A 72,089-nucleotide genomic window follows, 5' to 3' on the forward strand; every position below is an offset into this window, starting at 1 on the left:
AAAAGAGTAATTCCCACCATTTGTGCATTCTAAAAGAAATATTTTTATTTATTCCATGTATATATTCACCTATGAATATGCATGGATATCATTGATATTAATTATTGAAATTTATTTCTATGCATAGAAAGATGCATATTAAAAATCTTTTTATTATAAAAGTGTTGTTTTCATTGAATTGAAATTCTATGCATAGAAAGATGCATATTGGAAATATTTTTATTATAAAAGTGTTATTTTCATTGAATTTAATTTATATGCATAGAAAGATGAATAATGAAAAATTTTAGTATAAAAGTATTTTTTTCATTAAAACTGATTTTATGCATAGAAAGATGCATAAAGGATTTATTTTTAAAAGTGTTATTCTCATTAAAATTGATTTTATGCATAGAAAGATGAATAAAAGATTTATTTTTATTTCAAAAGTGTTATTCTCAATAAAATTGATTTTATGCATACAAAGATGCATAAAAGATTCATTTTTATTTCAAAAGTGTTATTCTCATTAAAATTGATTTTATGCCTAGAAAGATGCATAAAAGATTTATTTTGCATTCAAAAGTGTTGTTCTCATTAAAATTGATTTATGCAAAGAAAGATGCATAAAAGATTTATTTTTATTTCAAAAGTGTCATTCTCATTAAAATTGATTTTATGCAGAGAAAGATGCATAAAGGATTTGTTTTTCTTTCAAAAGTGTCATTCTCATTAAAATTGATTTTATGCATATAGAAAGATGCATAAAAGATTTATTTTTTATTTCAAAAGTGTTATACTCATTAAAATTGATTTTATGCATAGAAAGATGCATAAAGGATTTATTTTTCTTCAAAAGTGTTATTTTTCTTAAAATTGAATTTATGCATGAAAGGATTTTTATAAAAGTGTTATTCCCACTGAAGTTGAATTTTTTGCATAAATAGATGCGTAAAGAATCTTTATATCAAAATTAGATTTCTCTTAAATTCTATGTTTAAATTCTATGAATAGATGTAATGTGAATCAGATAGATGTGAATTGATGGATGTGATGTGAATAGAGGTGATGAGATGGGAGGTGAATAGATGTGATGTGAATAGAGGTGATGAGATGGGAGGTGAATAGATGTGAATAGAGGTGATGAGATGTGATGTGAATGGATGGATGGATGTGATGTGAATAGAGGTGATGAGATGGGAGGTGAATAGATGTGATGTGAATCAGATAGATGTGAATGGATGGATGGATGTAATGTGAATAGAGGTGATGAGATGGGAGGTGAATAGATGTGATGAGATGTGATGTGAATCAGATAGATGTGAACGGATGGATGGATGTGATGTGAATAGAGGTGATGAGATGGGACATGAATAGATGTGAATCAGATAGATGTGAATGGATGGATGGATGTGATGTGAATAGAGGTGATGAGATGGGATGTGAATAGAGGTGATGAGATGGGAGGTGAATCAGATAGATGTGAATGGGATAGATGTGAATGGATGGATGGATGTGATGTGAATAGAGGTGAAGAGATGGGAGGTGAATAGATGTGATGAGATGTGATGTGAATCAGATAGATGTGAATGGGATAGATGTGAATGGATGGATGGATGTGATGTGAATAGAGGTGATGAGATGGGAGGTGAATAGATGTGATGAGATGTGCTGTGAATGGGATAGATGTGAATGGGATAGATGTGAATGGATGGATGGATGTGAATGGATGTATGGATGTGATGTGAATAGAGGTGATGAGATGGGAGGTGAATAGATGTGATGAGATGTGATGTGAATGGATGGATGGATTTGATGTGAATAGAGGTGATGAGATGAGAGGTGAATAGATGTGATGAGATGTGATGTGAATCAGATAGATGTGAATGGATGGATAGATGTATTGTGAATAGAGGTGATGAGATGGGAGGTGAATAGATGTGATGTGAATCAGATAGATGTGAATAGTTGGATGGATGTGATGTGAATAGAGGTGATGAGATGGGAGGTGAATAGATGTGATGAGATGTGATGTGAATCAGATAGGTGTGAATGGATGGGTGGCTGTGATGTGAATAGAGGTGATGAGATGTGGGGTGAATAGATGTGTTGAGATGTGGGGTAAATAGATGTGTTGAGATGTGATGTGAATCAAATAGATGTGAATGGATGGATGGATGGATGTGATGTGAATAGAGGTGATGAGATGTGAGGTTAATAGATGTGATGAGATGTGATGTGAATCATGAATGGATGGATGGATGTGATGTGAATAGAAGTGATGAGATATGAGGTGAATAGATGTAACGAGATGTGATGAGAATCAGACAAGTGTGAATGAATGGATGGATGGATGTGATGTGAATAGAGGTGATGAGATGTGAGGTTAATAGATGTGATGAGATGTGATGTGAATCGTGAATGGATGGATGGATGTGATGTGAATAGAAGTGATGAGATATGAGGTGAATAGATGTAACGAGATGTGATGAGAATCAGATAAGTGTGAGTGAATGGATGGGTGGTTGTGATGTGAATAGAGGTGATGAGATGTGATAAGATGTGATGTGAATCATATAGATATGAATGAATGGATGAGATGTGATGTCATGTGAATTAGGATGTAAATGAATGATATGGGATATGAGTGGATGGTATGTGATGAAAATGTATGTAAATGTATAAGTGAGAATGGATGTGAATGTATACGTGAAAGAATTTATGTGAATGAGTATGTGAAAGAATGAATCTTGCTCATCTTCGACTAGTCTTTGAGAGATGCTGATTGGATTGCACTTCACTGAACCTACTTAAATGTTGGATGTGAATCGGGATAGATGTGAATAAATGAGACGTGATGTGAGTGAATGTGATGTGGTTTGAATTGATGAGATGTGAATGAATGTGATGTGATGAGATGTGGATATGGGTATATGCGAGTAGATGAGATCTGATATGGATAAATGAGAAAAGATGAGATGAAATGGAAAATGATGTGATGAGAATGGGAATACATATGAAATAAAAGAGAATTGATATGGAACAATGTGGAAAGACGAGAGTTTGTTATAGAAATTGTATTTATGACCTATTTTTAAATGACTGTTTTATGTCAAGAATGATGGGGAAGAATTTTGACCATCTTGTGAATGAGGTCGTGGAGACTTAATCTGATAAAGTTGCAACAGCTGATGGAGAGGCAATGGAGGATGTCTCGCGTAGCAAGGTCAGCCGAGGTTGACCAGCCTTAGTTCGATTAAAATGGTGAGCTTCTGGTAGTACGGTGGATGAGGGACCAAGGAAGCGGCCTATGAGTAAAGTGCTAGGTCGCCTGCAAAGGATCCGAGAGGGTGCTGATACGGTGCTTGGGCTTTGGGTCGTCGACGATACCTACGCGTGCATCGAGGAAGATATTGGAACAAGGAGTAAGAGTTGTTTTTTGAATTCGGGCATAGATCTAGTTGATTGACCTTGCTGGTCCTCAACGGATGAGTCCATGGCTCTTTTATATGGATCTGTTTTAATCTTGCTGATCTTCAATGGAGATTCCATTTTTATATGTGAATATATTGCCGGTTACTATATGAGCTAGGAACTATTGAAAAGGCCCCCTGTGGACAGGTGGTGAGCATTTTGGTATCAAATGATGCCATAGGTACACTGATGAAGGAATGATTAGAATTAAGGATTCAACCAGAGATTTTGAGGATTATGATCAGTGACTCTATGATTTCATTAAATGATTGTTTTGAAGATAGCTGATTCTGTGAAAAATGCAATTTCATATTGGGTGTGTAAGTGGTGTGACTAATTTTAAGTTTGCATGAATACTTGGCTAGAGGGCATGGGAACTCTTTTCCCTGGTACCTGGGATAAAACCTAACCAAATCCCATCACTACAGTGGTTGGGTGGCTGGCTAACCCATGGGATTGAGGCTGGACTGATGGAGCCCTAAATTGAGACTCAATTCTGTTATGATATGATAGATGAAGTAAATCCTAGACAAAAATTGTTCTATGGAAAAGAATCAACGGTTGTGCCTCTCAATGAGGAAAGAAGCATTGGTCTCTATGATCCAAGTGCAATATTTTCCCTCCCTGATCTGACTATGGGACTTAAGGGTTGGGTCAGATCAGTTTAGTTAGTTAAGGCTTTTGACTACGCTAGAGTAAAAATTTTATCCTAGAGGAATCGCTCGTGCTTTCCGAGCGAGGGAAGTTTTTTCGGGTTTGGAAGGAAGAACCGACGGATTAGTCTCTTGTTTGGACATCCGTGGGCGAGGCCCTAAGTGAGGGACCCTGCCCTGCACAAGAAGTGCTACTTCCACTGCTAACACCCCTGAATTCGTTGCGCGCTGGGGACAGGGATCTCACACCCAACAACAAACATCTTCCCAACCACGTATTTCCATCCTTCCATCTGCTCTAGTATTGTGTCAAACTCTGCTAACAATGATAGATCGTTGATTGGCTACACTTCGATGCTTGAATGGAAGGGACTCTTGACTAGGGAAACCCTTAAAGACAATGAACATTACCATTGACTGGTATGTGCTCTTTTTGATGATTTTAATTTAGCCTTCGATGCTATCCTCATTTGTATGGATTTTCAAGTTTGCAAGGACGTGACAAAGAGGCACTCTAGAAAGGTGGTGAGATGATTATCAACTAAGTAGTTCCTCCACCCGATTTGTGGAGATGTGTCGATCAACCGCTTGGCCGAAACTCTCCTTTAATGGATTGCTCTTCTTTGCAAACCATGGCACTACTACTGGCAACATGATTGTTGGTGGGCATTGCAAGAGCAGGCCTCGCACACCCAATTGCAATCCAGATGTAGTATTGGTTACCTTGCTTGATGTCGTAACTTCTGACATGCCCACTTCTTTTTGTGATACTGTGATCTTGTCTAGATTTTTGATGAAGCCCTTACATTGTAAACGCATTCAAAGAGGCAGTTTATTTAGAGACCTGGAGATTAGAGATGAAAAGAGTGATGATGGTGGAAGCATTTTGATTAATAAAAATAAGGGGCACAAATAACGTGTGAGGAACTTTGTAAGATCCCTGACCCCACTGCGCAATGAATTCTGGGGTGCTAGCAACGGAACTAGCACTTCTTGCACGGGGTAGGGTCCCACACTCGAGGCCTCGCCCACACGGATATCCAGACAAGAGACTAAACCATCGGTTCTTCCAAAACCGAACCCGGAAAAACTTCCCTTGCTCGGAAGGCACGGGCGAATCCACCCGGGTAACTTTTCTTTAACATCGTCAAAAGCCTTAACTAACTGAACTGATCTGACCGAACTCGTAAGTTCCCTAGTCAGATCAAGGGACAGATTGCACTTGGATCATAGAGACCAACACTTTTTTCCTCATCATTGAGAGGCACAGCCGTTGATTCTTTTCCATAGAATAATTTTTATCTGGGATTTACTTCATCTATCGTACTACACAGAAATTGAGTCTCGATTTAGGGATCCATCAGTCCAGCCTAACCCCATCCAGTCCCATGGGTTAGCCAACCGCCCAACCACTGTAGTGATGGGATCCAATTAGGAATTTTGGTTAGGTTTTGCCCCGAGTACCAGGGAAAAGAGTTTCCAGGCCCCCTAGCCGGATATTCATGCAAATTTAACACCAGTCACGCCACTTACACACCCAATATGAAATTGCCTTTTTCACAGATTAAGCCACCTTTAAAACAATCATTTAATGAAACCATAGTATCACTGATCACAATCCTCCAAAATATCCGGTTGAATCTTAATTTCCAATCATTCCTTCATCGGAGTATCTATGGCATCATTGGCAACCAGAACACTCACCACCTGTCCACTCAGGGGTCTTTTAGCTGATAGTACCCGGCAATATAATCACTTATAAAAATCAAGATGGAGTCTCCGTTGAAGATCAGCAAGATCAACCAGCAGATCCATATAAAAGAGCCATGGACTCATCCGTTGAGGACCAGCAAGGTCAATCAACTAGATCCATTCCCAGTTTCAGAAAACAACTCTTACTCCTTGTTCCAATATCTTCCACGACACACATGTGGGTATCTTCGGCAACCCAGAGCCCAAGCACCGTATGGTCAACACCCTCTAGGATTCTTCGCAGGTCACCTAGCGCTTCACTCATAGGCCGCTTCATCCACCGTACCGCCGGAAGCTCACCATTTAAATCGAACCGAGGTTGGTAGACCTCGGCTGACCTTGCTACGCGAGACGTCCTCCATTGACTCTCCGTCACTAGTTGCAACTTTATCAGTTAGGTCTCCACAACCTTAATCACAGGACGGTCAAAATGCTTCCCCAGCATTCTTGACATAAAATCATTTACAAACAGGTCACAAATACAGTTTCTATATCGAACTCGCGTCTTTTCTTATTATCCCTCATCAGTCCACATTACTTATTCCACATTCCATTCATATGTGTACTCATTCTCATCCAATCACATCATTTTCCATCTCATCACCTCAGATTCATTCACATCACATATCATATATTCACATCCCAATTCACATGTCATCACATCTCATCCATTCACTCATATCGACGACACATCATTTCACATACACATTCGCATTCATTATTCTACATACACATCCACATTCGTACATCCACATCATACATCTAATTCCACATCTGCATTCATACATACACATCCATACATCCACATCCACATTCATACATCCATATCCACATCCACATCCATACATCCATTTCCACATCCACATCCACATGCATACATCCATTTCCACATCCACATTCATACATCCACATCCACATTCCATATCTACATCTATACATCCACATCCATACCCACATCCATACATCCACATCCACATTCCATATCTACATCTATACATCCACATCCATACCGACATCCATACATCCACAATCACATTCACATTCACATCCATACATCCATATCCACATTCCACATTCATACATCCACATCCACATTCACATTCATACATCCACATCCACATACATACTTTCATACATCCACATCCATACATCCACATCCACATCCATACATCCACATCTGCATCCACGTTCACATCCATACATCCACATCTACATCCATACATCCATTTTCACATCCACATTCATACATCCATTTTCACATCCTCATTCATACACCCACATCCACATCCATACATCCACATCCACATCCATACATCCACATCTACATCCATACATCCATTTTCACATCCACATCCACATACATCCACATCCGCATCTACATCCATTTTCACATCCACATTCATACATCCATTTTCACATCCTCATTCATACATCCGCATCCACATACATACATCCATACATCCACATCCACATCCATACATCCACATCTACATCCATACATCCATTTTCACATCCACATTCATACATCCACATCCACATACATCCACATCCGCATCTACATCCATACATCCACATCCACATCCACATTCACATCCATACATCCATATCCACATTCTACATTCATACATCCATATCCACATTCACATTCATACATCCACATTCACATCTACATTCATACATCCACATCCACATCCACATCCACATTCACATCCATACATCCATATCCACATTCCACATCTACATCCATACATGCACATCCATACCCACATCCATTTACATCTATCTGTTTACATCCATACCCACATCCATTTACATCTATATGTTTCCTATCACATCTTATCACATCTATTTATAGAATGTAGGAGAATTCTAATTTTTTTTTATATAAAGATTCTTTACGCATGTAATTAGGCATAAAGACAACTTTAGTAGGAATAACACTTTTATAAAAATTCTTTTATGCATCTATTTAGGCATAAGTTCAATTTTAAGGAAAATAACAATTTCGAATTAAAAATAAACCTTTTATGCATTTTACTATGCATAAATTCCATTTTAAAGAGAATAACTCTTTCAAAAAAAAATCTTTTATGCATCTAACTATGCATAAATTTAATTTCAATGAAAATAATACTTCCGAAATAAAAATACATCTGGCCTACTTATGTCCACCACCGCAACACCTCTCCATAGTTCCTCCAACTCATCAATCAACGGTTCGAGATAAACATCCATATGCTTGATTTTATGTTTCCCTGGAATTAGAAGGGATAACATAAGATGTCCCTTCTTGATCGCCATTGATGGTGGAAGGTTGTAATTCATCAACATAACTGGCCACACGCTGTATGCGGTGCTTTTGAAACCAAATGGATTCACTCCATCCATACCTAGGCCAAGTCTCAAGTTTCTGGGCTCTGTTTTAAAGTTGGGCCACTCATCTTCAATATGCTTCCAAGCAGGAGTGTCTGCGGGAATTCTCCACATGCCATCATCCGATCGATGTGAGGAATGCCATGACATGAGCTCTGCTATGGATTTGCACTTGAACATGTGTTTGATGCAAGGAATTATAGGAAAGTGTCGTAAGACTTTACGAGGTACATCAAAACTCTTCACATCTGTTCTATACCTTGCTTCACCACAAGTGGGACAATGTCGAGCCTCCTTATGCGTCCCACGAAAGAGAATGCAATCATTGACGCATGCATGTATGCGATCATAATCCAATCCTCCAAGAGATGTCACATAGCGCCTCGCTATGTCTCTTGAGGTGGGTAGTCTATTTCCCTTTGGAAGCATGTTTGATAATAGCCTGCATCCAATATTATCAATTAGTCCTAAACCCTAAACCCTAAACCACTAATTTGAATTTGCAAGTTAGAATGCTTACTTCAATAATGCGTCAAGACTTGCATTGCTCCATCCATAAACTGTTTGTATATTGAGTAGTTCAACTAAAGCACGTAAAATAGAGAATGTGCACCCTTCAAAAACCGGTGTCGATGAAGCCTTGTAAAGATGCTCTTGTTCCATTTCATTGTCATCCATACCTTTGGGATCATCCCTAAAAAGATACCGCACCATATCATCAAACACTTCCTCTTCCACAACTTCGTGGGTGGTGCAGGGCTATTGTCATCCCTTTCCCTTTCATCTCTGACAATAGATCCCAAAGATCCAGCATCATCTCGTCGATGCTTTGCATGCTCTCGTCGCGCGTAGGACACCATGTTAGGGTGTGGTACTGGATCTTGCTTCAATTAGAGTATATATATTACAACTCCATTAATTTAATTGGGATACCATGAGTCATTTGAATACTATTAATTTACATCTACTCACCTCTAAACCTGTTTGATTCCATTCTCCATACATGGAGATGTGATTCAAGGTAATTCGATGCGCTCGTACAATGCATCCTTAACATCGATTACACATACACTTGATCCTTTGTCCCAACCACACATCGTGATTACGATGACGCATTGTCTCATCCTCACCAGAACTGCTTGAGGAGGTTGATGACATCCTATGTACAGAAGAGTAAACACAAAATCATAATCAGTTTTCAATTACACTATAAAAATTGCATGTATAAACGCGGCTATATCCTTAAAACAGCATGTATCAACGCGGCTACATCCTAAAAAATGCGTGTATCCACGCAGCTATTTCTTGGAAATCGCGTGTATAAATGCGGCTAAATTCTAAAAATCGCGTGTATAAACGCGGCTAAATTCTAAAAATCGCGTGTATAAATGTGGCTATATCGTGTATAAATGCGGTTGATTTATTTTAAACACGAAAATACACGCGTTTTTACACGCGACGACCTGTGCACACCTAAAAATAACCCGCCTTCTCCAAATAAACATTTTCAAACTCAAGATTTTCTCTCCTTTGTCGCCACCTCTTCCAATAGAGCACTAAACCTAAGTGTGAGGAGCAGACAAGGAGCACACACGGGTGAAGGAAACCAGCCAGAAAGAAGACTCACTTTTTCAGAGGTGAGTCAGTTTGTCCTTTGTCCTGTCTCTTTCCTTCCATTTGTTTATGCTATTGTCTCTTTCCTTTATGTGTTTGTCTCCGTCCTTCTCCTTCTCTGGTTGCCATCTGGTGCATCTGGTGAACGGTTGTGACAGGGGGCGACAGTGGGCTTTTTATAAGGACAATTTGTCGGAGGTTAGTCGGTCGCTTTCAAAAAAAAAATTTCACAGGCCGCGTGTAAGAACGCGTGTATGTCTATGTATCCTGTGTCTGCATAGGCGTTCACACGCATATACACGTGTTTTTGGACGGGTGTATATACGCGTTTTTGGACGGGTGTATACACGTGACTGTGTTTCACCCATACTATGGTCTTAGAGCTGATAGGTGGCTTAGATGATGGTATTTGTGTTTGTGCTGATTCACTTGGTACTAATGTGGAGGTGAACTATGGCTTATGTGATGAATACAAGCTAGTATGCTATCACGATGACTTATCTCTCAATGTGAGTCAAGAGACAGCCCATGATGTACATGAGGATGGTGATAGTCATGCATGCAATAATGTGTGTGTAACCTTTGAAGATAACCACACAAGATGGATGTTGTGGTGATAGTGATGTAGTTTTTGAAGAGTTGTAGGAGGATAACTCTATAGTTCTGAGTGTTGTTGAAGATGTGAATTCTCTAGATAGTGATGTCAGTTTGATGGTGAAAAATCATATGTGCTAGCTTGCATTTGTGCTTTGATGCAATCATGTATATACTTTTATTTTTGCAGATTCTTTATGGATATTCCAGGTTCTTCATCCGATCCATTTGCGTACAGCAATTGGCTGATGGAGATGCTAAATCATTTTGGGTGCCATCCTAGTCCAGTTGAGCTTACAGAGTACATGTATGCCCATCCCCCTCCTTCCATGCCTGGTATCTTTACCCCGCCCGCGAGTATCCAGGGCACTCCACTGCCGTCTATGCCTACGAGTCCGACGAGACGGCATGCAGCTTCTTCTCCTCCACGCCCACCGAGGAGACATACCTCGTCCCAGACACACTCACGCACACCCTCCCAAGCATCGTCACGTCAGGGCTCACAGCCACCATCACATCAGGTCTCAGAGCCACCGTCATGTCAGGGCTCACAGCCACCGTCACGTAGACAATCCCCCAGTCGTGACTCCACCCGTAGAGCAGTAGGAAGAGTGGGAGTGGAGGATGCGACGGTGCTTTGGTAGGGGAGGTAGTAGGTCACGCGATGAGAGAGGAGATAGAGGGAGAAGAGTTAGAGGAGACAGTGAGGATGAGGAGGAGATGAGAGAGGTGGAGGGAGTGATCTGCTATGATGTGACCGATAGAGGCGGGATAGTGATGGATGCGAGGGGGAAAGAGGTAATGGAGTACATGCGTGGGGTAGTATCAAACTTGTATAGAAATTGTTTTATTAGATTTAAAGATCAAAATAGCTGATTAGTTGGGGAGGTGATAGAGGCTGTACATAGTCGGTACCCCAATCTCCCACATGCGACATTCTCGGATGTATGGGGAAGGACGCGAATAAGGGAGATCTTAAGTAATAAAAGATCTCACCTTAAGAAACTCGCGTACGACGATGGGCTAAATGTAGCTGCGGGGTGGCTATCCTGCTGAGAAACCTGCCACTGCGCACAAACGCGAGTGGAAGGAGGCAAAGAAACGAGCAGAGGGTGGCGTGAAGAGCACGCAGCATGTGGAGGCACGACGGATCCAGATGGAGACCATTGGATCTTTGCATTTCAGATCTGGCAGCGTCGAGTCATGGGAGGCAGAGTTCGTAAGTATCTTGCCACTTTATTTGATTGTTTACTTAATTCATTGATTCTATGATTGTTTTAATCTTACAAATTGTGTTAATTATGATACAGCGTGACGGGTTACGGGGAGGAAGCCCACAGCCCATGATACTGGGTATGCTCGCCGGCATAGCAGACGTGACACGTGGGCCCTCTTCAAAGCCGAGGGACGTATTACGAACGCGCAGTTTGAGATGGCCATGAGACCATACGGTCGACAGGTACTTGAAAACTCTAAACAAATGATTTTGGTTTATTGAACTACATATATATATACTTATATACCATATATTACTTGAACAGGCACAAGCTGCTGATGATCCACCCGCTGCCACTGCAGAGGGTGGACATGAGCACTACTCATCGGACATTCCGACCGATGTGAGCTCATCTAATCATGGAGGGAGCACCGAGTCATCATCTGGGTCTGCGTAGTACTCAGACTTATAGTATCACATTCCATAATATTGAGGATGTGGTTGTATATATATTTTTGTAACTGAAGCCATGGGCTACTTCGACATATGGACTCCCTTGTATATATGTGTACACATAAAACTTTGATAGTAATATTGAATCGTGAATCGATAGTATTGCATTCATGTCTGTCTTGAATCGTGTATTGACAATGTATGCATTCATGTCGTTCTTGTTTTAAATCTTCCTCGTGGATGGTCCAATGCACCCAAAAAAAATAATCCAGAGAGTGTTATTGGGTGCTGGAATGCTGGAACAGCATTCAGGTACCAAATAGCACTCTCTGGATTTTTTTTTGCTCTCAGTTTGCGTGTATAGATGCGTCAACTCTGTAAATCGTCGCATGTATAAACGCGTCAAATCTGTGAAATACGCGTGTATAGATGCATGTATAGACGTGTCAAATCTATGAAACACGCGTGTATAAGCGCACCTAAAATGACAGAACGTGTGTATACACCCTCGTATCAGCGTGTCTAAATGTTAGTTGACTGACAGAATGCGTGTATACACTCGTGTATCAGCGCGTCTGACGATTCCTGTACACGTGCTTTTAGACGCATGTCTCTGGCCACGATCATACACGTGCTAATACACGAGCCCACTACTTTTTTTCACAAGTCATTTTTTGCGGCTAGGAGCGTGGGTATGAGCCCGATTCCTTATAGTATACTTCACGGAATATCCAACCTGTAAGATTCCTCCCTCTAGCTTTTGAGGAGTAAAGGTATAAGAACCTTTCCTTCTTTTCTTATAATTATTTCACTCTCTGAAATAGAAGAAAAATCTTGTTTTACCCTGGTTTGGCTTAGAGAGAGAAAATGTCTAGAGAGAGATAATCCAAAATTGAGATATCTTTGGAAATAAAAAATTCTCCTAGCATCTAAAATGGATTCCCCTGGAATAGAATTTCAAAATGAACTTTCCAATGTGCATTAGGAATTAATTGAAAATGTGTATAAGGGACCTTAGCCTAAGGGTCTACATTTTCAAAAAAATTTGGATCATGGTCCAATTAAGGTTCCAATGGGCCAAATGGATTAATCCAAGTGTTGGGATGAGATAAATCCAAAAGAATAAAAGAAAATACCCAAAAATGAGTAAATGCTCACATAAGCTGAAGAGTTGATTGAGTATAAGGTTTGTTAGTTAAAAATTATGAGATATTACAAAAAAATGAGATATTTTGAAATAATGATGCATTTTTGACACCTTGGTAAGGAAAGGGAGACTCTTGAGGTAGGCTTCTCTTTCACATGTCTGGAAGGGTTTTTACTTCAAAACAATTGTGATATTTTTATCTCTTCTCTCTCCTGGATCAAACCAAATAAAAAAGGGAGCCAAACTGGTCTAAATCTTGTCCAAGTTGAGTCAAACTGAACATAGAAAATTTTAGAACCTAGTTGGACTTGGTTAGTGGGCTCTCCCACCTATAAATAGACCCTCAGTCATTTGTAATTGGATATGGGAGCTATACCATGCCAGTATTAAATTAAAATAATCATATTTTTTATTATCCCTTAAATTTTCCTCTCTCTTGGGAGCTTGGAGCTCTCTCTCTCTACAACAACTCTTGGAGTTGCTCTTCTCCTCTTGGTGGACCAATTGATTGGTTGGGGGCTTCACTGCAATTAGAGAATCAAGCCAAACTTGGAGCTAAAATAAAATTTTATGGTTTTTTCCAATTTTCTCAATAACTTTCTTCTTTTCAACCCCTCTCAAGCTTGAGAAGCTTTCTAAAGAAGCTTTCTAAATGATTGTTTTATTCAAATCAAGCTTTCCCTTAAAGTCTTAATGTTTAATTAAGAGAAAGTTAATATTTATGCTTATTTGTAATGCTTTCTTTAAGTAAATCTCTCTCTCTAAAAGAATAGCCATCTTTATGGTGGCTAGATCCCTTGAAAAAGATGCTTCTCAATGATAGTCTCTTGTCCGGATATCCGTGGGGCGAGGCCCCGAGTGAGAGGCTCTACCCTGTGTAAGAAGTGCTACTTCCGCTGCTAGCACCCCAATTTTTTTTGCATAGAGGGGGCATGGATCTTTTAGCTGGTATCAGAGCGAATTGGCTAAAGTGGATCAACCGAGAAGCAAGAAATGTTAAAAATTTATGAAGTACTAGTAAAAGATTGTAATTGTGTGATGAAATTCATACAAATTGATATTCTGAATGAAGATTCAAAAATTAGAAATTGGGTCTTCATATGGAAGTACCGCAATTGTATAGAACCCCTGACTTGCTTGAGGCCTAGATAAGATGGTATCTACCTTATAACTCCAAGGACCATGACTACCCGTATATACCCTGTGTTTATTTGCAGCTCTTTACTGACAATATATAGGAGTAAATCTAAGACCTTGAAGTTATAAGAAAAAATGCTATCCAGAGGATGAATTTGAATGCTGGTTGATATAATTTTTGAATTTTGGTTGAGAATTGATGAATTGATTTGGATTCTGATTGAAAGATGATGATTTCTGAATTCTGGTCGAAAGAAGATTAGTTGAACAAAGCCACAATGAGGATGATGATGAATGAGACAAATCCGAGTGATGATGTTAGTAATTGGAACACGATTATGACTTCAGCAAATCACTATGAGATTAGTGGATTGTGCTAACAGATTGCTGCTTGTTTGACCTTTGATCCAGTGGATCTAATTAAGGAATGACAAATTGAGAACTTGCATAATAACTGAAATTTATGTGGGGAATGTTCAGATGGAATTTTTGGTATGATGGACCATTATTGTGTTAGGAATATGAATGAATTATTCTCTAGTATGAGTTCTTTATGTTCTTCCTATAGAAGGGATCTTTATCCAAGGATTTTGTGAGGGTTGACCAGACTATAGGGAACCCCAGAATCAGTTGGATCTTAAGGTGAAAGAGTTTATCCTCCAGCTGCGAGATGAGGACATCTCGTGTTTTTTAAGTGGAGTAGAATGTAAGATTCCTCCCTCCTGATTTTGAGGAGTAAAGGTAAAAGAACCTCCCCTTCTGTTCTTATTTCCCTCTCTGAAATAGAAGAAAGATCTTGCTTTACCCTGTGTTGGCCTAGAGAGAGATAATCCAAAATTGAGATATCTTTCGATATAAAAAACTCTTCTAGTGTCTAAAATGGATTCCCCTGAAACAGAAGTTTAAAATGAACTTTCCAATGTGCATTAGGAATTAATTGAAAATGTGTATAAGGGACCTTAGCCTAAGGGTCTATATTTTCAAAAAAAATTGCATTATGGTCCAATTAAGGTTCCAATGGGCCAAATGGATTAATCTAAGTCTTGGGATGAGATCAATCCAAAAGAATAAAAGAAAATACCAAAAAATGAGTAAATGCTTACATAAGATGAAGAGTTGACTGAGTACAAGGTTTATTAGTTAAAAATATGAGATATTACTGAAAAAATTAGATATTTTGGAATAATGATGCATTTTTGACACCTTGGTAAGGAAAGGGGGACTCCACCTCTTTCACATGTGTGGAAGGGTTTTTTATTCAAAAAACATTGTGATATTTTTATCTTTCCTCTCTCCTGGATCAAACCAAATAAAAAAGGGAGCCAAACTAGTCCAAATCTTGTCCAAATTGAGTCAAACTAAACTTGGAAAATTCTAGAACCCAGTTGGACTTGGTTATTGGCCTCCCTCACCAATAAATAGACCCTCAATCATTTGTAATTGGACATGGGAGCTATACCATGCCATTATTACCTCTTTCACATGTGTGGAAGGGTTTTTTATTCAAAAAAAATTGTGATATTTTTATCTTTCCTCTCTCCTGGATCAAACCAAATAAAAAAGGGAGCCAAACTAGTCCAAATCTTGTCCAAATTGAGTCAAACTAAACTTGGAAAATTCTAGAACCCAGTTGGACTTGGTTATTGGCCTCCCTCACCTATAAATAGACCCTCAATCATTTGTAATTGGACATGGGAGCTATACCGTGCCATTATTATATTAAAATAATCATATTTTCTATTATCCCTTAAATTTTTCTCTCTCTTGGGAGCTTGGAGCTCTCTCTCTCTCTATAACAACTCTTGGCGTTGCTCTTCTCCTCTTGATGGGCCAACTGATTGGTCGAGGGATTCACTGCAATTACAGAATCAAGCGAAACTTGGAGATAAAATCAAATTTTATGGTTTTTTTCAATTTTCTCAATAACTTTCTTCTTCTCAACCCCTCTCAAGCTTGAGAAGCTTTCTAAATGATTGTTTTAATTCAAATCAAGCTTTCCCTTAAAGTCTTAATGTTTAATTAAGAGAAAGTTAATATTTATGCTTACTTGTAATGCTTTCTTTAAGTAAATCTCTCTCTCTAAAAGAATAGCCATCTTTATGGATAAATCCCTTGAAAAGGGATGCTTCTCAATGATAATCTCTTGTCTGGATATCCGTGGGTGAGGCCTCGAGTGAGAGGCTCTACCCAGTGCAAGAAGTGCTACTTCCGTTCCTAGCACCTCAATTTTTGTTGCGCGGACTTTCACATCTTAAGCTCCAAACCTGAACTTTCACGGCTTAAGACTTTCACATCTTAGAACTATCACGTCTTAAGCCCCAAACCTAAACTTTCATGTCTTAAGAACTTTCACGGCTTAAGAATTTCATGTCTTAGAGCTTTCATGTCTTAAGCCCCAAACCTAAACTTTCACTTTTTAAGAACTTTCACGGCTTAAGACTTTCACGTCTTAAGACCCAAACCTAAACTTTCACATCTTAAGAACTTTCATGGCTTAAGACTTTCATGTCTAACTTTCACGTCTTGAGCCCTAAACTTGAACTTTCACGACTTAAGCTGTCACATGTAAATACTACTTCCTAACCAGCCCTCATACATCTGTTATTGCTCACCCCACTAACATACTTCTCATCAAGCAACCCCCTCTCCACACACACACACACAATTTTTAAGAAAAAAGAGAAAAAAGAAAAAGAAAAAGAAAAAGAGAAGAAGGGGAGGACCTTGAGCTCCTACTAGCCATTTTATGAGACTGATGCTCTTTGAATGGTACTGATGGCTTCCTTTGTTACACTAGAGCCTAAAGTCAAAAGAGACTCTGGCCATGACCCAAACCAGTACTAAGGAAGAGAGGACCTCGTGGCACTAAGTTCAGTTATCTAGGCCCATATGCACAAAGTTTCTAGGGTTTTATTATCAACAAGAACATCCAAGCACTACATGGGAAAATCAAGCTCCAGTACCACAGCCCCAAATGTTTACAAATATTGGAAGATACAAAGGTCAAGGATAAGCTGGAGAAAGTAGGGCTTGGCAGAATGGCCAAAATACTCTCCGCACCATCAACACCGATTTATGTGCATAGTACCTCAAGTCATACAACAAAGCCACCAAGCAGGGAACGGTAATAAAGGCAAATGGCAAAACAAAACATGTCCTCCTCTCAGAATACCTAAGCTCTGCAAAACTACCACCACCAAAGTAGATACATATTCACAATATTGAGAAGCTACCCATGGATGATATGCTCAAAAGGGTTTCCTACAATTCCAATGGAGTAGAGTATGACAACATATAGGATAAAGTAACTAAGAAAGCATGCAGAGTAATGTCTATGATGATGTAGGTAAAGCTAGTTGATAGATATAACAAGGTCCCTCTTAATCATGTAGCTAAAGTACATGAAGAAAAAGAGGAGGACTGGGCGTGGTATATCCATCGAGAGATGGAAAACTACCCAAAGTCACACCAATTAAAGGTGAGCAATCCCTACTTACTTACCAAAATTCAGAGTCACACATCTAACCTCCTAATTCTAGAAATCATGTCGAAAGAATAGGTACAACAAGTTGCAGTGCCGTTAGAGCCACCAACAATCACTCCTGAAGAGCTGCACGAAGGACAAGCACTCTTAAAGGAGACAAAGAAGATAATGCAGGAGATGAAGAAGGGGCAGTGCAAAATGAAAGATAGAAAGATGAGGGGCATAATACTAGCAATTGCTGAGGAATCCCAATGCTTGGAAGCAGAATTAGCCAAAGACATAGCATCGTTTCAGCAGGTACTAGAGCAACAAGAGACAAGGGAAATAAGCTTTTGTAATATACCAATAAGCACAGCTGCATAATTTCCTCTTCAAACACCCCCCCAAGCCTAGCACATATGGAATTCAAGAACCTCTCCCCACTCCATGATTCTGTTCTTTCAGATCCACCAACTTCAATGAAGATTGGTGTAGAGAAGGTCCCTAAAGAAGTTGTGCCAGAGAAAGCTGTTATAACAAGAGGGCCTAGATAGCTTGCTGTGCAATTACCATTCCGTGAAACAGAAGGCGTGGCCTCTACATGCGCGTCTTTCTAGGAACAAGAGCAAAGGTTTGGCATTGTTACCTACTTACTACGCACATGCTACATGGCAGAAATGCATCAACATCTAAGAAGGAACCAGTTATTAGTCCAAGAGCAATTAAAGAGGATTGAAGATGCTAATGCATTAGAAGCGTCGGCAAGAAGGACAAAAGAAGCAACTACTATAGAAAGATATGAAGAGTTGGATGGTGCATGAATGATACGTGAAGTTGCAATATCTGATCTTTTGTCTCAACAAAAGACTCAAGGATACAAGAATTGGAGCGCCATCTAGTGATAAAACAAAGAACTGAAAGGACAAAGCCTAAAAATGAATTGAGACTATTCATTGAACGAGCCTTGGGGATATAGGTTCATTGCCGGTAACTCCTTGGGCTCCTCCTCAAACCTTAACATTTTTTTTGTCTACACTAACCCTCTCCCATGGAATTGTAGGAAACCCTTTTGATCATATCGTCCATGGGCAGCTTCTCAATATTGTGAATATGTATCTACATTGGTGGTGGTGGTTGCAGAGCCTCACGTATTAGTTCTTATGAGAGTGGGACCTATTTTGTTGTGCCATCTAACTTTGTTACCATACCCTGCTTGGTGGCTTTTTCCTATGACTTGAGGTACTCCGCACATAAATCCGTGTTGATGGTGTGGGGGAGGCTCTCAACCATTCTGCCTAGTTGTACTTTCTCTAGCTTATCCTTGACCTCTGTATCTTCCAATATTTGTAAACATTTGGAGTTGTGGTACTGGAGCATGGATTTTCCATGTAGTGCTTGGATGTCTTTGTTGATAATAGAACCCTAGAAACTTTGTGCATATGGGCCCATATAACTAAGCTAGGTGCCATGAGGTGCTCTCTTTCTTCATTCCATGGGTGACCGTGTGGTACTGGTTTGGGTCACGGTTGGAATCTCTTCAGCTTCAAGATCTAGGGTAACAGAGGAAGCCATCTGTAACATTGGAAGAGCATCAATCATAATGACTGGTAGGAGCTCATAGTCCTCTCCTTCTTCTCTTTTTCTTTTTCTTTTTTTTCTCTTTTTTTTAAAATAAATGTGTGTGTGTGTGTGTGTGTGTGTGTGTGCTTGATGAGAAGTATGTTAGTGGGGTGAGAAATGATAGATGTATGAGTGCTAGGGTCGAGAAGCAGTGTTACCACGTGAGAGCTTAAGTCGTGAAAGTTCAGGTTTGGGGCTTAAGATGTGAAACTCTTAAGCCGTGAAAGTTCTTAAGATATGAAAGTTCAGGTTTGGGGCTTAAGACATGAAAGTATTAAGTCATGAAAGTTCTTAACACGTGAAAGTCTAGGTTTCAGGCTTAAGACGTGAAAGTCTTAAGCAGTGAAAGTTCTTAACGCCTAGAATTTTAGGTTTAGGGCTTAAGATGTGAAAGTTTGAAGATGTGAAACTCTTTGTGAGATCCCTTTGTCCCCTCCGCGCACCGGACTCTGTGACAACGGAAGCAGCCCTCTCATGCGCGGGGCAGGGTTTCTCACTCGGGGCCTCGCCCTCTAATGTCCGGGCATGAGACTAAGCTGGTGATCATTCCGAAAACCGAAACCGAAAAAATTTCCCATGCCCGAAAAGCGGGGACGATTCCACCTTTTTGAATTTTCTTAACGATTTTTTCTAACGAGATCAATTCTAAACTATCCTTCACCTGAATAAACCAGATAGAAGGAAACTATCACTATTATAATTTGATCATTTGAGTAATTTCAATGCTTTTTTCCTAATCAAGATCAAGCACAGCTGTTGATCCACTCAATTGAGAATTTTATCAGGGAATTAACTATCTACTCGAATCCTAGCGTAATCCTAAGATTTTTCACTTTGATTATTCAAACTCCACTGATTCCAGCCTAACCAAACAGTACCACTCTGAACTCTTTGTTGGGACAACCAACTGGTCAGCAAAAAACGAGATCCAGTAAACAGATTATAATATTCATTTCATCACCATACATATAAATATCTTCCTCGACATATGCATGGGTGTCCTAAGCACCGCGAGCCCATGCATCTCGTGGTCAGAACCCTCCAGGATCCTCCTTAGGTGTCCTAGCACTTCACTCAGGGACCGCTTTATCGGCCCTCGCCCATCGTACCGGCGGAAGCACACCATTTTTCACCATACCTAGGCTGGTCAAGACCTAGGCAGGTTTTTTCCGCGTGAGCTGTCCCTCGAACACTCCCCGCCAGCTCTTGCAACTGAACTTCCCTTAGATAAACATATATGCCAAATGCCCCCTCCAGCATTCTGGCATAAGACAGTCCTTTAAGAAAACAGGGTTTCTATGCAAGTTTTTAGTTTTGACTTTGTTTGAATACCATGAATAAATCTTAAATCCGTATCCCAATACTTCTAGATCTAGGTCTGAATTCCAAACAGAATTCCTCGAATTCTGTTAACTTGACATCAGATCAAAATCAAAAGTCTTAACTTAGTTTCAGATTCGGTGGGTGTTTTGAGTGCATTTTTCCTGAACTGAGCAAGGTTGGGGGAGTGGGAAGCTATAGAGGCCTATTCCCGTGTTCTTTTTTCCACTCCACAGCTTTTTGGTGCCCCCACTGAGGAGAGCTCTGGTATTTTTCTCAGTTTACAAGGGTGTATGCCCTAGGAGTTGAAGGTTTCAGGGAAGGTGTTTTTCTTGTTTTTTTGGGATTTGAGGTGAAGCTTGGGGATTCAAATGATGTCGTATCCAGAGTTTTTTGGTGGTCCTAATGAAGATGTAGCAGATTTTCTTGAATGGATGGAGGTTGCGTGCATAAGCAACCACATCAACGAGCCGGCACAGGTATTGCGGTTGCTGAATATATGTTTAAAGGGAGATGCAAGGGCATGGTTCAGAACTTTTGAAGAGTCGTTAAGGGATGCTGAGCCACACATTCCAATAACTGAGGATGGATTAAAGACTGCACTTTTGAACAAGTTCAAGAAGGTTGAGGATGCAGACAAAGTCTGGCGGCATGAAGTGCAAGGGTTGACATAGGGCGAATTGGAGCCAATTGACGATTATGTGAAGAAATTCTCTTTGCTATAGGATGTTGAAATTTAAGCATTGTGATGAGCTATGGTGGATCAAACACTAGAATCAACATCATTAACGAAGTGATTAGCAAGTAATTAAAATATAATTAGTGGATAATTAGCAAATAGTAAATGTAATTAGTGGATAATTAGCAAATAGATTAATGTAGGCATCGATACTCAAAAATCAGCAAATTCTCATTAGGGCTATGCCTCAATTTATAGAGTTTACATCAAGCATCTAATCCCACTGATTTCTCCATTTTTCACTCCACCTCTTTTCCCTGATTCTCTCCACCTCTTCACTTTTCCCAGAATATCTCCCAAAATATCTCCACACTTCCCAGAATATCTCCACACTTCCTAAATCTTCTCATGCTACCCTTTATTCTCTCCCAGTAGATTCTTCTCACCTTTTCACAGGTTCTTTCACATTTACTCATCCTCTTTTACAGCCTCTAACCAAGGGCTTGTTCCCGCACACACCCTATTCACTTGTATTTTCAACACCTCCCCTCAAGTGAATACTCTCTAGCACACCTAGACCCTATACCAAGTTTCCCTCTTACTTGATAGCCCGTGAACAGTGCCTCAAGTCCCTAAACTCCATAGTCCTTGACACTCTCTCTCTCTATGTGTCCAAGGCTACTATAAGTGCCCCCCGCAACCTTGACTAAAGTGCTCACACATACATCTATCTACCATGTAAGATTCCTCCCCCACCCCCTTTTTGATGTCTAGTATCTTTCCCTGTAATCAATCCCTCTTCAGAAATATAAAGACCTTGTTTCTAACTATTTTAACCTAGAGAGAGAAAATATTCTAGAGAGAGAATATTCAGATTTTGAATATTTTTGGATAGAAAAATATCTCTTATAATTAAGATGAATTCCCCTGAAACAGAAATTCAAAAAGAATTTTCCAATGTGCAATTGGAATTAATTAGAAATGTGTATAAAGGACCTTAGCCTAAGGGTCTAGATTTTCAAAAAATTTTGGATTATGGTCCAATTAAGGTTCCTATGGGCCAATAGCATCAATCCATGTGTAGAGAGGAGATAAATCCAATTTGTCAAAGAAGATACCCAAAAATGAGTAAATGCTCACATAAGATGAAGAGTTGAAAATGTACAAGGTTTATTAGTAAAAAACCATGAGCAATATTAAAAAAATATGAGATATTTTGGGTATCCAAAAATGAGTAAATGCTCACATAAGATGAAGAGTTGAAAATGTACAAGGTTTATTAGTAAAAAACTATGAGTAATATTAAAATGATTCCATTATGACACATATGTAAGGAAGGGGAATTCTTTAAAGGAGGTGCATATTTCACATAAGATGAAGAGTTGAAAATGTACAAGGTTTATTAGTAAAAAACTATGAGCAATATTAAAATGATTCCATTATGACACATATGTAAGGAAGGGGAATTCTTTAAAGGAGGTGCATATTTCACATAAGATGAAGAGTTGAAAATGTACAAGGTTTATTAGTAAAAAACTATGAGCAATATTAAAATGATTCCATTATGACACATATGTAAGGAAGGGGAGTTCTTTAAAGGAGGTGCATATTTCACATGCTTGAATGAGTTTTAAACTCATAAAAATTGAGATATTTCATCTCTCCTCTCTCCTCATTCAAGTCTAGTTCCAAGAAGTTAGCTTAACTGACCTAAAAATGGTCAAATATTGACCAAACTGATTTAGAAAATTCTAGAATCAGTTTGTTTGGTTAAGAGCTCAATTTTTCCTATAAATAGAAGCCTCCCCCTTGTTGAAAAATAGATAGTGTTTATGCATCGTTACTCTACTCCACCTAAGCCAAGAACTGTGAATTCATTTAATAATTCACTAGTTTTTGGAGCTTCCCTCTTTCTTCAATCCCAATTAGTGGCTCCATCAACATACTTAACCAATTGATTGGTTGGGGGCCTCTACCGTGAACAAAGAATCAAGCAATTTGTAAGGTAATTAGTGAATATTGATTTTTTCTATAATTTCTCAATGTTTCTCTCTCCTCAACCCCTCTCAAGCTTGAGAAGCTTAATTGGTATGGTTTTTTAAATGCTATTGAAGTTAATTGGTGAATAGTAGTGAAGAGTTACATAATTTAATAAATGCTATTGAAGTTAATTTTCATTTATGTTTAAATTCTAATGGTTTTTATGTAATTTCTCTCTCTCACTCAAGAAATGGTCATACTCATGACCCATTCTCAATCCAAATTAAGCTTTTCATAAAGCTTTTCCTTAACCCAAGATTAAGCTATGCTTGAGGCCAAATTAATGGCTTTTTTCTATGCTTTTAGTTTATGTATATTGATGATTCAATCCATTATGGATTAATGATCCAACTAAAGATCATTTTAATTATTTCCTTAATGATAAGCTTTATCCCTTAGAAAAATTGAGATTTATCAGTCATAGCAGCGGAGCTATGGCAAAATTTTTATAAAAATTATGCATAAAATAATTTCATTCAAAGCATAAAAAGAGGACTTCCTACCATATTCTAGGAATTATCATCCTAGATTAATTGAAAGATATTCATTGTAATCATAGAGAAATTGATTTTTATATTATGCATTATTGATTTTCATGCATAGAGCTATGCATAAAAGACTATTATTTTAACATAAAAGTGTTACTTTTATCAAATTTTAATTTTCATGCATAGAAGTATGCATAAAGGATAATTATATTTTTATATTAAAAGTGTTACTTTTATCATTTTTAATTAGAAGTATGCATAAAGAAAAAAAAATTTATATCAAAAGTGTTACTTTTATCATTTTTAATTTTCATGCATAGAAGTATGCATAAAGAAAATTTTTTTATATCAAAAGTGTTATTTTTATCATATTGGATTTCATGCATAGAGGTATGCATAAAAGTTGATTATTTTATTATAAAAGTGTGACTTTTATCATAATTGAATTTCATGCATAGAGGTATGCATAAAAGTTGATTATTTTATTGTAAGAGTGTTACTCTTATCATATTAGATTTCATGCATATAGGTATGCATAAAAGATATTCTTTTTATACTAAAAGTGTGATTTTTCATCATAAATGGATTTTATGCATAACTTAGATGCATAAGAGAAATTTTTTATTCTAAAAGTGTAATTCCTACCAAATTGAATTTATGCATAAGAAGATGCATAAAAGATTGATTTTTTAATTCAAAAGTGTCATTCTCATCTAAATTGAATTTATGCATAGAAAAATGCATAAAAGATTGAAATTTAATTCAAAAGTATCATTTTCATTTAAAAGAATTTATGCATAGGAAGATGCATAAAAGATTGATTTTTACTTCGAAAGTATTAATCTCCTTAAATAGAATTTATGCATAAATAAATGTGTAAAGAAATCTTATATCAAATGTAAGAACTCTCTTGTATTCTATAAATAGATAAGAGATGTGATAGGATGTGATAAGAGGTGTGATAAGAGGTGTGATAAGAGGTGATAAGATGCTAGTGAAATAAGTTAGGAGGTGATAAGATGAATTAAGATGTGTATGGGGGAATGAGGTAAGAAGTGTATGTGATAAGATAAGATGTATATGGGTTGTGATAGGGCGAGAATGGATGTGATGTAAAAGATTAGATGTGAAGGTATATGGGGTTATATAAATGGGAATGTGGAAATGGATGTATGTATGTGGATGTGTGGATGTGGAGATGGGAGTGTGGATGTATGAACGTGAAAATGGATATATACATGAAGATGTATATGCATAGATGTGAATGTGGATGTAGATGTGGATGTATAGATGTGAATGTGGATATGCATAGATGTGAATGTGGATGTAGATGCATAGATGTGAATGTGGATGTAGATGTGGATGTATAGATGTGAATGGATGTGGATGTATAGATGTGAATGGATGTGGATGAAGATGTATATGCATAGATGTGAATGTGGATGTAGATGTGGATGTATAGATGTGAATGGATGTGGATGTATAGATGTGAATGGGAATGTGGATGTGGATGTATGTGAATGTGGATGTAGATGTGGATGTATAGATGTGAATGTGGAATGTGGATGTGGATGTATGTATGTATGTGGATGTAGATGTGGATGTATAGATGTGAATGGGAATGGGGATGTGGATGTATGTGAATGTGAATGTAGATGTGGAAGTATGTGAATGTGAATGTAGATGTGGATGTATAGATGTGAATGTGGAATGTGGATGTATAGATGTGGATGTATGGGAATGTGGATGTGGATGTATGTGAATGTGAATGTAGATGTGGATGTATAGATGTGAATGTGGAATGTGGATGTGGATGTATGTATGTATGTGGATGTAGATGTGGATGTATGGATGTGTATGTATGAATGTGGATATGGGATGTGGATGTATAAATGAGGATGTGAAAATGGAGGTAAGCATGTAGATGTGGATGTATGGATGTGAATGTGGATGTGGATGTGGATGTATGGATGTGGATATGGATGTGTATGTATGAATGTGGATATGGGATGTGGATGTATAAATGAAGATGTGAAAATGGAGATAAGCATGTAGATGTGGATGTATGGATGTGAATGTGGATGTGGATGTGGATGTATGGATGTGGATATGAATATGAATATATGATATGTGATGTGAAGGAATCTGAAGTGAAGAGATGGAAAATGAGGTGATTGGATGAGTACACATATAAATGGAATGTGGAATAAGTAATGTGGATTAATGAGGGATAATGTGGAAAAATGAGAGTTAATATAGAAACTGTATTTGTAAACTGTTTGTAAATGCTGTTTGCAAATGGCTGTTTTATGTCAAGAATGCTGGGGAAGCATTTTGACCGTCTTGTGATTAAGGTCGTGGAGACCTAACTGATAAAGTTGCAACTGCTGACGGAGAGTCAATGGAGGACGTCTCGCGTAGCAAGGTCGACCGAGGTCTTGACCAGCCTCGGTTTGATTAAAATGGTGAGCTTCCGGTACGGTGGATGAGGGACCAAGGAAGCGGCCTATGAGTGAAGCGCTAGGTCACCTGCGAAGGATCCTAGAGGGTGCTGACCATACGGTGCTCGGGATCTGGGTCGCCTAGGATACCCACGCGTGCGTCGAGGAAGATATGGGAACAAGGAGTAAGAGTTGTTTTGTGAAACCGGGCATGGATCTGGTTGATTGACCTTGCTGGTCTTCAATGGATGAGTCCATGGCTCTTCATATGGATCTGTTGGTTGATCTTGCTGATCTTCAACGAGAGTCCATCTTGATTTTTATAAGTGATTATATTGCCGAGTATTATGGGCTAGGAACTATTGAAAAGGCCCCTGTGTGGACAGGTGGTGAGCGTTCTAGTTGCCAATGATGCCATAGATACTCTGATGAAGGAATGATGGGAAATTATGAATCAACCGGATAAATTGGAAGATTGTGATCAGTGGTACCATGCTTTCATTAAAGGATTGTTTTAAAGTTAGCTGATGCTAAGAAAAGGCAATTTCATATTGGGTGTGTAAGTGGTGTGGCTAGTTTTATGTTTGTATGAATTTCCGGCTAGGGGGCCTTGGAACTCTTTTCCTTGGTACCCGGGACAAAACCTAACCAAATTCCAAATTGGATCCCATCACTACAGTGGTTGGGCGGTTGGCTAACCCATGGGATCGGATGGGGTTAGGCTGGACTGATGGATCCGTAAATCGAGATTTAATTTCTATTATTACGATAGATGAAGTAAATCCCGGATAGAAATTGTTCTATGGATAGGAATCAACGGTTGTGCCTCTTGATGGGGAAAAAAGCGTTGATCCCAATGATCCAAGTGCAAGTTTCTTCCTTGATTTGACCAAGTACCGTTAAAGGTGCAGTCAGATCAGTTGATCCGTAATGATCTTGACTACGTTAGAGTAAAGAGTTATCCTGGTGGAATCGCCCGTGCTTTCCGGATAAGGGAAGTTTTTTCGGGTTCGGTTTTGGAAAAACCGACAGATTAGTCTTTTGTCCGGATATCCGTGGACGAGGCCCCGAATGTGGGACCCCTGTCCCGCGCGAGAAGTGCTACTTCCGCTGCTAGTACCCGAATCCGTTGCTCGGTGGGAACAGGGGGACCTCACAGTTGGTATCAGAGCTTTTTGGTTAATGAGGATCAACCGAGAAGCCAAATATATCAAAAATTTATCAAGAAAAAAAAAGGTTGTAATTGTGTGATATAATTCATACAAGTTGATATTCAATCTGAAAATTCATAAATTAATAATTGGGTCTTCAAATGGAAGTACCGCAATCATATGGAACCCTGACTTGCTTGAGACCTAGACATGATGGTATTTATCTTATATGGAACCCTGACTTGCTTGAGACCTAGACATGATGGTATTTATCTTATAGTTCGAGTATCATGACTATCCGTATATACCGAGGGTATAACTGCAGCTCTTTACCGACAGTATATACGAGTAAATCTAAGACTTGAAATTATAAGCGTTAATGCTATCCAGATGATGATTTCGAATGTGGTTGATATGATTTTTAGTTTTGTTTGAGAACTGATGAATTGATTTGGATTCTGATTGAAAAATGATGATTTCTGAAATTTAGTTGAAATAAAATAACCTGAGCAAAACTACAATGAGGATGAATGGGACGAGTCCCTGTGATGATAAATGATGATAATGATTTCAGCAAATCACTATGAGATTAGTGGATTGTGCTGTCAAATTGCTACTGTTAACACTTGACCGTTAGATCAAGTTAAGGGATGACAAATTGAGAACTTACTTGACTGAAATTCCCGTGGAGGAATGTTCAGAAGGAAATTTTTCGGTCTAATGGACCTTTATCATGTTAAAGATATGAATGATATGATCTGAATAAATTGTTATTTAATGATGAGTTCTAAGGGATATTTATCCTAGTATTCTGTTGGGTTGACCAGAATATAAGGAACCCCAAAATAAAATTGGAGCTTAAGAAAAAGAGTTGTCCTCTACCTTGCGAGGTGAGGACATCTCGCACTTTTTTTAAGTGGGGTAGAATGTAAGATTCCTCCCCAACCTTCGAGGTATACAGGAGTAAGAATCTCCCTTTCTGATCTTATAATTATTCCCTCTCTAAAATAAAAGAAAGATTCTATTTATAAAAAAAAGACCCTTTCCCTAGAATACTTCTCAGGAGTCATGCCTGTTTTAAGGATTCAGAACAATGAGTTCAGAAATGAAAATCGGTGTTTTGGATACCAAGGTTTTGGTCTTCATTCGAGTACGGCCCAAAAGAAGTTCTTTATCTCTTGGGAAGTATAAGAAGTTATCTCCCACATATTGTGGACCAAGGAAAGTAGGTGATTTAGCTTACGAGCTTCTTTTATCTCCTCATCTCAAAGTTCTTAATGCCTTCTATAGAAAAGTGTGCCAAACCCAAATCATGGAAAGACGGTAAAACTTCAGTGGCAAGCTACCGTTGGCTTCTAAGTTACGCTAGCTCCTTCCTTTATATAAGTCGTAACTTTTACTTGTCGCTCACAGTAATCTTACTCCCATCGATCTCCTTTCTTCCTAATCTCCTTCATGGCTTGGCAACAAGAATTAGTTTTATCCATAATGATTCCTCACCTTCAAGATGCAAGTGAGTCTGTGAAGAAGGATTTTATAGAACAGTATGAGCGCTCACTTTTCCCTCACTTGGGAACTTCTGTAGCGCAGACCAAATGGCGGACCTATCAAGACATAACTAGGGTAACACCCTGGGGTCAGCAGCACTTTCGCAACAATGTCTGCTTGGCCATGGTTATTGAAGCCTTGGGTTTGGGTCCCCGATACTACTGCGTCATGAGATCAAGACATCTTGGGTTTTCTGAGCGGGTCTTCTTACTGGCGTGTTTTCTTCCTCATCAGAAGATATGCCTTTACCCCGTTTTTGGTTTGCCTCTCAGAGGTCCTTTTGTTAGATCACCTCATACCACTGAGATAGGTGCGGCAATAACCAACAGAATTATTCCCATAGATGAGTTACCTTATACTTGTGCAGCTTGTGAGTGCTGTTTTTGTGACCATATGATGGACGGGCTTATGGAAGTGTAAAGAGTTCTTCTATCTTTACTGTATAAGTTCCGAGAATGAATAAAGTTTAAATCTTGTTCTTATCTTGCTCTCTTTGAGACTTTTCTTGGTGATTAATCTTGATTAAAATTTTTCTCTCAGTCTCATATTCGTGCATCTTGCGAAATTACCCTAGTTTGCGAGATGAGGACATCTCGCGTTTTTTAAGTGGGGTAGAATGTAAGATTCCTCCCCCACCCCCTTTTTGATGTCTAGTATCTTTCCCTGTAATCAATCCCTCTTCAGAAATATAAAGACCTTGTTTCTAACTATTTTAACCTAGAGAGAGAAAATATTCTAGAGAGAGAATATTCAGATTTTGAATATTTTTGGATAGAAAAATATCTCTTATAATTAAGATGAATTCCCCTGAAACAGAAATTCAAAAAGAATTTTCCAATGTGCAATTGGAATTAATTAGAAATGTGTATAAAGGACCTTAGCCTAAGGGTCTAGATTTTCAAAAAATTTTGGATTATGGTCCAATTAAGGTTCCTATGGGCCAATAGCATCAATCCATGTGTAGAGAGGAGATAAATCCAATTTGTCAAAGAAGATACCCAAAAATGAGTAAATGCTCACATAAGATGAAGAGTTGAAAATGTACAAGGTTTATTAGTAAAAAACCATGAGCAATATTAAAAAAATATGAGATATTTTGGGTATCCAAAAATGAGTAAATGCTCACATAAGATGAAGAGTTGAAAATGTACAAGGTTTATTAGTAAAAAACTATGAGTAATATTAAAATGATTCCATTATGACACATATGTAAGGAAGGGGAATTCTTTAAAGGAGGTGCATATTTCACATAAGATGAAGAGTTGAAAATGTACAAGGTTTATTAGTAAAAAACTATGAGCAATATTAAAATGATTCCATTATGACACATATGTAAGGAAGGGGAATTCTTTAAAGGAGGTGCATATTTCACATAAGATGAAGAGTTGAAAATGTACAAGGTTTATTAGTAAAAAACTATGAGCAATATTAAAATGATTCCATTATGACACATATGTAAGGAAGGGGAGTTCTTTAAAGGAGGTGCATATTTCACATGCTTGAATGAGTTTTAAACTCATAAAAATTGAGATATTTCATCTCTCCTCTCTCCTCATTCAAGTCTAGTTCCAAGAAGTTAGCTTAACTGACCTAAAAATGGTCAAATATTGACCAAACTGATTTAGAAAATTCTAGAATCAGTTTGTTTGGTTAAGAGCTCAATTTTTCCTATAAATAGAAGCCTCCCCCTTGTTGAAAAATAGATAGTGTTTATGCATCGTTACTCTACTCCACCTAAGCCAAGAACTGTGAATTCATTTAATAATTCACTAGTTTTTGGAGCTTCCCTCTTTCTTCAATCCCAATTAGTGGCTCCATCAACATACTTAACCAATTGATTGGTTGGGGGCCTCTACCGTGAACAAAGAATCAAGCAATTTGTAAGGTAATTAGTGAATATTGATTTTTTCTATAATTTCTCAATGTTTCTCTCTCCTCAACCCCTCTCAAGCTTGAGAAGCTTAATTGGTATGGTTTTTTAAATGCTATTGAAGTTAATTGGTGAATAGTAGTGAAGAGTTACATAATTTAATAAATGCTATTGAAGTTAATTTCCATTTATGTTTAAATTCTAATGGTTTTTATGTAATTTCTCTCTCTCACTCAAGAAATGGTCATACTCATGACCCATTCTCAATCCAAATTAAGCTTTTCATAAAGCTTTTCCTTAACCCAAGATTAAGCTATGCTTGAGGCCAAATTAATGGCTTTTTTCTATGCTTTTAGTTTATGTATATTGATGATTCAATCCATTATGGATTAATGATCCAACTAAAGATCATTTTAATTATTTCCTTAATGATAAGCTTTATCCCTTAGAAAAATTGAGATTTATCAGTCATAGCAGCGGAGCTATGGCAAAATTTTTATAAAAATTATGCATAAAATAATTTCATTCAAAGCATAAAAAGAGGACTTCCTACCATATTCTAGGAATTATCATCCTAGATTAATTGAAAGATATTCATTGTAATCATAGAGAAATTGATTTTTATATTATGCATTATTGATTTTCATGCATAGAGCTATGCATAAAAGACTATTATTTTAACATAAAAGTGTTACTTTTATCAAATTTTAATTTTCATGCATAGAAGTATGCATAAAGGATAATTATATTTTTATATTAAAAGTGTTACTTTTATCATTTTTAATTAGAAGTATGCATAAAGAAAAAAAAATTTATATCAAAAGTGTTACTTTTATCATTTTTAATTTTCATGCATAGAAGTATGCATAAAGAAAATTTTTTTATATCAAAAGTGTTATTTTTATCATATTGGATTTCATGCATAGAGGTATGCATAAAAGTTGATTATTTTATTATAAAAGTGTCACTTTTATCATAATTGAATTTCATGCATAGAGGTATGCATAAAAGTTGATTATTTTATTGTAAGAGTGTTACTCTTATCATATTAGATTTCATGCATATAGGTATGCATAAAAGATATTCTTTTTATACTAAAAGTGTGATTTTTCATCATAAATGGATTTTATGCATAACTTAGATGCATAAGAGAATTTTTTTTATTCTAAAAGTGTAATTCCTACCAAATTGAATTTATGCATAAGAAGATGCATAAAAGATTGATTTTTTAATTCAAAAGTGTCATTCTCATCTAAATTGAATTTATGCATAGAAAAATGCATAAAAGATTGAAATTTAATTCAAAAGTATCATTTTCATTTAAAAGAATTTATGCATAGGAAGATGCATAAAAGATTGATTTTTACTTCGAAAGTATTAATCTCCTTAAATAGAATTTATGCATAAATAAATGTGTAAAGAAATCTTATATCAAATGTAAGAACTCTCTTGTATTCTATAAATAGATAAGAGATGTGATAGGATGTGATAAGAGGTGTGATAAGAGGTGTGATAAGAGGTGATAAGATGCTAGTGAAATAAGTTAGGAGGTGATAAGATGAATTAAGATGTGTATGGGGGGATGAGGTAAGAAGTGTATGTGATAAGATAAGATGTATATGGGTTGTGATAGGGCGAGAATGGATGTGATGTAAAAGATTAGATGTGAAGGTATATGGGGTTATATAAATGGGAATGTGGAAATGGATGTATGTATGTGGATGTGTGGATGTGGAGATGGGAGTGTGGATGTATGAACGTGAAAATGGATATATACATGAAGATGTATATGCATAGATGTGAATGTGGATGTAGATGTGGATGTATAGATGTGAATGGATGTGGATGTATAGATGTGAATGGGAATGTGGATGTGGATGTATGTGAATGTGGATGTAGATGTAGATGTATAGATGTGAATGTGGAATGTGGATGTGGATGTATGTATGTATGTGGATGTAGATGTGGATGTATAGATGTGAATGGGAATGGGGATGTGGATGTATGTGAATGTGAATGTAGATGTGGAAGTATGTGAATGTGAATGTAGATGTGGATGTATAGATGTGAATGTGGAATGTGGATGTATAGATGTGGATGTATGGGAATGTGGATGTGGATGTATGTGAATGTGAATGTAGATGTGGATGTATAGATGTGAATGTGGAATGTGGATGTGGATGTATGTATGTATGTGGATGTAGATGTGGATGTATGGATGTGTATGTATGAATGTGGATATGGGATGTGGATGTATAAATGAGGATGTGAAAATGGAGGTAAGCATGTAGATGTGGATGTATGGATGTGAATGTGGATGTGGATGTGGATGTATGGATGTGGATATGGATGTGTATGTATGAATGTGGATATGGGATGTGGATGTATAAATGAAGATGTGAAAATGGAGATAAGCATGTAGATGTGGATGTATGGATGTGAATGTGGATGTGGATGTGGATGTATGGATGTGGATATGAATATGAATATATGATATGTGATGTGAAGGAATCTGAAGTGAAGAGATGGAAAATGAGGTGATTGGATGAGTACACATATAAATGGAATGTGGAATAAGTAATGTGGATTAATGAGGGATAATGTGGAAAAATGAGAGTTAATATAGAAACTGTATTTGTAAACTGTTTGTAAATGTTGTTTGCAAATGGCTGTTTTATGTCAAGAATGCTGGGGAAGCATTTTGACCGTCTTGTGATTAAGGTCGTGGAGACCTAACTGATAAAGTTGCAACTGCTGACGGAGAGTCAATGGAGGACGTCTCGCGTAGCAAGGTCGACCGAGGTCTTGACCAGCCTCGGTTTGATTAAAATGGTGAGCTTCCGGTACGGTGGATGAGGGACCAAGGAAGCGGCCTATGAGTGAAGCGCTAGGTCACCTGCGAAGGATCCTAGAGGGTGCTGACCATACGGTGCTCGGGATCTGGGTCGCCTAGGATACCCACGCGTGCGTCGAGGAAGATATGGGAACAAGGAGTAAGAGTTGTTTTGTGAAACCGGGCATGGATCTGGTTGATTGACCTTGCTGGTCTTCAATGGATGAGTCCATGGCTCTTCATATGGATCTGTTGGTTGATCTTGCTGATCTTCAACGAGAGTCCATCTTGATTTTTATAAGTGATTATATTACCGAGTATTATGGGCTAGGAACTATTGAAAAGGCCCCTGTGTGGACAGGTGGTGAGCGTTCTAGTTGCCAATGATGCCATAGATACTCTGATGAAGGAATGATGGGAAATTATGAATCAACCGGATAAATTGGAAGATTGTGATCAGTGGTACCATGCTTTCATTAAAGGATTGTTTTAAAGTTAGCTGATGCTAAGAAAAGGCAATTTCATATTGGGTGTGTAAGTGGTGTGGCTAGTTTTATGTTTGTATGAATTTCCGGCTAGGGGGCCTTGGAACTCTTTTCCTTGGTACCCGGGACAAAACCTAACCAAATTCCAAATTGGATCCCATCACTACAGTGGTTGGGCGGTTGGCTAACCCATGGGATCGGATGGGGTTAGGCTGGACTGATGGATCCGTAAATCGAGATTTAATTTCTATTATTACGATAGATGAAGTAAATCACGGATAGAAATTGTTCTATGGATAGGAATCAACGGCTGTGCCTCTTGATGGGGAAAAAAGCGTTGATCCCAATGATCCAAGTGCAAGTTTCTTCCTTGATTTGACCAAGTACCGTTAAAGGTGCAGTCAGATCAGTTGATCCGTAATGATCTTGACTACGTTAGAGTAAAGAGTTATCCTGGTGGAATCGCCCGTGCTTTCCGGATAAGGGAAGTTTTTTCGGGTTCGGTTTTGGAAAAACCGACAGATTAGTCTTTTGTCCGGATATCCGTGGACGAGGCCCCGAATGTGGGACCCCTGTCCCGCGCGAGAAGTGCTACTTCCGCTGCTAGTACCCGAATCCGTTGCTCGGTGGGAACAGGGGGACCTCACATACCACATGGCCTACATCATCGGTGGCTCAGAGGTGGTTTTATTTGTTAGGGCAGGTTACATTAGGTTGTGGGGTCTCTCTCTCTCTCTCTCTCTCAGAAAAGATGATACGACTCCACTTCCTTTGGAGCCTCCATGAAGTTTGTCGATGTCGTTCCTTCTCCACTGGGTTTGCTGTAGCAGTCTCTCGCCATGTGTCCTGGATTTCCACATTTGTGGCAAGTGAAGGTCCTTCCTCCTACTCTGCCTCTTCCTCGTCCTCATCCTCGAGAGAATCCTCCTCGGGTGAAGAATGCTTTTTCTTCTCCTGCTGTTGAGTCGAGCCATTTCTTCTCTTTGCCTTTGCTCTCTTGCTCTAGTAGAGCTGCTTCTATCTCGTGTAGCTTCAATTTAGGTACATTCTTTAGTGTTGCTACAATGTTTTCATAATCACCTTTGTCCACACTCTTCAGAAGCACTGCTAGTGCCTCATCATCTTCGACCTTTTTGCCAATAGCTGCCAGCTGTTGCTTAATGCTTTTGTATTTGTTCAAGTGTGTGATTAAAGGTTCACTTTCCTTCATGTCCAATTTGTAGAATTGCATTAACAGATTTATCTTTGAATTTTTTGCTTGTGTACCAAATAATCTATTTTCATCCCATGCATCTTTTGCCCATTGTATCCATGTGATGTGATGAATGATTTCATCATTTAAACTGAGTGCAATAAGTCCCAATGCTTTTTCATTCATGCTCTTCCACTCATTTTCCCCTCTCTCTGGGCATTCATCTCTCCCTTCAACTAGTCCCCACAGATTTTTCCTCATGAGCAAATACATGGTTTCTGTCTGCCATGTATAAAACTGCTCCCCATTAAATTTGGCTATTTCCTATGCTGAACCCATGGTGATGTGAAGGGGGTCTTACCTCTTGATCCAATTTCAAGATTCAAGGGCACTGTCTACCCTTTTACAACTCAATCTGGTGTTTAATAGATGATTACAACAAATTTATTAGCATAAAATCACCAGAAATTACACTAAATCAAGGGTAACCAATTTGTACGGAATGGTTGGAGTATCAAACCAACTCGGAATTGCAATCTAAAGTTATAGGGATTTGTATCGGATACCTAATGGTTAATTTGAACCCTCAATTGCACCAAAATACAGTGATTAGCACTGATTAGCAAATTAATCCACTGTGTTGTGTGTACAAAACAGAGTATGCGAGGAGTCTAGATCTGGTGCCTTAGACTTCAAATGAGCTCAATGCTTTCAAAGATATCAATAGCAATGAGTCTAGTAGAGGATTAAGCCAAGAAACACAAGATTTGACCAAATATTGAAAGCTTAATCTCTGTTTTACCAAAATCACCTGCAGATTTGATGAAGAGCTTGGATCTCACTGTAGACTTGATGAAACCGAATTCTGTCTTCACCAGCTTGCTTGAAAACACCTTGGGCTAGGAGGAATTAGAGACCTTTGATCTGTGCAAGTAGTAATGTCAATTTCACTTAGAAAAAAAAGGCGCCAGCGAAATCGTCGATTTCTCCTTCGTTGCTTTGGCGGTTTGCTGCGCCGTTTTGATGGGCTTGAAGCCAAGTGGGTTGGCTACCATATGCTAGAAGGGTTTAAGCTAAATGTGAGTGTGCAAGGTGAATGAGATCCTCCACTGGCTGGGGGTACAGAAGTGAAGTGAAAAATAACTAAAATTTTGATTAATTCTTAATTATCTACTAATCTTGATTAATTAAATAATGGGCTCATAAACCTGATGGATTCTAGGCATGTCTCTGATACCATGTTCAAATTTGAGCATTGTGATGAGCTATGGTGGATCAAACACTAGAATCAACATCATTAATGAAGTGATTAATAAGTAATTAAATGTAATTAGTGTAATTAGTAAGTAATTAAAATGTAATTAGTAGATAATTAGCAAATAGATTAATGTAGGCATGGATACTAAAAAACCAGCAAATTCTCATTAGGGCTATGCCTCAATTTATAGAGTTTACATCAATTTATGAGAATTTGCTGGTTTTTGAGTATCCATGCCTACATTAATCTATTTGCTAATTATCTACTAATTACATTTTAATTAGCAAGTAATTAAAATGTAATTAGTGGATAATTAGCAAATAGATTAATGAGAATTTGCTTGTTTTTGAGTATCCATGCCTACATTAATCTATTTACTAATTATCCACTAATTATATTTTAATTTCTTGCTAATTAAAATGTAATTAAAATGTATCCATGCCTACATTAATCTCTTTACTAATTATTCACTAATTATATTTTAATTGCTTGCTAATTAAAATGTAATTAAAATGTAATTAGTGGATAATTAGCAAATAGATTAATGTAGGCATGGATACTCAAAAACCAGCAAATTCTCATTAGGGAAATGCCTCAATTTATAGAGTTTACATCAAGCATCTAATCCCACTCATTTCTCCATGATTCACTCCACCTCTTTTTCCTGATTTATTTTTGATTTTTTTTTTATCTGGACTCCCCGCATACTCTATTTTTTGCACACAAAATAGTGGATTAATTTGCTAATCAATGATTAATCAGTGCTACTAATCACTGTATTTTGGTGCAATTGAGGGTTCAAATTAACCATTAGGTATCTAATACAGATCCCTATAACTTTAGATTGCAATTCGGAGTTGGTTTGATACTCCAACCATTCTGTACAAATTGGTTACCCTTGATTTAGTGTAATTTCTGGTGATTTTATGCTGATAAATTTGTTGTAATCATCTATTAAACACCAGATTGAGTTGTAAAAGGGTAGACACTGCCCTTGAATCTTGAAATTGGATCAAGAGGTAAGACCCCCTTCACATCACCATGAGTTCAACACAGGAAATAGCCAAATTTAATAGGGAGCAGTTTTATACATGGCAGACAAAAACCATGTATTTGCTCATGAGGAAAAATCTGTGGGGACTAGTTGAAGGGAGAGATGAATGCCCAGAGAGAGGGGAAAATGAGTGGAAGAGCAGGAATGAAAAAGCATTGGGACTTATTGCATTCAGTTTAAATGATGAAATCATTCATCACATCACAAGGATACAATGGGCAAAAGATGCATGGGATGAACTCAATAAATTATTTGGTACACAAGCAAAAAATTCAAAGATAAATCTGTTAATGCAATTCTACAAATCGGACATGAAGGAAAGTGAACCTTTAATCACACACTTGAACAAATATAAAAGCATTAAGCAACAGCTGGCAGCTATTGGCAAAAAGGTCGAAGATGATGAGGCACTAGCAGTGCTTCTGAAGAGTGTGGACAAAGGTGATTATGAAAACATGTAGCAACACTAAAGAATGTACTTGAATTGAAGCTACATGAGATAGAAGTAGCTCTACTAGAGCAAGAGAGCAGAGGCAAAGAGAAGAAATGGCTCGACTCAACAGGACGAGAAGAAAAAACATTCTTCACCCGAGGAGGATTCTCTCGAGGACGAGGACGAGGAAGCGGCAGAGTAGGAGGAAGGACCTTCACTTGCCACAAGTGTGGAAAGCCAGGACACATGGCGAGAGACTGCTATAGAGCAGACCCAGTGGAGAAGGAACGACATCGGCAAACTTCATGGAGGCTCCAAAGGAAGTGGAGTCGGATCATCTTTTCTGAGAGAGAGAGAGAGAGAGAGACCCCACAACCCAATATAACATACCCCAACAAAGTAAAACCACCTCTGAGCCACCGATGATGTAGGCCACGTGGTAGATAGATGTATGTGTAAGCACTTTAGTCAAGGTCGCCGCCGAGACGGGCACTTATAGTAGCCTTGGACACATAGAGAGAGAGAGTGTCAAGGACTATGGAGTTTAGGGACTTGAGGCACTGGTCGCGGGCTATCAAGTAAGAGGGAAACTTGGTATAGGGTCCAGGTGTGCTAGAGAGTATTCACTTGAATTTTCAACACCTATGGTGGATCAAGTAAGAGGGAAACTTGGTATAGGGTCCAGGTGTGCTAGAGAGTATTCACTTGAATTTTCAACACCTATGGTGGATCAAACACTAGAATCAACATCATTAACGAAGTGATTAGCAAGTAATTAAAATATAATTAGTGGATAATTAGCAAATAGATTAATGTAGGCATGGATACTCAAAAACTAGCAAATTCTCATTAGGGCTATGCCTCAATTTATAGAGTTTACATCAAGCATCTAATCCCACTAATTTCTCCATGATTCACTCCACCTCTTTTTCTTGATTCTCTCCACCTCTTCACTTTTCCCACAATATCTCCCAGAATATCTCCACACTTCCCAGAATATCTCCACACCTCCTAAATCTTCTCATGCTACCCTTTATTCTCTCCCAGTAGATTCTTCTCACCTTTTCACAGGTTCTTTCACATTTACTCATCCTCTTTTACAGCCTCTAACCAAGGGCTTGTTCCCGCACACACCCTATTCACTTGTATTTTCAACACCTCCCCTCAAGTGAATACTCTCTAGCACACCTAGACCCTATACCAAGTTTCCCTCTTACTTGATAGCCCGCGACCAGTGCCTCAAGTCCCTAAACTCCATAGTCCTTAACACTCTCTCTCTCTATGTGTCCAAGGCTACTATAAGTGCCCCCCGTGACCTTGACTAAAGTACTCACACATACATCTATCTACCACGTGGCCTACATCATCGGTGGCTCAGAGGTGGTTTTACTTTGTTGGGGCAGGTTACATTGGGTTGTGGGGTCTCTCTGTCTCTCTCAGAAAAGATGATCCGACTCCACTTCCTTTGGAGCCTCCATGAAGTTTGCCGATGTCGTTCCTTCTCCACTGGGTTTGCTGTATAGCAGTCTCTCACCATGTGTCCTGGCTTTCCTCATTTGTGGCAAGTGAAGGTCCTTCCTCCTACTCTGCCTCTTCCTCGTCCTCGTCCTCGAGAGAATCCTCCTCGGGTGAAGAATGCTTTTTCTTCTCCTGCTGTTGAGTCGAGCCATTTCTTCTCTTTGCCTCTACTCTCTTGCTCTAGTAGAGTTGCTTCTATCTCGTGTAGCTTCAATTCAGGTACATTCTTTAGTGTTGCTACAATGTTTTCATAATCACCTTTGTCCACACTCTTCAGAAGCACTGCTAGTGCCTCATCATCTTCGACCTTTTTACCAATAGCTGCCAGCTGTTGCTTAATGCTTTTATATTTGTTCAAGTGTGTGATTAAAGGTTCACTTTCCTTCATGTCCAGTTTGTAGAATTGCATTAACAGCTTTATCTTTGAATTTTTTGCTTGTGTACCAAATAATTTATTGAGTTCATCCCATGCATCTTTTGCCCATTGTATCGCTGTGATGTGATGAATGATTTCATCATTTAAACTGAGTGCAATAAGTCCCAATGCTTTTTCATTCCTGCTCTTCTACTCATTTTCCCCTCTCTCTGGGCATTCATCTCTCCCTTCAACTAGTCCCCACAGATTTTTTCTCATGAGCAAATACATGGTTTTTGTCTGCCATGTATAAAACTGCTCCCCATTAAATTTGGCTATTTCCTGTGCTGAACTCATGGTGATGTGAAGGGGGTCTTACCTCTTGCTCCAATTTCAAGATTCAAGGGCACTGTCTACCCTTTTACAACTCAATCTGGTGTTTAATAGATGATTACAACAAATTTATCAGCATAAAATCACCAAAAATTACACTAAATCAAGGGTAACCAATTTGTACGGAATGGTTGGAGTATCAAACCAACTCCAAATTGCAATCTGAAGTTATAAGGATCTGTATTAGATACCTAATGGTTAATTTGAACCCTCAATCGCACCAAAATACAGTGATTAGCATTGATTAATCATTGATTAGCAAATTAATCCATTGTTTTGTGTGTAGAAAATAGAGTATGCGGGGAGTCCAGATCTGGTACTTTAGACTTCAAATGAGCTCAAATGCTTTCAAAGGCATCAATAGCAATGAGTCTAGTAGAGGATTAAGCCAACAAACACAAGATTTGACCAAATATTGAAAGCTTAATCTCTGTTTTACCAAAGTCACCTGCAGATTTGATGAAGAGCTTGGATCTCACTCTAGACTTGATGAAACTGAATTGTGTCTTCACCAACTTGTAGAGCATGCTTGAAAACACCTTGGGCTAGTAGGAATTAGAGACCTTTGATCTGTGCAAGTAGTAATGTAAATTTCACTCAGAAAAAAAGACACCAGCAAAATCATCGATTTGTTTGGTGGTTTGTTGCGCCGTTTTGATGGGCTTGAAGCCAAGTGGGTTGGCTACCATATGCTGGAAGGGTTTAAGCTAAATGTGAGTGTGCAAGGTGAATGAGATCCTCCACTGGCTGGGGGTACAGAAGTGAAGTGAAAAATAACTAAAATTTTGATTAATTCCTAATTATCTACTAATCTTGATTAATTAAATAATGGGCTCATAAACCTGATGGATTCTAGGCATGGCTCTGATACCATGTTCAAATTTGAGCATTGTGATGAGCTATGGTGGATCAAACACTAGAATCAACATCATTAACGAAGTGATTAGTAAGTACAATGTAATTAGTGGATAATTAGCAAATAGATTAATGTAGGCATGGATACTCAAAAACCAGCAAATTCTCATTAGGGCTATGCCTCAATTTATAGAGTTTACATCAAGCATCTAATCCCACTGATTTCTCCATGATTCACTCCACCTCTTTTCCCTGATTCTCTCCACCTCTTCACTTTTCCCAGAATATCTCCCCGAATATCTCCACACTTCACAGAATATCTCCACACTTCCTAAATCTTCTCATGCTACCCTTTATTCTCTCCCAGTAGATTCTTCTTACCATTTTAGAGGTTCTTTCACATTTACTCATCCTCTTTTACAGCCTCTAACCAAGGGCTTGTTCCCACACACACCCTATTCACTTGTATTTTCAACAATTTTATACATGGTAGACAAAAACCATGTATTTGCTCTCATGAGGAAAAATCAGTGGGGACTAGTTGAAGGGAGAGATGAATGCCCAGAGAGAGGGAAAAATGAGTGGAAGAGCAAGAATGAAAAAGCATTGGGACTTATTGCACTCAATTTTCCCTCTCTCTGGGCATTCATCTCTCCCTTCAACTAGTCCCCACAGATTTTTCCATGATTCACTCCACCTCTTTTCCCTGATTCTCTCCACCTCTTCACTTTTCCTAGAATATCTCCACACTTCCTAAATCTTCTCATGCTACCCTTTATTCTCTCCCAATAGATTCTTCTCACCTTTTCACAGGTTCTTTCACATTTACTCATCCTCTTTTACAGCCTCTAACCAAGGGCTTGTTCCCGCACACACCCTATTCACTTGTATTTTCAACATGGGAGACTTTGTGCAGGGCTTTCAGGGGTGCCTCCAGACATGATGATGAAGGATCGTTTTGTTGTAGGATTGAAGGGAGGCATTCGCTGGAAGGTTGAACTAAAGAAGCCCAAATCTTATGAGGATGCAGTGGAGATTGCCAAATCAAAGGATGAGCCAGTTGGGGATGGTTCCAGTGGTAGTGAAGCTTGAAATTAGAAGGGTAGAAGCGGTACCGACGATGAGAACCGTGCTGGAAAGAGTGCAACTGACAGAAGCTCAAGTGAATAATGCCACACACCACAGGGGACAAAGGTGGCACCCACAGCTGTTACAGCTTTTGATGAAGGACTTCAACAGGACATGAGGCAAATAGTGGATTGTATGAAGAATCCTAGTTTGAAAATGATAGGGGATACATGTGGTGGTGGATGTGGCCAAGGCAGAGGCTATAATCAGGAAGGGGTTGAAGGTCAGACAAGCTATGGAAGTGGCCGTGGTTTTGGCAGGGGTAGACGGTTTATTCCTACATGTTGGAATTGTGGTAAATTGGGGCATATAAGTCCCGACTGTGACAAACCGCCGCGAATGGGGGGTGATATGTATCCCTTACCCTCTCACATTCCCAATAGGGCAAATGATTATGGAATTGAAATTAAAGTTGAAGCAGGGACCAATGGATTGACAAATGAGGAGAAGGGTAAAACTAAGGTGGTGAATGTGGTCACCCTTGAGAAGACAAAGGAGACGGAAGATGATGTAATGCCTTTGGGGAAATGGACGCCACAGGAAAGAGAAGACAGGGATGCTGTAGGGCCTAGCAAGAAGAAAGGTAAAGTGAAGGAAGGAGGGGATGTAAAGGTCAAGCGGAAGCGGAAGTCTCGTAGGAAACTTCAAGTGACTGATTTTCCACTAGGCAGGATAGTTACAATTTGCAAGAGGGCATGGCTAGCAGGAAAGCTAATATTACTTTTGGGAAATTGATAGAGTGAGCTCCCAAATTGAAACGTCAGTGGAAAAGACTCGTGAATCCGAGAGAGAAAGAGCCTACCAGAGGGATAGTGACTATTTTATCTGTTGAGGAGTTGCCTGATATATGTCCTGTGTGGTGGGTGTATGGCACAAAGGGAAGAATCTGGGAGAGGCATATATAGATGATGGTGCACAAATTTGTGTAATCACACTAGCAACAGTGGAGAGGCTTGGTCTTCACATTACTGAAGCGTTTGGTTTCCGTATTCGGTTGGCCAATCACCAGAAGGTCAAATGCTTAGGTGTGATCAAGGGGATAGAATTGCAGGCTTTTGATGTAAAGGTGCTTGTGGACTATCATGTTATGCTGGCAGGAATGGGTGCATTCCCCATCATTTTGGGAAGACCATGGTTGAGAGTGGTGAAGGCTGTTCAAGATTGGAGGAAAGGGGTCATTACTCTGTATGACAGGCGAGGGGACAAAAAGAAGTTTAATATGGATAATCAGAAGCCTGTTGATGATGAAGGGGAAAATGAAGCTGATTCGAGTGTTGATGATACGACTAGTAGCGCCACTACTAGTGAGGGAACAGAGGATACTTCATCCAGTGAGGAGGATGTAGAGATGGCTACCCTGGTTATTGATGAGGAAGTGCTTGGTGAGATAAGGTTGCTCAACAAGAAGAGGCCATAGAGGAAGAATGCGAGGAAGTAGCGAGGACTGATTTTATGACAGAGGATGCCCTTGAAGAGTATATGTTTTTTGAGGCAGATTTCCCTCAAGATCCTGATGTACTTCCTTTGGATGCTATGGTTAAGGCACAAGTGAATCATAAGCAGATGCATGCATGTGATGTGAAAGAATATGCTTTTGAGTTTTTGGATGATGAACCTTTGTGGGATATAGAAAGTATGCAGGGTAATGAACCCGAGTTGGAGTTGGATGATCAGATGTGAATTAATGTTAAGAAAGCCACGAGCAAAATTGATGCTATGAAGGAGGAGCAACACCAAAAGACTATGAATGATATTGATGCTATGGATGAGATTATGGATGCTGTGATAGATGAATTTCTTATTGGCCTTGATAAAGGTGAGCATACAGGAACTGAAGTGGGTGGATGCTTTGGCAATGGTGCCTTTTAAAGGGGAGTTTGTTTTGCCTATAGTGATTGGCTTTGATGGTGATGTTTTTTATGTTGATGGACAAGAAAGTGTTGTGGGACAACAGGTTATAGAGTTTTGTTCTTTGGGATGTGCACAGCAGGTCTTTCTTGATGAAGCTTTTATCAGTTATTACCCTCAGTAGGAATTGCTTCACTGGTTTTCCAATAATAGTGTTGACTATATCAGTGAATATGGAATTGAGATGAGGCAGGATGCTATGTATGTCAAGAGCTTTGTTTCCAAAGTTTCCTATATTATGTTGTGGAATTTGGGATGGCAAACTACGTCTTGAACACCATATTGGGGAATATGGGAATTTCCCACAAGTTTGGGACACGTGGTCAAAAGTTTGGATTAACCATAACTTGAACACCACTAATCCAAAATGAGCGCTTTATAGCTCTTTAGATTCCATTTTTCAAGCGCTTTCCAACGATAGGTCATATGATAGGGTTTTGAGAAACTTACAAAAACGGGTTTACACTCTCACAGTGCACTTTGTGCTAGCCTTCTCGATTACCTCGTCATGCACACGGTGGATGTGTATGTGTTTGCTGGGTGTTTGCTTTGACTATGGTGCCCCTGTTTTGTGCTAGTGATTCTAAGGTTGGGGGAGTGGGAAGCTATAGAGCCCTGTTCCCGTGTTCTTTTTTCCACTCCACAACAAGCAAGGAGGCTTTTCTGCTAAGGGCATCTACCACATTTTCTTTGCTTGGGCGGTACTTGATTTCAAAATCAAATTCCTGCAGTGGTTGCATCCACCTTCTTTGGCGCATGTTGAGGTCCTTCTGAGTAAAGATCCACTTTAAGCTTTGATGATCTGTCACATCAAAGTGAATCTTTTTCCCAGTAGGTAATGTCTCCACAACTTTAAGGCATAGACTACTGAAAGTAATTCCAGGTCGTGGATAGCATAATTCCTCTCATGCGTTCTGAGCTTTCGGGATTCATAGGCCACTGCATGACCTTCCTACATGAGTGCACCTCCCAGGGGAAAACCACTTGCATCAGTTTTACTACCTCAAAGGGTAGAGAGAAATCTGGTAGCTTCAGAACGGGACTAGTTACCAAGGCGGTCTTCAGCTTATTAAAAGCACTCTGGCACCTGGCAGACCACTGAAATGGGGTATTCTTTTTGAGAAGGTTAGTCAGAGGGGAAGCTATGAGAGCATACTTTGGTATAAAAATTCTATACCAACCAGTCAATCCCAAGAATCCTCTGACTTCTTTCACTGTCTTTGGTTCAGGCCAATCTATGACTGCTTGGACTTTTGCAAAATCTGGAGTGCAAAATCTGGAGACGGCAGAGAAAGTGCATTTGCTCTTTTTGGCAAAGAGTTGGTGCTTCCTTAGAATCTCAAGGACTTTTCAGACATGAGTCTCATGGTCAGCTGCATTCCTTGAGTAAATCGAAATGTCATCAAAGAAAACTAGAACAAAATCATCCAAGTATTCTTTGAGGATGTCTTGCATTAGGCGATTGAATGTAGCTAGGGAATTAGTTAATCCGAATGGCATGATAGTAAATTCATAATGCCCATAGCGAGTATTGATGGCTGTTTTCGGTATATCTTGATCATTGATCCTGATCTGATAATACTCAAATTTATTAAGATCTTTTTTTGTAAAGGTCTGGGATCCATTTAGCCTGTCTAGAAGCTCAGCAATTCTTGGGATAGGATACTTATTCTTAACTGTCCAGCTGATTTAGACCTCTATAGTCCACACAGAGTCTAAGCGTTCCATCTTTCTTTTTCTGAAAGAGAACTGGCGCACCCCAAGGTGAAACACTGGGTCTTACAAACCCTTGTTCTAATAGCTATCTAAGCTGTTCCTTGAGTTTGATGGCTTCAGGAACTAGCATTTTGTACGTGCGCAGGGCTACTGTGAAGCTTCGGGGGGTCAATTCAATCACATGATCTACTTCCTGAATTAGAGGCATTTCAGTTAGCTCTGCTGGGAATAGATAATCAAATTCACTTAACCATTCTGGTTCTTTAGCCTTAAGCTTTGAGTCTAGTGGGTTCATTTTGACAACATAAATTTGCTGCTTCTTCCTAAGTCCTTTGAGCAACCTGGAAGCTTTTACTAACTCAAGGTCTAGGGATCCGAAAACTCCAGTTCCTTGAACTTTGTTCCTATGAAGGTCATGGAAGGAAATGGTTCCATTGTGACAATGTATGTCAGCTTGATTTTTGTGGAGCCAATCCATTCCAAGGATCCCGTCAAAAACTCCTAGGGGTAAGAATTTGAACTGACAGTTGGTTACATTACCATCTATTTTGAACTAGATAAGATCTGTCTCATGGTGAGTGAAAAGAATCTTCCCACTGGCCAATTCAACTTGCATAGGTTTCCCTGATTTCAATACTAAGACTAGCTTACACAAGCATCCAGGGGAAATGAAAGAATGAGAACTACCAGAATCTATCAAAAGCTTAAAAGGCTTACCCTGATACTCTGCTGGAGTATGGATGACTGAGAACTGATGGTTAGGCCCTTGATTTTCAATTGCAGTATAGATTTGCCCTCTTTCCTCTTCTACTACATCTGAAATTGTGACTGCTCTGGCTGCTGCAGTCTAAGGTGGAACTCTTTCTCTTTGGTTGCCCTAGTTCTAGGAAGGAGTTCTGAGGTTACTCTAGACAGAGGCAGATGGCTGAGCTGGAGTTCTTCTGGGGTTTCCCTGGCTTGCACAAGACGGACCCTGATTAGACTGGTATGAAGGGGTTGGTCTCTGAATTTGGGGTCCTTGACTTCCCTGTCCCCTTGACATGGTAGGAGAGTCGGGCAGTCTTTCAGTTTGGTGACCAAAACCTTAGCATATCCAAAACATCGGTTTTCACTTTTGAGCTCATCCCTCTGATTTCTTGAAAGAGGTGGGGCTCCTGAGAAAGTATTCTAGGGGAAGGGTCTTCCTTCATTTCGAAATCTTCCTGTATCCTGATTCTAATTCGGGCCTTGCTGCCTCTTCGGGGCTGGAAAGTTTGAAGTACTTCCCTGGTCTTGGAATCTTTTAAAGTTAGAGGGTGTAGGCTTTGGCGGGACCTTTACTACAAAGGCTTTGGCAAAATCATTTGCCATTTTTACTGCTTCAGCCATGGATACTGGCTTGGCATTTTTGACTAGTGTGTCCAAGGGTTCGTTCATTCCCCGAATGAACCTGGCCATGAGTTGTTCTTCATCAGAGATGGTGAATATTTGAGTAGAAGAGCAAAGGCCTGGCGATATTCTTTGATGGTTTTGCTCTCTCTTTTTTTAGCTCTAAAAATTCATTCATTTTGGTTTCCAAAAATCTAGGGGGACAAAATCTCTTTCTTAGATAGGTTTTTAGGTCATTCCAGGACTGAGTATTTCTGTCCAGACGATTGGTGTCAAAGTGGTTCCTCCATGCTACCCTGGCTGTTTCCACTATTTTCAGCCGGGCAAGAGCCATTTTGCTCCGCTCATTGTAGCATGTGACGTCAAAATATTCCACCCATTTCTCCACAGCCTCGTCCAGGTTCTCCCCTTCTGCTCCTGGCTGAGTCCTATGAAGAGCCTTGTGAACATCAGGGTCAAGCTCATCATCTTAAGAGAGAGGGTCTGTTAGCTGACGGCCACGATTTCCTCGTCTCATGATTCTGTCAAAAATTTATATATTATTAAATTTTTATTTTTGATATTATCCACGAGATCCTAAGACTTAAGAGGTTCAGAAAACAATTTCTTAAACAAGACAATGATCTCATTGGAGATCTATGACATATGTCCGATAACAGATTTTTCTTTATCTGATCGTCCATATCAGATCGTCCATAAACAATCACTTACACAATAGGGAATTTTTCTTCGGAAAACATTTCTTTATTTATATAAAAGTTGCAATATGTACATAGAGCAGCTCGGCTCTAAAATTCAAAATCTCCTCGGGAGTTGCATAAGACGACGGTACTAGGCCATAGGCATGCCCCGATACAAACGTTCACTTACTGACAAGGAAGCTATTATTTTCTCCTTAGGAATAAAACAATTAAGGAGTCTGTAGACTTGGCATGAAAGTCTAAAATTCCGAGGCGTCGAATGATATAGAATGACGCCACGCACCATTTTCAGCTTTAACAGAATCATAGCCAATCAGAGGTTCTGCCACAGCATTGCACAGTGGTCGCAAGAGGCATGGACATACTGCCCTGCAAACCACTTATGCTGTAGTCTCTCCACTAGGTTAGGAAAATATAAATCCTCGAAATGGCGTGCGAGTCTTGCTGGGCTTGTTCAAGTTGAAGTGGAAGAAATGAGATGCTCGAATACGAATGCAGTCATATCTTGAGACTGGGCGAGGTCGAGAATACCAGATAAATAGGGAATTTCCATCTATAAAAATAGTTTCTTTGATTAAAAATTCTTTATTAAAGAAGCTTACCGAATGAAAATACATTATGAAAAATGCTTTTTCTAAGTTTTTATTATCAATTTCTGATAAGAATTTGTTTATCCTTATTAGCTTTCAACTTCTCTTTGATACCAACTGTGAGATCCCTCTGCCCCCTCCATGCACCGGGACTCTCGGTGTAGCTGACAGCTTTTAATTATAAAAGTGTTACTTTTATCATTATTGATTTTTATGCATGAGGATGCATAAAAGAAATTTATTTTATTATAAAAGTGTTACTTTTATCATATTTGATTTTCATGCATAAAAGAATATTTTTTATTATAAAGGTGTTACTTCTATCATATTTGATTTTCATGCATAAAAGTATGCATAAAGAGATTATTTTTTTATTATAAAAGTGTTACTTTTATCGTTATTGATTTCTATGCATAAAAGTATGCATAAAAGAATATATTTTTATTATAAAAGTGTTACTTTTATCATTATTGATTTCTATGCATAAAGGTATGCATAAAAGAATACTTTTTTATTATAAAAGTGGTACTTTTATCATAAATGATTTTTATGCATAAACCTATGCGTAAAAGATATTTTTTTATATTAAAAGTGTGATTTTTATCATAAATGATTTTTATGCATAAACATATGCATAAAAGATATTTTTTTATATTAAAAGTGTGATTTTCATCATAAATGATTTTTATGCATAAACATATGCATAAAAGATATTTTTTTATATTAAAAGTGTGATTTTCATCATAAATGATTTTTATGCATAAACATATGCATGAATGAAATTCTTTCATGATAAAAGAGTGATTTTCAACATAAATGATTTTTATGATGATAAAAGTGTGACTTTCAAAATCTTTATAATTTAATAAGGATTCTCCTTAATCCTCTGTTTAATTTTCACAAAAATTAGAAAAATGAATTTATAAGTAGATAATCTGTGAGAAGAAATGCTACCGTTTCATATTCACTAAGATGGTAATGAGAAAATTCAATTAAACTATCAAAGTCGGAGATGGAGATAAATGATTATTTTATTCCTCCTAAGAAATTCATGTTTTAGCAATCTGTAAGCAAATATTTGTCGTACGAAATTTAAAAAAAGAGAAATTGAAATAGTACCTTTCGAGAAAGATAGTTTCAGAAGAACCTTTCCAAACCCAAACTTTGATTCAGACTATTGACCAAGACCTGATTCCTTCGTCAATTTCAATCAATGACGATGTGCCCAGTTCTAAAAAAATGTACTCAAATCCCCCACCGAATCTGAAACTAAGTTAAGACTTTTGATTTTGATCTGAGAATCAAGTTAACCGAATTTGAGGAATTCTGTTGGAATTCACACCTAGGAGTATTGAGATACGGATTTAAGATTATTCATGGTTTTCAAACAAAATCGAAACTGAAAACTTGCATAGAAACCCTGTTTTCTTAAAGGAGTACTGTCTTACGCCAGAATGCTGGAGGGAGCATTTGGGATATACGTTTATCTAAGGGAAGTTCGGTTGCAATAGCTGGCGGGGAGTGTTCGAGGGACAGCTCATGCGGCAAAGCCTGCCGAGGTCTTGACCAGCCTCGGTATGGTTAAAATGGTGCGCTTTCTCGATACGATGGGCGAGGGCCGACAAAGCTGTTCCTAAGTGAAGTGTCAGGACACCTAAGGAGGATCCTCGAGGGTTCTGACCAGGCGATGCATGGGCTCGCGGTGCCGAGGACACCCATGCGTATGTCGAGGAAGATATTGTATGACATACCAATGTTATTGTAATGTATCACTGGATCTCGTTGTTGACACGCTGGTCTCGATGGAGAGTCTAGAGTGATACTGTTTTGTGAGAAACAAAGACTCAATGGAAATTTTAAAGTATGACATGTGTAACCAGTAAATTGTTTGTCAATGGGTTGTTTTTTTTAATTTAAGTTTTAAAGAGGAGTGTGTGCGTACCTGTTTTCTAAAGCTAAAGTTAAGAAAGGCATTTCAATTATGGGTGGGTGAGTACTTGTTTGGATCTACCGATTCCAGTGTGGCAGGGTGGTGGCTATAACCCATGGGGGCCGGGGATGGGGTTAGGCTGGAATGTGGAGTTTTAATAATCAAACTGAAAAATCTTAGGATTACGCTAGGATTCGAGTAGCTAGTTAAATTCCGGATAAATTTCTCAATTGAGTGGATCAACGGCTGTGCCTGATCTTGATTAGGAAAAAAGCGTTGAAATTACTCAGATGATCAAATTATATCTCAGTGATAGTTTCCTTCTATCTGGTCTATTCAGGTGAAGGATAGTTTAGAATTGATCTCGTTAGAAAAATTCGTTAAGAAAATTGAAAAAGGTGGAATCGTCCCCACTTTCCGGGCATGGGAAATTTTCTCGGTTTCGGTTTTCGGAGTGACCACCAGCCTAGTCTCATGCTCGGACATTCGTGGGCGAGGCCCCGAGTGAGAAACCCTGCCCCGCGCATGACGGGGCTAGTGCGGAGGGGGTAGAGGGATCTCACAAAATGCCACATAGGTCAAGGACAACTATGCATGGAGCCCGCGAGACCCAACGTGTTCTACCACCAGCAATGTACAAACAGGTGGACATATTGCGTGAAGTGAATGACACACTTGTCTCATTCGAATACTGGCCATTGTCACAACCATCATTCTTAAGATTGTGGAACACAGAGTTCAAGACAGTTAGTTTATCAAAAACGAGCACCTTCTCAAAATGCGACATTTGTACGGCAATTAAGGTCAAGTTGGAATCAACAAAAAATCAAGAGGAGCATGCCAGATACATGGCACAAAGAAGGGCACACATGTTGCAGCAAATGAGTTGTAGAAATCTATACTATGCTTGGAGGAGCTCTTCCGAAATGAACCCAAACAGGTATTTGTGTATTATACATGATAAGATGGACCAAAGCAAGACTTCCATACCACAAATTAAACCAGTTCCTAAATCTCTCAATGGGGTTGAGAGGCTTCCAGTATCCCTAACAGGAATGCTCACTCATGGACATGGACGAACAACTTACGGTCACTTTGCCTTGGGGTTATGGCCAAGTGATCCCAACTTCATAATTTCATCTCTCCCAAAATGTTTAAGAAACTTAGAAAGAGGAGAGCCACACATGTATGGTGACGAGCTCACAAAACTCAGATGTAGAACCACGAACAGATCTTTTTGATTGTGTTTTGTCTACTATGGCCCTGTATCAACATATGGAAGTGCTGAAGGAGAGAAACACATATTGAAAGCAGAGCATTGAGGATGCAGATGCAGAGACCCATGTAAAAACAAATGTGGATACAGAGGGAAATTGTTCTTCACATATGTAGTCAGTCTTTCATACTAATACACATGTGCAGGATAGGGGCAACGGCAATGCCTCAAGTTTAATGCCATCAAATTCAATATTTGCCTATCTATCCCTATTGGTTGCACGAGGAGTGTTTGACATGGTGCAGCTTAGTTTTCTTATGGTTGGTCATACTCATGAAGATATTGATGCATTGTTTAGTCACTTCTCTGAGAAGTTGAGGAAACAAACCATTTTCACATTTCCACATTTGATGAAGATCTTTAATGAGTGTGTTAGCATGCATCCAGCACCCTTTCTCCTACAAAAGGTGGCAGACTTCAAAGGCTTTGTCAAGGGATGCTTACATGATGGAGCCGATAGCTTGATGCACATTCAAAGCCATTGCAATTCAGGTTTTATATGAGTGATGGAATACCTTTGATGCAATACAAAGTACACCCCAAAAATGTTGATTGGTTACCAGAAAGCGGTATAGAGTTATGGAAGAGAAATGACCAGGGAGGACCCAAGCTTCCTGAAGGTTTTCCAAAAGTATTGCCACCCTTTGAGTATGTTAGGGAAAATGAGAATGTTATGGAGGGCTTAAAAAAACATGTCAATTGGTGGAAAGAGCACTTGCAAGAGAAAGGAGACCAAAGTGATTATGCTAAGTGGATCAATCTGGTCCTTGCCAATTGGGAGAATCTTATGCTAAACATGCAAACCCCTAGTGCAAGGGAAGACATTGGATTTCATGACTTTTGGCCAAGGAGTGCATGCAAAAAAGCTGAGCCTCTTAACCTTCAAGTGGAGGATGATGTAGATGAAAGGTTTGATGTAAATGAGGACCATTATTGTGGTCCAATGCGCAATAGACCTGCTAAAGAGTTCAACCCGACTCTTGATGTGTCTAAAGGAGATTTTGTGCTTGTACAACCTTGTGATGCAAATTACCCAATATGGTTGAGAGTGACAACAAGTGATGTTGATAAAAACAACAACTCGATAAGCTACCTACAAGTTTAGATATAATATTGGGCACCAATTTCAAAGAAGAAGAATGCAAGTGATGTGGAGGTTTATAAGGATTGCTGGAACAAGTATTGGCGAGAGAACAAAAATGATCCTCAGCGCTGAGAAGACACTAGCTGCATCATTTGGGCATGGAAGCCCAAGGATGGACGACTTCCAGAGAAAATCAAGATTCCAAAGGCTATAATACTCAAGGCCAAACAAAATCAATTGAATCAACATGAAAGTGAGGCACCATCACACGTTAGTGCAGTTGAGGAAGAATGATTTGTTAGCACATGGGCAACTATCTTCGTAATCTTTTAGCAATGTTGTATGAAGCTACCAAACTCATAGTTCAATCATTATTCACATTGTAAGGTTTTCTTAAGATTTCAGATTTATGGTTCACCCATTGTTCAAGAATTTTGATTCAATACAAATGGTGATCTTTTTAATTCTATCACCTAGTCTTTCTTACAACTTAAAGTTACATTGAATATCCTTTCTTTGTTAAAGTTTCTGTGTTTGATGGTCAACTGGAGGCTATGTGATATAAACAAACTTAATTCTTGGTGTGCATGTGTGTGTGTATGTGGAGGCAAATTTATATCCCACCAACATCATATATACTTGTTACAAATGTACAATAGTACATAAATCATATCGCACTATTCAAATGCTTGTTGAGAACATCCAATAATAAATCTTACATATCGCACAGTAAACATTGTATTGGATCTAACAAAGAACTGTCCCAAAATTGTGCATATTTTCCAAAATTCCTAAATTTGAGTTCATTGGAAAGATCCTTCACGACAGTTTACTAGATAGTCTCTTTTGGATGTGTTTCAAGGAGGGTTAGGGTGAGCCTTAACATTTTTGGTGCCACTGCCAGGGAGCCATCTCTTGGCTTTTTGCATCGTTTTGTCTCTAATCTACGCATAACCCATTGTCCATTATCTTGATTAGTGGTTTTCCATGAAAGGGTTGTTGCAAGATCAGGGTGTCCAGTTTTGTCCAGTTTATGCTAGACTGGGACAATGCTTGGAGAGTAAATTTGGGGGGGGCAGGTACTTCAAATGAGATCAAGAAGCTAATAAAAAATACATATGCACTCAAATTAACCCAGTATAACTTAAATTAATATAAATTAGTCTAATTAATCAAAACTAATAAAAAAAATATGATGAAATGATTAAAAAATGATCTTTCCATACTTAGAGTGATCCAATTTTTTTTCCATCAATCCACCATTACAAGTACACTAGTCCCTATAGGTTTTAGATCAAAAATGTAATTTTACTAATTAGATTATTAATATTTGCAGGCCTTCTGACAGCTTGGCAGAATTTTGGAAAAGAGATCATTAAAAATCCAACCATTGGATTTGCAATTTTGACTAACCACCACATTCTACTAATGCCTCACTATCTATCACTCTTTTGATCTACAAGATTGGGCATTTTAAGTGGTAGTTATTCTGGGTACAAAAAGTGGTATATATCATAACACTTTAAAGACCTTGAAATATTTAATTAAAATAGAAAATAAGCTTAAAGTTTTCTCAAAAAATCAAATTAATCTCTTTATTATGTGAAGGTCTAAGGTGCAAAGTGGGAATCTCATATGAGTTTATATGTAAAAGATATTAGCATGTTATGGAATGAGTCCGAATTTGGGACAGGGTGTATACATTGACTTTGTACCTAAGGAAATGAGGACTTTGGACTATCTAATGATTAATCAAATTATGCAACTATATTGCCAACTTTGCATGTGATGTTCCAACAAAAGAACTTGAAAGAAAATTCCCTTGTTAGCTAGGAGAGATTAGCCACTAAAGGTAAACCAATGCCTGTTTTTTTACTGTTTACAAGATACTTGAGTGGACAAAATTGGGCACCCTGATCTTGCAACCACTCGAAAAAGATGTGGATTTGATGGTGATTTGTGTGAGATTTGGTGTAGAATAGCTCTTTTTTTTGTTTTTGAAAAGAATGCATTTTGCTTAATTTTTAGATTAATTTGTTATTTTTATGGTTAATCATGTGCTTAAGGCTTTAAAAGAGTGTGTACTAGGCCTAGTTTGCATCCATTGCATCAAACAATGCAAGAGAATATATTTCTTAGTGAATGTTAGCTTTCTTTAGTTTAAACATAGATCTAAGATCATTAATTCTAGTTTAATTGTGTGTTTTTTGTTGAAATTATTTGGATTAGAGTGTTACCAAGCATTAGGAGTAGCTTAATCTTTCAAAAAAAATCTTAAAACCATCAAGAAAACCCTTGAATTTGACTAATTTCTCTTAATGGACTCGTTTTTGTCATTAAGAGTGATTATTCTTGATCAAGAGGCTAAAAAATTAGAAAATGTGTTAATTGGGATCTAAATTGATCATATAAGTAGTCAAAATTAGGGTTTTTGAGTGTTTTGAGAGCATCTAGATGCATCAAAACACCTAATCACATCAATTTTTTGATCAATTGGAGAAATTTGACTCTTTTTGCTTAATTTTATCTTAAAAAGGAGACTATAATTAAGAGTCTAATTAATCTACTAATTTAGATTAATTTATACAATTATTGATGCACATAGATTAGTTTTTCCTTACTCTATCCAATGATGTGCTCAATTGTGTGAATTAATTAAGGATTAGTGGTTAATTAGAGTCCTTAATTAGTATAAAAGAGAAAAAGAGTAGTGAAAGGATTAATCTTGGATTAATCCTGATAACCTTTTTACATAACTCATTAAGAATAATGAGCATTCAATGAGAAGATGCTCATGAGTTGTCAATTTGTCCATTTTGGGGGTCATTTATGAAGGGTGTAAAGTGTGTCATTAAAGGGTTGACTTTTTTAATTCCACTTACCTTTTTTGGGAAAATGCCCATATCCCTTTCATTCTAAATTCAAAAGATATTCTCCCCAAAAAGGGAAATTCGTATTTTCTATTAGACTCAAAAAAATAAAATAAAATAAAAAAACAAAATGTAATCCTCATGTGAAGTCCGGTTCACGCGTGAAGAGTTCTTCACGACGTGAAACAGAAGTTCACGTCGGCGACGGTAAAAAATAAAAATAAAAATAAAATATATCAAAATTTAATCCTCACGTGAAGTCTAGTTCACACGTTGTCGTGCCATTGCACGTCTATGGTGTGAAACCGTGCATGTGAAGCCATCAAATACACATCCAGATGCATGGGGTTAAGTGCCATGACGAGTCATTATATGATGCCATGTACATATGTTCATATTGTATATGAGGTTCAATAAGATGAGCTGAGGCTCAGCCAGGTTTCGAAGCTTCTGACAGTGTGGTGTGAATTGTGGAGGATTTTTTTTTATGTTTATGGAGAATTTTGGAGCTAGTAGAGACCTTGTGCCTTGATAGGACTGGATTATGCTTGTGGTTCGACTGCTTTATTGATTCCATGAGATGGTGAATTGCTCATAAGCTGTGCCTAACATGGTTGAGTTGATACTAGCACTGAGACAGAGGACTTTATGGTACATAATGGTTGTGGTCTTGATCGTATGCTTTAGATGGCAAGGTCGTATATGCAATAAGGTTACCGAATGAAGCCTACCTTGATGTGGTGTGGGAAACCTTAGCAAGGCTATGGTGTGAGAAAGTTAATTTTTAATGAATATTACTTGAAAGAAATACGCGTGGAATGGTAGGCGCAGTGAGGAAAATTAAAATGGGAAATGCACGATTTTAACTGCAAAAGGGTGTGGGCGCCGACTTCCTCGCGGGAATGACCAGAAAAAACCAGAGATTTGGGTGCGGTGCTTATCGGAGAGGGTCTGCAGAAAAAAAAAACGAGGGACAGAGGCGACACGACCAGAGAGATTCATTTCATGCATTTAGCGACTGTTTATGGCGTGTTGGGGCTTGAATTAGAGAGCAGAGCTGCTACTATCTAATGATATGCTTACTTCAAATTCACAAAAACCAGCTATGCGCCGGCTGTTTGCTGCCTGCAGTGGAGTGTGGGAAGAATATTTTTCAAAGAAATTCGAATGAAATCTCTTTTCCCCACCTTCAGATAAGTAAAACTTGATAAAATTTCTTTATTTTTCCTACCTACCACTTGTAAATACATGATGCCAACAAACCTTCAAAGGTTTTGTAAAAAAAATAAAGGGTGGTTTTTGATATGAAGAGATGTGAGGATATTTCATCAAGGGACATGGAATCAAAGAGTCAGAAATACAGCAACGACTCTAGTGAGAATTGACTTTGATTCTATCTTAGTGGATCTAAATGCAGACCATGGATTTCTTTTAAAATCATGTGAATATGTTAAAGTTATGCCATATATCATTTTGTGTTTGTGAGTTGTTGGAATTTTAAGCCAGATTTTCAGGTGATAAAGAACATTATGAGATGTTGGGAATGGTGACAGTGGATGTATGGAATGAAAGGGGTCACATGTATGTTGGAAATACTTAAAGGTTATGTTATGCCTACATGTGATTAGCTGGAAAGTTTTGGAAAAAGAAGCCAGTGAATCTATGCTTGGAAAGGGATAAACAATTGGAACACGAATTCAAGGATGGATTTGTCCTATGCTTTTTGGGAAATTTTGAATGTGAGTTTCCTTGTTAGGTTTGGCACCAACTCTCACAGCTAGAAGTCTCGTACTTCCCTGGCTACTCCGCACACGTCACGACAGCTTTTTGGTGAACCCGACGTGAAACTGCTGGGGTGAGAGTGCGGTGAAATATACATGGAAGCTATGGCTGAGAATTCTAAGGGTCGGGGGGTTCATTTTGACCCCGGAGTTATGCAGATGTTTCAGATGTTTACCATGTACATGCAACAGCAACAAGCTGCTGAGAGGGGACAAATTTCCACGACCAAAGCATTACAATCAATTGTGAAAAAGGTGGATCAATTTGATGGGAAGGACATTACAAAGTACCTGCGCAATTATATAAAGGAGATGGAGCTAAACAGAGTGACTGAGGAGGATATGGTTCGAAGTTTCGAGCTGGTATGTGTTCCTGAAATAAGAGAGCGCATAAGAGGATTGCAGACAGCACATGGTGGCAGAAATTGGGAGGAGTTCAAGCTTGCTTTAAAGGATGAATATTTCATGGAGGATTCTGAGCGAGTGACCAAACGAACTTTCTTGGAATGGGTCACAAAACCTTAAATGGGAATTTCTGCCACAGAATTGCTAAGAGAGTTTGAGAAGCGCTATGCCCAGCTGTCAAGGATAGAGCGTGCAACTTTGGACAGAGAAAAAACAGAGCTCTTCTTACAAGCAGCTGGGAAAGATCTCCAGGAGAAATTGGAAATCCTCCTTGAGGATAAGGATACGGAGCAGGGATTAAAGAGTGATTGGAATGATGTTGAGGATGCAGTCACTATGTTAGCAAAGCGGCAGCGGAGGAGGGATAAAATGGTGATGGGCCTCAGCAACCCCCATAATTGCTGTCACCCCTGAGAATCTATCTAAACCAGCTGCTACAATTCCCAAGATAGATGGGCCGATGGATGAGCTTATCAAGGGTATGCGTGACTTAAAATTGAAGATGTCCAGGATTGAAGAAAAAGGTCTACCATTGGGGCAGGCTTCTATGCAAAGGCCTCAAAGCAAAGTAGGGTTTACATATAGATGCATATGGTGTGATGACCCAGAGCATGCAAAGAAGGATTGTGCTAGCTATAAAGAAGCTCTTAAAAATCAACTTGTGTTTTTCAAAGATGGGAAAATCCATCTTACAGAGACTGGTCTTCCATTGAGTACAAACTTTGGGAAAGGAGGGATGAAAAAGCTGGTAGAGGATATGGCTGCTAGTCATGCCATTTCTATGGTTGAGGCAGCAACCTATGGATTAAAGGTTGGTCAACTAAAGCAGGGAATTGAGAATGATGAGGATTATGAGAATGAGGATTTTTGGCCATCAACAATGGAATTAATTGCGTCAAAGAAAGTGTCAAAGCAAGCTTTGCATGAGGTAGGTGATTGTATACGTCTTGAGACTGGCTGGGAGGAGCGTGTGGATTCTTTATCCATTCATGCCTATATTGCCAAATGCCAAAATAATGAGGCACAGGTAGAGGAGAAGCGTAAAAGGGAAAATGAGGAAGGAGGGCCATCAAAAAGAGTTACACGTGGAAGTGAAAAGAAGGATCCTGGGCCATCACATATGCCTCCACAGCATAGCAGACCTCCACAGGATGTTTCAATGGAAGAAGTGCCAGCAAAAATGAAGGAGAAGGGTAAAGGGAAAAGTCCACTCTATAAGCTTCAATCTGATATTGAAGTTGCAACAGATCTCAAAAAGGTACTTGAAGAAAGGATTCTAAACAGCAGGGTGGAATTCACACTAGGGGAAGTCTTGGGGATTGCAAAGAAAGAATTTCATGATGAGATAATTGATATTATACGAAGAAAAAGGCAGTCCATAATTGAATCTATTCCATCACAAGGGGAGGCAAGCACTTCCAAGACTCATGGAGTACAGGTACAGAAAAAGGAAGAGAGAGAAAATGTGGTAGAATGTAATCACTCTGCTGATGGGGCACGACAAGTGCGCTTTGTGGAAGAGGATGATGAAAAAGAAGTTCTTACAAAGAGTCATTACTCCAAGAGCCATTGGGCAAGAGCAACCACTGAAACCCTTGTCAAGATAGGTGATTTGGAAGAGCCATATGTCGCTCTAATTGATCATGGGTCTGAAATAAATCTTATGGCTAAAAATCTCTACAACAAATGTAAGTGGCCAATGGATGTGGATCATGGGTGGATGATTAAAGCAGCCAATAACTCATCTGGAGAGCTTTATGCAGCATGTCCAAATGTAAGGGTAACTATAGGGGATGTGAAGGATGATCAGAATTTCTTTGTTCAGGAGATGTCATCGTATCCCCTTATCCTTGGGCAACCCTACATTACAGCTGTAAGGATGGAAACAAAGGTTTTGGATGATGGTTCAGCATATGCAAGAATAAGGAGTAAAGATGGCAAAAAAGCTGTTCAGTTTTTGACAGTTTGCATTAATCATGAAAGGAATCGTGAGTCTCTTCGGGCACAGTCACTCCCAAAGATAAACAGAGAGTTCATGAATTACAGGGAGATGAGGGATTTTGGCCAGGTGCCATTGTAAAGCGGGATTCCAATGGTACAAGGGGAAATGAGTTCTCGCAGGACTCAATCAATGTAAATAGCTTTTCAGCAAATTTTCAGGGATTCTCCAGCTATGGGTCACTGGTTTTTGTAAAAAGCAAGGATTTGAAGCGTGGCATGCAAAAACATATACAAAATGAACAAAAAAGTTTTGAGCAGTGTGGTCTTTTAGAGAAGAATGAGTTTATTTCAGGGGTGCTTGATGAGGTGTCATTTGTAGATACTATGGATGTGCTTTTTGATATGGGAAGAGCATGCTTACAGGGTGGAAATGAAATGATAGAGGTGTCATCTGTGGAGATGTATGATATAATCCAGGAATTTGAGGGGGTGGAATGTAAAAACATGAATTGTGAGATGGATGCTCATGTTGATACAAAGTACAAAACGGTTGCAAAGAAAGTGAAACCAGTTGCCTTGCCCTTGCCACCAGGAAGCAAGGAGAAGATAGATGAAGCTTCTATGCAACCAAATCTTAGAGATCCGAAGAAAATTGGGCATAAATTTACTCAAGAAACTCTAAAAGAGCTGAAGATTGGCGAGAAGGATTTTCTGTTGCCAGTTGAAAGGGAATGCTTTGAGGAGATGCTTGTAAAACATGGGAAAGCCGTTGCTTTTCAGCCGCATGAGATAGGCTGTGTTGATCCAAGTGTAACAGCACCAATGGTGATCTTTACTGTTCCACATGTGCCCTGGAACCTGCGGCCAATTCCAGTACCAAAGGCTCTCTTTCCAAAGTTGATGGAGTTACTAAAGGAAAAGATCAGGATGGGAATCTTGGAGCCTTCATGTGCCCCATATTCCAACAGATGGTTTACTGTACCAAAGAAAAATGGGACATTGCGCTTTATTCAAGACATGCAACCTGTAAACAAAGTCACAATCAGGAATGTGGGAGCAGGTCCAATTGTGGATGAGTTTGCAGAAGCATTTGCAGGAAAAGCTATATACTCTATGGGTGATCTGTATTCGGGATATGATCAGTTCCAGCTGGATATACAAAGCAGGGACTTGACCACAATGAGAACTCCTTTGGGATTAGTAAGGACGTGTACCTTACCACAGGGAGCCACTAACTCAGTGGCACATATGATGAATGGAATGAACAAAGTCTTACGAGACTTCATACCACAAAAAACTATGCCATTTTTGGATGATGTGCCAATAAAGGGCTGTGATGAGAAAGACAAAGATGGGGATTTGGATTCAAAGGGGTGCCGCAAGTTTGTGGCAAATCATATAAAGGATTGTGATATGATTCTATCCAGGCTTGAAGAAGTGAATCTTACTTTATCTGGGCTGAAATCAGTGTTTGGAGTTGGTGAAGTGCTAATAGTGGGACATCTTTGTAGTACTAGTGGACGCCGACCTTGTCCAGCCAAGATAGATGCAATACAAAGAATGAAGGAAACATGCATTAATGTTATAGAGCTGAGGAGATTTCTTGGAGCATGTGTCTTTTATGTTATTTGGATCCCACATTATGCACATGTAGCAGATCCTCTTTATCAACTTTTGAGAAAAAATCAAAAATTTGTGTGGAGTGCAGTACATATTAAAGCTATGCGGAAGCTGAAATATTTGCTCCAATCATCACCCACTTTGAGAAAGGCAGATTATGAGTGTGGCAGACCTGTGATTGTTACAGTTGATACTAGTCCTACTGGGATAGGATGGGCAGTAGGGCAAGATGATGAGGATGATCATAGGTATGTAATTAGATTTGGAGCAAAGGTATTAAGCTTTCGGCAATGGAAGTATCCACAGATCAAGAGAGAGTTATGGGGGATAGTCACTGCTCTCAAATGTGAAAAAGAATATCTTATTGGGGCATCTGTACTTGTGGAAACTGATTGCTTGCCACTTCTTGGGATGATAGCAAGTTGTACCACTCCAGATATTGCTATGCTTAGGTGGATTGCTTATATCAAGTCACTAAATCCTGAGTTTGAGCATATTGCGGGAAAAGATAATCCAGTTGCAGATATGCTATCAAGAGCCAGGTATGAAGATGAGAAAGAGATGATTAGTGACATTGATGATGTGGGTACAAAGTTCTATACTACAGCATATGCAAAAGGGGATCATATTTGCCTATCAAATGCACTTGAGTCTTTTATTGAGGAAATATATGAAGGAGATTGGTTGCTTATTGGTCAATATTTGAGTACTCTGGCAAGGCAAGAAAATTGGTCTGACTCAGAATTTAAGAGGATCCGCAAAAAAGCATATGGTTATTTCCTAAAGGATGGGTATCTCTGGAAGCATCCTAAGCAGAGGAATGCTATGCCACAGAGAGTCATATGTGATAAAGAGACTCAAGGAAAGCTTGTGAAAGAATTCCATGAGAGTCTCTGGGCTGGACATAGAAGTGTGTGGGCCACCTTTACCAAAATAAAGAAAAAATATTGGTGGAAAGGAATGTACAAGGATATTTTCCGATATGTGGAAACATGCATGGTATGCCAAATGTACTCAAATGTGCGGCATCGTGATGGCGTGCAACCAACCTACCCACCTGACATGCACTACAAATGGGTAGTGGATCTAGTTACAATGCCTTTGGGAATTTGGCAGATGCGGTATATAGCACTTGCAAGAGAAGATTTGACAAATCAAGTAGAAGGGCGTGCTCTTAGAACAAAGAGTACGGAAACAGTATGCAAATTTCTCTTGGAAGATGTGATCTGCCGGTATGGTTGTGTTGGGAAAATAACAGCTGATAGGGGTGAGCTAGATGTTGAAGAAGCAAGGGAATTCTTCTCTAGAATTGGTATCAAACTGTCCCTAACATGTGCTTACAATCCTGAGGGCAATGGGAAAAGTGAGCGAGGACATCCTCCAATCATTAAAGCCTTGGCTAAGGCATGCAGAGAAAGAATGCGAGAGTGGCCAAAGCTGCTACCATATGCCTTGTGGGCTGACCGTACAACTCATAGCTCAGTGACAGGATACATGCCTGCAGAATTGATGTATGGTCAGAAGCCAGTGATGCCAGTTGAAGAAGTAATTCTAACTTGGAATGTATTGCCCTGGGTGGAAGGATTGAGCAGAGATGACCTCCTTGCATTGCGAATAAGACAGTTGGAGAGGAGGCCTGAAGATGTAGAGCTTGCTAAAGCTCGCTTGAAAGATGCAAGGCTGAAAAATAAAGAAAGATTTGATAGTAGACACAGACTCCGGCCAAAACCTATTGAAGAAGGTGATTGGGTTCTAATGTATGATAGTAGCCTTGACAACCAATTCACTGTTCAAAGAAAATTTGCAAAAAGATGGTTTGGCCCTTACATTGTCAAGCATGTGCATGAAAATGCCACGTATACTCTGTGTGAGCTTGATGGAACAGAAGTAAAGAATCTTGTGGCTGGCAAAAGAATCAAGATATTTAAAAGAAGGCATGATAGTGATCCTTTTGATTCACAAGAGACTCAGGATGAGAGGCCTGACAGTGGTAGTATGGATATGATTGAAGAGGAAGAGGATGATCTTCCTGGAGGTGCAGAAGATGAGGACGACATCCAGTTATATGTGGACCTTGATGATGGTTTGGCACATACCAGAGGATGTGCAGGTTTAGAGGGGGTGGATGTCGTGCCATTGCACGTCTATGGTGTGAAACCGTGCATGTGAAGCCATCAAATACACATCCAGATGCATGGGGTTAAGTGCCATGACGAGTCATTATATGATGCCATGTACATATGTTCATATTGTATATGAGGTTCAATAAGATGAGCTGAGGCTCAGCCAAGTTTCGAAGCTTCTGACAGTGTGGTGTGAATTGTGGAGGATTTTTTTTTATGTTTATGGAGAATTTTTGAGCTAGTAGAGACCTTGTGCCTTGATAGGACTGGATTATGCTTGTGGTTCGACTGCTTTATTGATTCCATGAGATGGTGAATTGCTCATAAGTTGTGCCTAACATGGTTGAGTTGATACTAGCACTGAGACAGAGGACTTTATGGTACATAATGGTTGTGGTCTTGATCATATGCTTTAGATGGCAAGGTCGTATATGCAATAAGGTTACCGAATGAAGCCTACCTTGATGTGGTGTGAGAAACCTTAGCAAGGCTATGGTGTGAGAAAGTTAATTTTTAATGAATATTACTTGAAAGAAATACGCGTGGAATGGTAGGCGCAGTGAGGAAAATTAAAATGGGAAATGCGCGATTTTACCTGCAAAAGGGTGTGGGCGCCGACTTCCTCGCGGGAATGACCAGAAAAAACCAGAGATTTGGGTGCGGTGCTTATCGGAGAGGGTTTGCAGAAAAAAAAAACGAGGGACAGAGGCGACACGACCAGAGAGATTCATTTCATGCATTTAGCGACTGTTTATGGCGTGTTGGGGCTTGAATTAGAGAGCAGAGCTGCTACTATCTAATGATATGCTTACTTCAAATTCACAAAAACCAGCTATGCGCCGGCTGTTTGCTGCCTGCAGTGAAGTGTGGGAAGAATATTTTTCAAAGAAATTCGAATGAAATCGCTTTTCCCCGCCTTCAGATAAGTAAAACTTGATAAAATTTCTTTATTTTTCCTACCTACCACTTGTAAATACATGATGCCAACAAACCTTCAAAGGTTTTGTAAAAAAAATAAAGGGTGGTTTTTGATATGAAGAGATGTGAGGATATTTCATCAAGGGACATGGAATCAAAGAGTCAGAAATACAGCAACGACTCTAGTGAGAATTGACTTTGATTCTATCTTAGTGGATCTAAATGCAGGCCATGGATTTCTTTTAAAATCATGTGAATATGTTAAAGTTATGCCATATATCATTTTGTGTTTGTGAGTTGTTGGAATTTTAAGCCAGATTTTCAGGTGATAAAGAACATTATGAGATGTTGGGAATGGTGACAGTGGATGTATGGAATGAAAGGGGTCACATGTATGTTGGAAATACTTAAAGGTTATGTTATGCCTACATGTGATTAGCTGGAAAGTTTTGGAAAAAGAAGCCAGTGAATCTATGCTTGGAAAGGGATAAACAATTGGAACACGAATTCAAGGATGGATTTGTCCTATGCTTTTTGGGAAATTTTGAATGTGAGTTTCCTTGTTAGGTTTGGCACCAACTCTCACAGCTAGAAGTCTCGTACTTTCCTGGCTACTCCGCACACGTCACGACAACGTGAAGAGTTCTTCACGGCGTGAAATAGAAGTTCACGCGTGAAGAGTTCTTCACGGCGTGAAATAGAAGTTCACGCAGCAAAAAAAGTCAAAATTTAATCCTCATGCGAAGTCCGGTTTACGCGTGAAGAGTTCTTCATGGCATGAAACAGAAGTTTATGCACGCGATAGCAAAAAAGAAAAAATAAAATCAAATCAAATCAAATAAAATCAAAATTTAATCCACGTGAAGTCCGGTTCACGCGCGTGAAGAACTAAGTTCTTCACGGCGTGAAATAGAAGTTCACGCGTCGATTTAAAAAAAACCAAATTTAATTCTCACGTGAAGTTCGGTTGATGCGTGAAGAGTTCTTCACGGCGTGAAATAGCAGTACACGATGCGGGCAAAAAAAACAAAAGAGACTCTGGAAACCACTCCTGTTTGGAGGCCCATATCTCTACGTCTCATCGAAAAGCTGACATCGACCTCTTTGACTTTGGACTTGTTCGTCCGAAGTCAAAATCAATCATTTTGGTCTCCGATCAGTAGCCTCAAAATTCGACCCAAAAATCGAGGCGAAAAACAGCCCAAAAATCATGAAAAATCACAAACAGCATGAAAACGACGACAAGCCATATTCGGGCTACTTTTTGAGGGTCTAAACGACAAAATCACAGACGGCTCAAGGGAACAAAGTTGTAGTACTCGAAAAATACTACAACTCCCTCATATAGAGTTTTTCAAAATTCCTTTTGGAACACGCTAAAAACGTGCTGCAAAACAGGGAAAAAATTCTCAATTTTTTTTCGTCTGGAGACAGTGATGAAAAATAGGTATTAGAACTTCCTCTTCCATCTAGAAAGTTCCTAGCATGCACTTTTTCCAAAAAAATACCTAAGGTCGTTCACGTGCGGATAGCGCTTAAGCTAATTAGGGTAAACGGACACCCGTTTGATCCAACGAAGAGTACGCCAAGCCTCTTGAGGCTGTAAACGGGCTATGGGAAATTATAAAAAATAAATAAATTATGAATGCTAGCATTTAGGCACTCTGACATGGCCCCAATAGAGTTCCATCTCAAGGCTTAAGAACATGCACTTTCACGATTTAAGTCTCATCATGGATTAAGCCATATCACACAACAACCACTATATATTTGTTAAGCTTATTTCTTACTATTCTTTTGGATAAATTAGTGTAATAGCTACTCCATGAGTATGAATCCATACTCATGCAGCACTAGAGAACATTTGCACCAATGCCTCACCATCAACAACTTCCAGGTACGGGGGCCATGGTGGGCGAAAGCATGGTCAATGGTACAACCCATCGCCTACCTGCCATTACACAAGGAATGAACCCAATGGCTAAGCCATTGAGATCCATGCTGCCAATTCACCTCCCCATGCCATTGACCATGCCTATAACAAGCATGTCATTAGGTTTTACACCCCTTATGACTTCGATCCCACCAGGCTTTGGTCCTTTGCCTAACATTCATGCAAATCTTATAAGTACCAACCCTTTCCTAGATGCCCACACCTTGGATATACTGACTAGTCTAGGAAGGGGGGTGGCGCAAGGACTCAGTGAGTCTCTTCCAACAAGATCACCCACATATACGGCCTCAATGACATATAGAAATACGGCCGTGCAAATTTCTAAAATTATGGGCAAATATGACGAAACAACAGACCTTGTTCAATTAATTCAAACGTTTGAACGGAGATGTGAAGCCTTTGGAAATACCAACTGCCCCACTAAGGTACATGTGTTAAACGTATCCTTAGAAGGAAAATCTAGTTGATGGTTCATTGCATTAATGCCGGCGATCAAGACCAACTTAAAAACCTTGAAATCAGTCTTTATACATGGCTTTTCTAAACAAGGTGATCGGTGGAGTGCAGTAACAGAACTCTATTCAATTGAGTGTCAAGCACATGAATCCATTACAGATTTTATCCTTCGGATAAAACTCATGGACTCACGTTGTGAGTCATGGGAAAATTAAACGATGTTCAATTGAGGAAATATTTCATGATGGGCTTAAATAATAATAGCTTACATAACTTGATCATTGTATCCAATCTAAAAACATTCGATCAATGTTGTAAAGAAGCAATATGTTTAGATGACAACATGCTAGAAGATGATCATGCTACGAGATGTTACCCATCTAAACCAATTGAAGCAATGGCAAAATAAAGATCGATCTCAGAATTGACATTTCTAGAATTTTATGCAGCCTTGCTTAAAACCTTACAGCCAACATCTCGAAGAGAGGATGAAAACCTTCAAAATTAGACATCCTTAATGCCTACAAAAATGACGAGCGAAATGCCTTGTGTTGAATGCAATCACTATGACCATCCCAATCCTCATTGTGCATACAAGGCACCTATTTTTCTATACTGCATGTATTGTAAAACCTTTGACCAAGGCACCTATTTTTCTATCCTCATTGTGCATACAAGGCATCTATTTTTCTATCCTGCATGTATTGTAAAACCTTTGACCATTATAGTAAAACGTGTCCCGCTTCATCCACAATGGACTCAAAACCTCCATCCCCCGTGCATCAAAGAGAAACAGTCCAAAGAGTACAAATTGCTCAGGAAGCACTTAATTGGACACTTTAGTGTTTCTATTTCTGTGGACCTCACAAGGTGGCAGACTGCACAATTTGGAATACTTCCATGCCCATAGTCACTGACACCTTGCAACCAATGTGTGAACAGTGTGGCATAGATCATATGTTCCAAGATTTCCTAGGACGAGTTGCTTCAATGCAAGTTGTCTCACAAAATACAACTCTTAACATTTTAAGTGTACAAAACAAGCAATTTGCCACGGTGCCATTGAATGTGCTTACACGCTTACAAAAGGTGCTTACACGCTTACAAGCCAAGGCACGACAAACAATCAAAAAGAGTGTAAAAGACAATACCTCAACATGGGTAGAAGAACATGCTTTAAAACAGAACCCAAAAGAGAAAACAAAACCTTCTAAACCCAAGAAAAACAAAGGACAACAAACTATCGAAACCAAGGTCAAAATAAAAGACAGGGAAAAGGAGTCTGTAGAGGACATAAACACAAAAGGGGACATAAACACAAAAGAGCCAACAGCTATACATGATGCAGAAGCATCCACATCAAAGACCACCACACAAACTTCAACACCCTTATGTGCGACACAGGATACAAAAACCCAAAAGAAAATTCAATCCCGTCGCATGGGTAAACATAGTGAAAAACCAACAAACCAAAGGAAGTTAGAGAATGAAACAAGTTCTAGTACATCACTAAGTGAGGATGAGACAAGTTCTTACTCTTTGCCCAGTGCATCACATAGACCAATCAAGAAACTAGATCCCACCCAACCACCCCAAATGGATACTAATGATCACATGACATATGTAGAACGCAACAAACGAGCTGAAGAGTGCATGATTAGCATGGTTGAATTCTTACAGGGTCACCGGTTGTTGTGATTATGCCTCATAATGCCAAAAGTAAAACAGCAACCAAGATACAAAACCTAGCATTAGGACCTCAATGGAAGGCTTCTTGGGCCCTTTTATTTGGCAGTTTAAGGGAGTCAAACCTTTTCTCTTAAGAAGAAACGTTTTCTAATTAGAAGCTTCAAAACGGCTACCTTATTCGAATTTGAATTTTGGGGGAAAAATGGAATTTAAAATCTAGCGGATAAAACCATATCATGTAACATATCTATGGAAAGCTCTTGATGCATAGATCATGGATCTGTAATCTCCGCTCAAATCGGAGCTTGTATGTAGAAGTTATGGAGGTCCGAAAATTGTAAAATTGCCCCCCCCCCCCCCCCTTTTGGGGAAAAAGTGCACCCTTTGACCACTCTTACACCTCTCTTAAAAACCCAACATTTCAGTCCACATGGCAATCCCCCAATTGGCTATTCCTTAATCACCTTGATTAGGCTTGGGCAAATTAAAGGGCCCAAGAAGACCCCATTCACTTCCTAATGAGGAGTACCGTTTTTCCTTTCAAAAGGGAAGACATACTCCCTACTACGGACGAGTCATTTAAAACAGACTATATGAACTATAGGCTTGAGAAAGCACACACGAAATTTGATAATTCTCTTACAAGATTAAAACAGTCGCTCAAAATCTCATACGGAGGAATGCTCTTCTCTCATTAAAGCCATAATCATATCAACACTTGCACCTTTAATGGATCAACCAGAGTTATACAAGAACATAATGAACTACATAAAACACGACTGTCAAGATTCACAAGTTTCCAAAAATCCCTCATTAAGAATTGTCAGAGGGCCAAGTGTGCCATTGTATACACTGATACTTTTGAAAAAGCTGAGACCCAAATATAGGATGAAAGTGAATGGGAATATGAAACAGACACAGGATCTGAAGCTGAAACACTAACAAAAACACCCATGGTTCCTTTGGAAGATTCTATCATGATATGGTGGGATTTCCCTATAGGCAATGATGTTCAGTGCAAGCGCACATTGATTAGCCCTCGAGCAAGTCATAACATCATGACAATAGACACTTGAGTGTCATTGGGACAACCTAAACTCACCCCGACAAGCAGTAGTCTTGCAAAAGGAACCAATGAACAAAACATTGAAGTTCCAGGTTACTTTAGATACGTTACTCGAACAATCGATGGCGATATGGAATTTACATTTCATGTCATCCTAGATTCCCTTGAGTATGATGTCATAATTGGCGGATCTTGGATAAGTGAATTGTTGTATTCACTAGATGAATCCATGCAAATAGTCACCTTGAACACTCCTACAAGCACTGTACAATTGCTATTATGGGAGGAAAAAACCTTGCAGGAGGTGGAACTTCCAACATATCTTACTGAAAAAATCCCTAGGATTTTAGTTGGATTGGAAATTTCAAATGAAATCACCATAGCTCAAGCACAGCTTTATCCAAAACGAGAGCACAATCTCATGACCCTCGAGCTATGGGATTTGTTAGGTCAACCAACACTCACGACACATCCTGAAAAGGATTACCTTTACACAAGAACTGATCATTCCATGTCTGGGGTACTTTGAACATACAATGTATATTGACACTAACCCCCTCACTTGCAAGTTTTTTGTGGTTGAGTATGTGTTGGAAGCAGATTTGATCTTAGGGCATAAATGGACTAGTTATTGCTGCCCAAGCACCACTATGCTTTGCTATAGCGATAGAGTTATCATGACAAGAAGTTGATAATACCATACTGCAAGTATGAAGGGTGTACCATCGGAAGTGGTACAACATATGATTTCGATCATGGAAGGATCAAGACCATCCAATTAGATGAATCCAAAATATACAGCGATTGTAAAGGAGAAAATTGACAAACTCATCACTATGGATTTCATCTATGAGATCAAGCACATAGATTGGCTCTCACCAATCGTGATTGTGCCAAAGAAGAATGGAAAATTGAGGGTTTGTGTTGACCTTAAAAAGGTCAATGCAGCCACCAGGAAAGACCACTACCCATTGCCATATACCAAACATGTGTTGGAACGGGTGTAGCAAGTGAAGAAGCTTACAGCTTCTTAGATGGGATTTCAAGCTATAATCAGGTGTCCATAACACCAGAAGACCAGCATAAAATAGCCTTCAATACGATGTGGGGAACATATGTTTATAAGATTATGCCTTTTAGCCTCACTAATGCCCTAGCAACCTTCCACCAACGATTGATGTGCATAGCCTTCAAGGACTACTTGTTGCAAAAGTGGCTGGAGGTATTCATTGATGATCTTTGTGTACACTCTTGCTGGGCTAAACATTTGGCTTGCTTAAGGAAGGTATTTGAGAGATGTCAATTATATCGTACATCCTTAAACCCTTTGAAATGCCAATTATGAGTCAGACATGGTGTAATCTTAGGGCACATTGTTTCTAAAAATGGTATTTCCATAGATGAGAGCAAGGTAAAACATTAGGGAAAATGTGGACTCATTTTTGGCCCCTCTAAGAAATGCCAAGTCATCATTCTATTACGAAAAGGGGGATAACTCTATCCATCGTACCTCAAAACTATATCATGTAACGTATCATTGGAGCGATCTTGATGAGAGGATTCTAACGCACCAACCTTCGACAAATTTGGAGTTTTTATGCTCACGTTATGGTCTCCCCACCAAAAAGTAACCTCAAAAGTTCCGTAAGCCTTACCCTCATTGGTCGTCATGGAATATTCCATAGAATCTCAAAGAGCTTAAAAGGTCCAAAAGTGAGTCCAAATTTTCCCTAATGCTAATCTTGGAATTACCCCCAGCCACCAACTACAAAGGTGTATTGAGGTTTATGGGCCACGTTGTGTATTACTATTGCTTCATCATATTCCATGCTGAAATTGCCAGACAATTGTATAGACTACTCATTGTCTTTGAAATGGACTAAGGAATGCCAAGAAGCATACGATAAGTGTTGAGATATCGAGCTCGTCTAGTGAGGCGGTGGCCACTGATGACCCACCTGGGGGATAGGCCCCACACTTACACCACTAGCATGGTTGGTGAGATCTTGGGTGATATGCGGCCAGTGGGATGACAGGCTGTGTGACAGCCATTCTAGAGACCGGCATAGTTATAGCGCCAGCTCATTTAGTCGGGTTCACACTATAGAGAACCCGTGTATGTATTTGGTTGAGTACCTTTCATATTATGTGTACTCTTATTCTTGTATATGGTGTGT

The sequence above is a fragment of the Cibotium barometz genome, chromosome 22, assembly GCF_041138505.1.
Source record: "Cibotium barometz isolate CiBa-2024 chromosome 22, ASM4113850v1, whole genome shotgun sequence".
NCBI lineage: Eukaryota > Viridiplantae > Streptophyta > Polypodiopsida > Cyatheales > Cibotiaceae > Cibotium > Cibotium barometz.